Consider the following 72,089-nt stretch of genomic DNA (forward strand, 5'->3'; position numbering starts at 1 on the left):
AATAGCTGACGCATATGGAACACGTGTCATCATCTCTATCTCTTCTTCAGTTTTGGGACACATTGCTTTAGATAGAGTAACACCATGACACATTGGTAAGTATCCTCTCTTGGACTCTTCCATAGAGAATCGCTTAAGAATGGTATCGATATAAGTGGCTTGGGTGAGTCCCAGCATCCTCTTCGATCTATCTCTATAGATCTGTATTCCCAATACATAAGATGCTTCACCCATGTCCTTCATGGAGAATTTACTGGCCAACCATACTTTAGTTGATTGCAGTAATCCTACATCATTCCCAATGAGCAGGATATCATCAACATAAAGTATTAGGAATGTCACTGCACTCCCACTAGCTTTCTTGTACACACATGGTTCCTCGGGATTCTTAGCAAAACCAAACTCTTTGATAGTGCTATCAAATCTGAGGTTCCAACTCCTTGACGCCTGCTTGAGACCATAAATTGATCTTTGAAGTTTGCATACCTTATGTTCACTTCCTACTGATGTGTATCCCTCAGGTTGAGACATATAAATTTCTTCTTTGATGTCTCCATTGAGAAATGCAGTCTTTACATCCATTTGCCATATCTCATAGTCATACCATGCTGCTATGGCTAGTAGTATTCTAATGGACTTAAACATAGCAACTGGTGAAAAAGTTTCCTCATAGTCAACCCCTTGCCTTTGAGTATAACCTTTTGCAACCAGTCTTGCTTTGAAGGTCACTACCTTTCCATCCGCCCCAAGCTTTCTCTTGTAGATCCATTTGCATCCTATGGGAACAATTCCCTCAGGTGGATCCACTAATGTCCAGACTTGGTTTGAATACATAGAGTCCATTTCTGACTGCATGGCTTCAAGCCATTTGGTTGAATCAGTATCAGATATTGCTTCTTTGAAATTCATTGGATCACATCCAACACAAGGCTCATCATGGCCTTGTTCATGAAGAAGTGTATATCTGGCAGGTGGTCTAATAACCCTATCAGACCTTCTAGGAGCTTGTACTTCAACTACTGGTTCTAGGGGATTAGGTTCAACTTCTAAAGTTGAGGGAGTATCTTGAATTTCTTCAAGTTCTATCATCTTGCCTTTTCTATCTAATAGAAACTCCCTTTCCAAAAAGGTGGCATTTCTTGAAACAAACACTTTTGCTTCACTAGGATGATAGAAATAATATCCAACAGAATTCTTTGGATATCCTACAAAGTAGCACAAAGTGGATCTACTATCCAATTTGTCTCCCACTGTCTGCTTCACATACGCAGGACATCCCCATATTCTCAAGTAAGAATACTTGGGAGGTTTCCCCATCCATATCTCATATGGTGTTTTATCCACTGCTTTAGTATGGACATTATTCAACAACATTGCCGCAGTTTCAAGCGCAAAGCCCCAAAACGATGTAGGCAATTCAGTGAATCCCATCATAGATCGAACCATGTCCATCAAAGTTCGATTTCGACGTTCAGAAACACCATTCAATTGTGGTGTTGCTGGTGGAGTCCACTGTGAGAGAATCCCATTCTCTTTTAGATAACCCAAAAATTCAGCACTCAAGTATTCTCCACCTCGATCAGATCGAAGTGCTTTAATACTTCTTTGTAGCTGATTTTCTACTTCAGATCTGAATTCTTTGAACTTTTCAAATGCTTCAGATTTGTGTTTCATCAAATAAACGTACCCATACCTCGAATGGTCATCAGTAAAGGTAATGAAGTAGTAATGCCCAAATTTTGTGCTAACACTTAGCGGGCCACAAACGTCTGTGTGGATCAAATCCAGTAGACCATGTGCACGTTCCACGTTTCCACTGAATGGAGTTTTAGTCATTTTTCCTTTTAGACAGGACTCACAAGTTGGTAGAGAATTTATGTCTGACAGGTCAAACATGCCTTCTCCCACTAGCTTGTGCATCCTTCTTTGGGAAATATGACCTAGTCTAGCGTGCCATATTTGTGCGGGATTTGGATCTTCTATTTTTCTTTTGTTTGTTGTTGTTTTCGTACGCGCTTGGATATTGTTCAACGGAATATCTTTTAATTTTAAGTTATAGAGATCGTTTGTTAATTCTCCAGTTCCAATCAAACATTCATTCTTGTATAAATTGCAAACACCTTTAGCAAAAACACAAGAATAACCATCCCTATCAAGCATAGAAATAGAAATAATGTTTTTAACCAATTCAGGAACAAATAAAACATCTCTCAAAAACAACTTAAAATTATTGTCCAAAATTAAAGTAACGTCTCCAATGGCAGTGGCAGCAACTCTTGCTCCATTTCCCAGTCTTAGAAAGGTCTCACCATCTCTAAGCCTCTTGCTTCTTCCCATCACCTGCAAATCATTGCATAGATGAGAACCACATCCGGTATCCAATACCCAAGAAGAGGAATTAATAGAAACATTAACTTCAATATAAAACATACCATGGCCAGAACGCTTCTGGGCAAGATACTCCGCGCAATTACGCCTCCAATGTCCAGGCTTGTTGCAGTGGAAACAGATTTGTTCTGACTTGTCAGGCTTTGTAGGCCCCGGATTTGGTTTCTTGTATGGCTTCTTGTTGTGCTTGTTCTTCTTTGGAGGGGCAGAACGTTTCTTGCCTTTATTTGGGGCTCCCTTTTTCGTACTATACGAAGAACCCACCAGAAGAACAGGCTTTTCCTTTTTAATTGTGGCCTCATAATTAGTGAGCATATTGACCAACTCTTCAAGGGTGGCCTCAAGCTTATTCATATTAAAATTAACCACAAATCCATCGAACGAGGCAGGTAAAGACAGCAATAGAATATCAGTCGAGAGCTCACTAGGCATAACCAAGTCGAGTCCCACCAACTTCTCGATGAGCCCAATCATCCTAACACCATGCTCATGGACCGAAGCCCCCTCTCGCAAGCGTGTAGTCATGAGTTCTTTAACAGTAGCATGTCTCTCTGAACGAGTTTGTACAGCATACAATTCTTTCAGATGAAGGTGAATGTCAGCAGCATTCACCGCCTCCTCGAACCTCCTCTGAAGTTCATTCGACATAGAAGCCAACATGTAGCTCTTAGCTTGGAGATCATGATCCCAATGTTTCTCAAGCTTAGCTAATTCAGTCCTACTGATATCAGGAGCCGCCTCCTTAGGTGGCTTCTTATCAAGCACATACGCAATCCTTTCGGAGTTCAGAACAATCTTTAAGTTTCGAAACCAGTCATGATAGTTAGGGCCAGTCAATTTGTTTTGATCGAGAATGATTGAAAGCGGGTTACGAGTAGTCATCGTAAATATACTGAAAATGGAAAAACAGATAATGGTTACTGATAATTTTAAAATAATTCTAAGATATAAAATATGGATTTTTATTTTATAAATTTCCTCCCACTATTTTGACATTTCCACCACCCTCTGATGAAAAAGGGAAATCGTATTTCCTTAGTAGGCACGTAGAGTCCAATTAGCCAATTATAATCCCGAATAATATCAGCCAATTATAATTTCTAAAAGGTAGAATCCAATTGCATCCCCATGCAACCTCCGCGTGTTTTGCCTCACGTTTAATAAGGACCCAATAATATGACGCCGTTTATTTTCACGTGTCAAACCAACCCATCAATATTGAATTGTAGTAGACGGTCGCCATGAGTTCCCCCAATAATATGAGCCGAAGTCATGGGAGTTCCACTCAATTCACATCATATGTCCGGTGGAAGTCACAGCTTTCCGGCGTACAGGTCTCCCCAATAATATGAGCCAGACACTGTCCGCGGGTAGCGATCAACATGCAACCACGGTTGATGGAAGGCAAGGAAAAATTAAACTCTTTTAATTTTTACTTTTCCGGTTTGATATAAATCTTGAATCTTATTCAAAATGAGGGATTTTAATTTTAAAATTGTCTCATCATTTTAATTTAAAAATCGCGTGCCACGAGTTTGTATGTTTGCCGGATTCATGCAACTATATTATTTAATAATATACATACATGCATACTACTATATATCACATATATCATAATATGACATTCAACAATAAATAAGGATGATCGATCGCCAACACTATTAGATCCATGTGAGCCATACATGGATCCAGGTCCAAAACCTAGGTGAATGCAGGGATGCAAATGCAACTATTACAAAAGCTTCCAATATTTTACATGTCTTCATCTTGATCATCGGGCCCACCATCTTCCAGTCTTGATCTCCCACTATTTCTAATAATTACATTTGAATAGCCATGGCACATAAGGGATACATCTCATGGGGGTGGGAACGGGCCATAAACCAGGCCCACTTTAATAATATCAAATATTATAAAAATGAATAAAAACAGTAAAATATCCTAACATACACCTAACACATTGGTCAAGGCTCTCGATCATCCTTCATGCATTTAATATCAAATATTAACATCAATTTAATTAAACAATTTAATTAATTGATAAATCATATATCTAATAATTTATCACAAACCACCACAATTATTAAAGAATTTAATAAATTAAATAAACCCCTTTATTTAATTTCCAATTAAATCAATAATAATTGATTTCTTGTAAAAACTCATTTTTACCATAAATAATTAAAATCATATTCTAATTATTTATTTCATAAGAAAATTATTAATTTTCCAAAAATTAATTTTTAAAAAGAAAAATTGAACCAATTTTCAAAAAATATCAATTTTACCCAAAATTTTGAAAAATCAGAAAATCGCACCCTAGGCCCAAACAATTCAAGCCCATTATTCAACGCGCTTCCCGAGACACTCCCGGGCAGCCGCCCGCGCTGCCCGCCCGCTGCCCGAACGTTTCGGGCAGTGGCGGCAGCCCTTGTGCGCGCTGGGCGCACAGGTGCGCGCGGCGCCTGCGGACGTTCCGCACGCCGCGCTAGCGCGGCCGCCGAGCGCTGTGCGGACGTTCCGCACAGCGCGCTAGCGCGGCCGCCGAGCGCTGTGCGGACGCTCCGCACAGCGCGCGCCAGCGCGGCCGCCGAGCGCTGTGCGGACGCTCCGCACAGCGCGCGCGGCCGCTGCGCGCCCCCGTGCGCGGCCCTGCGCGCACGGGCTGCCCGGAACAGTTCCTGGCAGAAACGAATTTTTTTTTTTTTCGAAAATCTGGAAAAATAAATTTTCATGGTGCCATAATTTTCTAAAAAATTTTCTTGTGTGGTTAGAAATAAATTATTCAATATCAAAACCATACGATCTAGAAAAACCTTGGCTCTGATACCACTGTTGGATCTCGGTTTTCTACGTGCCCAAACGCAGCGGAAGTTTAAAATTTTTATTTTATTTTGAAAACAAAATAATTCTTTTGGACACTCGTATGGTTTTCAGGAATTAAACATGCATAGGATGTTTAAAGAATTATACCTTTGTGAATTAAATCACTGGACTCCAACTAATCCGGTATAAACGGATTAGCTCTTGTTGATTCCCTACGAACTTTCTTCGATGAAATCCTCCTATCAAGTCCACGACTGGATGGTATGTTCCTCTTCCAAATTGCACTAGAAAATTTGGAAGAGATTTTACGTTGGAGACTAAAACGAGAGGCGGCTCAACCTTGGAAAAAAAAAAAAAACCAAAGAGGCCAATTTTTTTTTCCTTTTGAAAGTGGGAGACGTAAATCATGTGGTGGGGTGGGCTAGGGTTTTGTAATCAACATGTATTATTTATAATTAAATAATAGCCTAATGACATAATTAACATTAATGGGCTTGATTTAATTAATTGGGCTAGTCCAACTAGTTTAATTAATTTAATCAAGGCCTATTAAAACTTTAATTATTTATTATGATGGACTTGTACTCTTACAAGCCCATTAAACATACCCACCTTATTTAATTTATTAATAAATAAACTCAACTTTTGAGCTTAATAAATTAAATACATTATAAATTCAACATTTGAATTTATTATTTAAATTATAAATTCAACTCATTGAATTTTTATCACTTCCAAAATTTAATATTTAATAAACCCAACATTTGAGTTTAATAAATCATATTCTCAAATTTTATAAATTCAACTACTTGAATTTATTCTCTCAAAATTTAATTATCATAAATTCAACTCCTTGAATTTACTATATAATATAAATTCAACTTCTTGAATTTATTCTCTCAACGGGAACAAACAATCCAGTACTTGTGTGACCCTCAATGGTTCAGGGATACAGCTAGCCGTGGGTTCACAACTCTTTGTGATTCAGGACATAATCCTTTATTCGGGCTTACCCTAGTTAGCCCCATTCTTTTCATCAACACCTTGATTAAGAATGTCAGAACTCATTTCTGATTGCACCCATCGGATCATGGTAAGAGCGTCTAGTAGCATCGCCCCATGATCCCCTAGGTATCACTGATAGTGCCTGCAAGAACCAGTCGATTATGATTAACGTACAGTACGGTCCCTTCATCTCATATATCCCGATCGAATCTGCAACCTTTGGTTCATCGAGGGTTGCATATTAATTCGATAACTATGTGATAACTATAACAGTGGCATCGCGTGTACTATTGGAGAACTCCTTCTTCAATGTACATCTCATACTCTGGCCAGAGATTCCATGCACTATTATTACATTAGATCACATAGGATATCCACACCTATAGGTGAGCGGTGAATCCCCGACTACAATGCACTGGCTCCTATATGTGTCGCAACTATACCCAACCTCGCCACCTGATGACTCTCCTGGAGTCGGTAAACGAGTCAAAGCACAGCCCTAGCATATAGAGCCTCAGTGTTGTCCCGGGTCGTAAGGACTAATGGTGTACAATCATAACCACGGACTTATCCTCTCGATGAATGATAACCACTTGGAAAGTCCGAGGGAGGGTTGTTCGGTATAATCATCATATGACTACCCATCTGCATGTTTGGACATCTCTATGCCCATACCAAGAAACTCAGTACACAACATCACAGATGCTAGTCTCGAGCTCAAGCGACCTTTATCCATGTTTTAGGCGGCTGAATCGACTAGGAACGAATTTAGATCATACAGTGTTTACAAATGAGTTTCAACATCGAATTACGATTCATTTGTATTAAAGTATAATCAAGGTCTTTATCTATGTTTGAAATCATGGGTATACAGATAAAGAAATAACAAACCATGAAATAATGAATTATATTAAAATAAAGATTGTTCTTTACAACTGAGTCAATAAAATCCCTAGTCAACAGTTGACTTGCAGGGCATCTACTCTAACAAGTACATCGGCAATGACTGACATCTCAGGTATGGCTTACCAAGCTTCAATTATTAATGGAAAAGTATGTTGGATACTTGACACCCGAGCCACAGATCACATGGTTCATTCGGCTGATTTGTTAACAACAAAGTCTTGTGTAACCAATCGATCCGTTCACCTAGCTAATGGAACCACTGCCACTGTCACACATATAGGCAGTGTCCATTTTCCCAATTTCACTTTACAAAATGTGTTGTGTGTCCCTTCCTTCAAGCTGAATTTGATTTCCATTAGCAAACTTGTGCATTGCCCCGAATATGTCGCCACGTTCACCGATACTGCTTGTATGCTACAGGACCAACGATCGGGGAAGATGATTGGGACGGGAACTGAGCTAGGAGGACTCTACTATCTTGATACTCCACAAGCAACCAAATGCAATGCAGTCACCGCAAGGATTTGTTCTCCAAAACTTTGACACCAACGTCTTGGACATCTATCAAATAAGGCATTGCATTTGCTTTCTCGTTCTGTCAGAGATATTAATTTTTGTGATATTTCTGATTGTTCAATATGCCCATTAGCGAAACAAATTCGCTCTCCATTTACATTAAGCTTTATTCAGACTAAAATACCCTTTGAACTGATTCACGTCGCAACTCCTATGCATAATCATTTATCCAAAAATGATGTAATCCCACGATTTTTAACCACTGAAGAGTCACCACTAGAGCATTTCACCAACAGAGAACCTTCTGATCCCAACATTGAATCTTCTTCCCCAATTGTTCCCTCACTTACAGATTCACCACCCACCAACCATCCTGATTCAACTATAGTTCCCGAAATGCCTTCATCACGACCCACAAGAACTACGACAACACCCAGCTATCTACGTGAGTATCATGTCGATATTCTTCTTCCCTCAAGGAACGCCCCAACATCAAACTCGGCATTGGCTGAATCTACAGGTACTACCTATCCTCTCTCTAATGTTCTTTCTTATGATCGACTATCCGCCAAACACCGTGCTTTCACAATTTCTCTTACGATTGGAAAAGAACCATCTTCCTTTGCACAAGCTGTTCGCGATCCTCGTTGGAACATGGCCATGCAAGAGGAACTTGACGCTCTCGAGGCCAACAACACCTGGTCAATGCAACCATTACCTCCCGGGAAGAAACTAGTAGGGTGCAAATGGGTATATAAGATTAAACTGCATGCTGATGGTACAGTCGAACGTTTTAAAGCTAGGTTGGTGGCCAAAAGATACAACCAAGTCGAAGGACTAGACTACCGAGAGACCTTTGCTCCTGTTGCAAAACTTGTGACAGTTCGTCTACTTCTTGCAATTGCTTCGAGTCAAAATTGGCATCTTCACCAACTCTACGTCAATAATGCATTATTGAATGGAGATCTTGATGAAGATGTCTACATGTCATTACCTCCTGGTTTCGGACGAAAGGGGGAGACAAGAGTCTGCAAACTCCACAAATCCTTGTATGGCCTCAAGCAAGCTTCACGTCAATTGTTTATTAAATTCTCTACTGCTCTCAAACAAGCCAACTTCAAGCAATCAAAGGCTAATTATTCCTTGTTCGTCCGATCCCAAGGTAATAAGTTCACGGTTCTCCTCATTTATGTAGATGATGTTGTCATTGCGGGGAATGACTTGCAAGATATTGAAGATACAAAATTATCCTTAAAAAATCAGTTCAAATTAAAGGATCTTGGACAATTGAAATACTTTCTTGGTATAGATGTTGCACGATCTAAGAAAGGCATCACTTTTTCACAAAAGAAATATGCACTTGAGATTCTTGAAGACGCTGGTTATCTTGGTGCAAAACCAGCCCCTTTTCCTATGGAACAAAACTTAACTCTAAGCAACTTTGAAGGTGAGTACACCAGTGACCCATCTTCGTACCGAAGACTCGTTGGACGCTTAATTTATTTGACAATCACACGACCTGATTTGACATATGCAGTGCATATTTTGAGTCAATTTATGGACAAACCACGGACACCACATTTGGAAGCAACTCATCGTGTCTTGCGATATTTGAAACAAACACCTGGACAAGGGATATTTTTCCCTGCTGAATCTACAATGCAACTGAATGCCTTTTGTGATGCTGACTGGGCAAGATGTCGTGATACTCGCAGGTCGGTTACTGGATATTGCATATTCCTTGGCAGCTCACTGGTTTCATGGAAAACCAAGAAACAAACAACCGTATCACGATCCAGTGCGGAAGCTGAATATCGATCTATGGCTACCACTTGTTGTGAATTGATCTTGTTGAGAACAATCCTAAATGATTTGGGAATCAAACATCTTCATCCTGTCAACCTGCATTGTGACAATCAGGCAGCACTACACATTGCTTCAAATCCGGTCTACCATGAACGAACAAAGCATATAGAAATCGATTGTCATCTTATAAGGGAAAAGGTTCAAGAAAGAATAATAAAGATGACTCATGTCTCCACGACAGAGCAACCAGCAGACATTTTTACAAAGCCTTTGAGCTATCCGCAATTCTCTGCTCTACTCAACAAGTTAGGAATTGTCAACATACATTCCAAACTTGAGGGGGAGTGTTAAGATTGGTTAAATCAATGATTGCACAAAATCTGGGAAATACACTAACTTACCTCCATTGGGCTTCTTCCATATAGAAATTAATATTGTATTAAGGTTTATATCCGTTAATTTAGGATCTAAATTAGAGGTTGTATTGTATATATATTTTCCAATGTAAACAGACAATAGAATAGAATTTTATTCCCGACATCTCATATATCCCGATCGAATCTGCAACCATTAGTTCATCGAGAGTTTCATATTAATTCGATAACTATGTTATAACTATAATAGTGGCATCGCGTGTACTATTGGAGAACTCTTTCTCTAACGTACATCTCATACTCTGGCCAGAGATTCCATGCACTATTATTACATCAGACCACATAGGATATCCACACACGTAGGTGAGCGGTGAATCCCCGACTACAATGCAATGGCTCCTATATGTGTCGCAACTATACCCAACCTCGCCACCTGATGACTCTCCTGGATCCGATAAACGAGTCAAAACACAGCCCTAGCATATAGAGCCTCAGTGTTGTCCCGGGTCGTAAGGACTAATGATGTACAATCATAACCACGGACTTATCCTCTCGATGAATGATAACCACTTGGAAAGTCCGAGGGATGGTTGTTCGGTATAATCATCATATGACTACCCATCTGCATGTTTAGACATCTCTATGCCCTTACAAAGAAACGCAGTACACAACATCACAGATGCTAGTCTCGAGCTCAAGCGACCTTTATCTCTGTTTTAGGCGGCTGAATCGACTAGGAACGAATTTAGAATATGCAGTGTTTACAAATGAGTTTCAACATCGAATTACGATTTATTTGCAATAAAGCATAATCAAGGACTTTATCTATGCTGCTTGCATGGGTATACAGATAAAGTATAACGAAACCATTAAAAGGTAAATTATATTAAAATAAAGATTGTTTATTACACTTGAGTCAATAAATTTCCCAGCCAACAGTTGGCTTACAGGGCATCTACTCTAACAATAACATGATCGATGTGTCAAAGAAGGGTTTAGACATGCCTTTGCATTTTTAAACGCTCGAACCGTCAAATATCGTCGCGGGGAAAGCGGTGGCGATCGGAGGGCGTTGTGCTGCGTTTTTTCTTGCCAGAAAGTGGCTAAACTAATCAAGTAATATTGTGGGAGTGATCGGTTGGAGGTTTTGATGGAAGAAGACCAAAACTTTTCCTCCTACCCTAAGGGAAATTCTCGGCCAACTATGGGTGTTTTGTGTGTGTGAGTGTGTGTTCTTGGTGTATAAGCTGTGGCCTAGAGTTGTATACCTTTTGAACAAGGTAGACTTAGGACTCTTTCTTATAGATTTATTAGGTGTTTTAGGTAGATTAAAAATCTAATCAAATATTTAAACATGCACTAAAAATCTCTCCCTTTAATTTAAAAAGATTAGGTGCCAAATTTACAAATTTTAAATCTCCAATTCAAAAGGTTAATATCTCCCATATTTATTTATTTATTTATTTATTATTTATTTTTTTGAAAATTGTTAAATAAAATACTCAAAATCTTAATCAAATTTAAATACTATTTAATTAAACTAATTATGACATAAAAATCATTATAAGATATTTTATCCCAAATTAAAGGATTAAATGCTTAATTTTCAAAATGCTTAATTTTCAAAATTAACATATATATTCTTTTATTAAGAGTCCTACAATTCACATTCTATCATTGATTAAATATTACTTAATTTAATTAATTAAGTCATAAAATAATTGTTAAAATATTTTATTTCGAGTGAACGTATTTTAATTTCTTAATTTTTTTGTTGGCTACCTAAAATGCTTAATATTTCCATTTTACTTGGTAAATTAAATTAGCCCTAAAAATACTAGAATTTATAAAACTATTTTCTTGATTTAAAATAAAAATGTAATTTAAATTCTTTAATATCTTAATGGTCTTCGATCTCCTTTCCCCGGTTCGACATCAAATGTTCGTCTAAAATCGAAGACTCGAGAAAACATTTTAAATTTACATAATAAGATAAATATTTATGAATTTAAAATAATTTAACACATAGCATGCATTACTTATATTATTAAATAAATATATTAATTCAATCATGCATGAGGTTTACGTATACTGGTTTTTGGACACTACAATTCCTTCCCCCTTGAATAAATTTCGTCCTCGAAATTAAGGCTTACCGAATAGTTCCGGGTAGCGACCCTCATGTCGGCTTCGGTCTCCCAAGTAGCTTCTTCGTCGGAATGATTCAGCCACTTGACTTGGACCAACTTGGTAACTTTGTTCCGTAGTCTTTTCTCTTGCTGGTCTAAAATCTGAATCGGCTTTTCTTCGTATGACAGGTTCGGTGATAGATGTAACGGTTCAAAGCTTAGTACATGTGAAGGATTTGCTATATACTTCCTTAGCATCGAAACGTGGAACACATTGTGTACACCTGCCAGATTTGGCGGCAGTGCTACTCGATAGGCTAGTGTTCCCACTTTCTCGAGAATCTCAAAGGAGCCAAGGTCTCATCAGAAATCCAAACAAGTATTGAGAAAGTACCACATCCTCGGAGAGATTGTGGAAAGAGAAGTGTCTATCGACTAAGTCGGCTCCGCAGATAATGTTGCTGATCCACTAGCTAAGCCTTTACCTGAACCATTATTCGAGATGCATCGCGAATCAATTGGTTTGAAGTATATGGGTAGTTGGCTCTAGTGCAAGTGGGAGATTGTTAGAGTAGGTGCACGTCGAGCCAAGTGTTGGCCGAGTGTTCACAATGAAACTCTATGTATAAGCAATCTTTATTTTAATAATATTTGAAATTATTGTTTTGGCACATCTTTATCTATATACCCATGCTAGTTGCATAGATAAAGCCCTTGAATATACAAATAGTAGAAAGAATATGAGATGCTCATATGATGAGTATCATGAAACTCATATTTGGAATACTGTATATTCTAAACGGTTCCTAGTCGATTCAGCCGCCGCTAAGAAGGATATAGGCCGCTCGAGCTTGAGACTAGTATCTGCGATGTGAGTACCATGTTTCATTGGTAGGGGACATTGTGATGTCCGAGCATGCAGATAGGTGCTCCTGGTAGAGTGCACTGAACAACCCTCCATTAAAGGACTTTCCAAGTGGTTCTCACTTATCGAGTGGAAAAGTCCTAGTTTATGGTTGTACACCATTAGTCCTTATGACCCGGGACAACATTGAGACTCTATGTGCTAGAATTACACTTTGACTTGTTTACCGACTCTCATGGGGTCATCAGGTGGCAAGGTTGGGTGTTCTGTCGAAACATATAGGAGTCGATGCATTGTAGTCGGGGATTCACCGCTTACCTACGGGTATGGATATCCTATGTGTTTTTCATGTATATGTAGTTTGAAATCTCTGATCAGAGTATGGTGGTAATTATGAAAGGGGTTTCATAGATTACACCATCGATGCAACTACGACATGACACATAGTATCGATTCATTGACAACTCTCGATAAACCAATGGTTGTCGAATCGGTCGGGATATATGAGTTGAAGGGACCGTACTGTACGCTAACCATAATTGAATGGTTCTTGCAGGCACTATCATTTGATACCTAGGGAATCATGTAAGCGATGCTGCTAGGCGTTTAACATGATTGGTTGGGTACTATCAGACTTGAGTTCTGACGTTCTTATTATCAAGGAGTTGATAAATAAGAATGGAGCAATTGGGGTATGCTCATATAAGGACATGTTTAGTCCGAATCACATGGAGATGTGAACCCACGGCTAGTTGTATCAATGAACCATTGAGGGCCACACAAGTACTAGCTTTCTAGATCCCGTTGAGAAGTAAAATAGTTCAATGTGTTGAACGGCTTATAAAGGAGTTTATAAGCGTAAGGAAAATTAGAAGTATGACTTCTATAAAGGAGAAAATAGTTCAATGTGTTGAACGGCTTATAAATGAGTTTATAGGCGTAAGGAAAAATAGAAGTATGACTTCTATGAGAGAAATGTAAATTTTAATTTATGGAAGTGTTCCTAAATTAAAAGTTGGCCAAGTGAATAATGTATTTGAAAATTGTGATTTTCATAAACATTATTATGGACTAAATTAAATTAATTCAAGTGTTGAATTAATTAAACACTAGTGGACCTAGTAGAGTCCAAATAATTAAATTAATTCAAGTGTTGGATTAATTAAATCATATTGAGTCTTGTAGAGCTCAATTAAAATAATTATTTAACTAGTGGGACTTGGGTAAATTCAAGTAATGTTTAATTAGTCTCAAATATGTTTGAGATAATTAAATTTAGTCCATGGTTTTTAATTTGATTAAAAACCATATAATATACATGCATGGGAGGTGAAAGGTTGGGAGACTACTTTTTGTGTTTTCAAGGCATGGCATGCAACTTTTGTTTTCAACTTTTTGCATGTCCAAGACAAGTCTCCCTTCCCCCCATTACACACACCTTGGCCGAAAATTACACACACTTCTCTCCAAGTTTTTCTCTCATTTTTCTTCTTCAAGTGTTGAGGAAGAAATATTCTTCTCATTGAAAAATCTTCTTGTTTTTCTAGTGCAAAACAAGAAGGGATTTACCTAGCAAGTGGTGGGCCTAATTTTTGAAGGAGGAGGAAGCTTGTAGATCTTCATCCACTCAAGAGCCAAGTTGTTTACAACTTGGTTGGTGCCATTCATCAACCTCAAGAGGTTGATAGGTATAATTTTTCTAAACACACTATGTATGACATTTTGTTGTTTTTGTATTTGCTACACCAAGATATGGAGGTGGCCGAAATTTTTACATAAAAATTTGATTTTTAAACTTCCGTTGCGCTTCCGGTCACCGTAACCGATCCCCTTTCAAGTGGTATCCGAGCTATGGTTACGATTTTGGTGTAGTAAATACATAATATTATGTTGAGGTTCATTTCTAACCGCATGAGATAAAATTTTGCATCGAATCAAGGCCGGTTTCGGGGGATTTTTTGGGCAGCAAGTTGCTGCCCATTTCGGGCAGCTCGGGCTGCCCGAAGGGCTGCCCATTTCGGGCAGCAAGGGCAGCCCGAGGGGCTGCCCGAACAGCCCCTATTTTTAATAAAAAAAAAATTTTTTTTTTGTTGCCGGAATCCGGCGACGGCGATGACGACTAGGGTTTTCAAAAGGTGTTTTGAAATATCAAAGTGTCATGGGCCTTGAGTTGTTGGGCCATTGGATGGCTAACACATTTGTGAAATTTTAAATGGGCCAAAATGTTTTTGGTGAAAAATGAATTTTTGGGCCCTTAAGTTTAAATTTACAAAAGTTGCAAATATTTTCTCATGAAATAAATAATTTAAGTTGGACTTTAATTATTTATAGTAAATGGTGATTTACAAGAAATTCGGTTATAAATAAATTAATTTGAAAGTAGACAAAGGTGTTTGTATACTTTGTTAATTTAGTTTATAATCGTGGCGGTTAGTGATTGGATCAAGATATATAATATTGGATCAATTAATTATTGTGATAATTAATTGATGGTGTATGATATGTGATATTATGCATGAAGGATGATCAAAAGCCCAAGCCCAATTTGCTAGGTGTATGCTAGGATATTTTGTGTTGAATGATTGTAATAATTATCAAATTTATAAAGTGGGCTTGGTTTATGGCCCGTTCCCACCCCATGAGATGTATCCCTATTTGCCATGGATATTTATTTGTAAATATTAGTATAGTGGATGATCAAGATTGGAAGATGGTGGCCATGATGATTATGAAGATCGAAGACATGTAAATATTGGAAGCTAATGTAATAGTTGCATTTGCATCCCGTGCATTTCCCTAGGATTGGACCTAGGCCCGTGTTTAGCTCACACGGGCCATTAGTGTTGGGGCGATTGATCATCCTTATTTTGTTTACTGTTTATAATATATGCATGATATGTTATAAATAATGAGTATGTGCGTTATTATTATGATAATAACAAAGTTGCATGAATCCGGCAAACATACGATCAAACATGGCGAGCTTTTAAATAAAATTAATGATGAGACCTTTCAAAATTAAAAACCCTCATTTTGAATAAGATTCAAAATTAATATCAAGCCCGAAAAGGGGAATTATAAATTTGTTTATAATTTCCATGTCTTCCATCGACAATGGGTGCATGATGAACGCTACCCGTGCTCGGGGCTCGGCTCATATTATTGGGGGGGCCTTGGGTGCCGGAAAGCTGTGACATCCATTGACATGGTGATGTGAACTACGTGGAACTCCCATGATTTCGGCTCATATTATTGAGGGAACTCATGGCGACCGTCCATTAAGGTTCAATATCGATGGGTTAGGCTTGACACGTGAAGATGAACGACGTCATATTATTGGGTCCTAATCAAACGTGAGACAAAAGTTTACGTAGAGGGTTGCATGGAGATGCAATTGGAAACTACCTTTTAGGAATTGTGATTGGCTGATATTATTCGGGATCATAATTCGCTAGTTGGACCTTACGTACCTACTGAGGAAAGGAGTTTCCCGTTTTCACTAGAGGGTAGTGAAAGATGTCAAAACAGTGGGAGCGAATATTTATAAAGTAAAAGTCCATACTTTATATCTTACTAAATATTTTGAAATAGTCATCAACATTTATCTGTTTTCACTTTTCAGTACAAATTGACAATGTCTTCGATTCGCAATCCGATATCTGCAATACTCGACAAACACATGTTAACCGGACCTAATTACCTCACTTGGCTAAGAAACCTAAAAATCGTCTTGAATTCGGAAAGGATAGCATATACACTTACTGAGTCGCCCCCTGTTGAGGCTCCGACTGACTGCACTCCTGAGGAATTGCAGACTTACAAGGAATGGTGTGACCATGACTTGAAAGCCAGGTGTTATATGCTGACTTCTATGAATGATGAGCTACAGAGGCGTTTTGAGGATGCAAAGAGTGCTGCTGACATTCATTTGCATCTCAAGGAGCTCTTTGGAGAGCAAACACGGCCTCTTCGGCATGCTACCGTCAAGGAGCTAATCACTTTACGCATGCGAGATGGGGCCTCGGTCCATGAGCATGGCCTAAAAGTGATTGGGCTCGTGGACAAGCTCGTTGGCATGGATTTGATGTTGCCTTTGGAGTTGACCACTGACGTGTTACTCTTGTCACTGCCTAGCTCGTTTGATCCTTTTGTGGTGAATTTCAATATGAACAAGATGGAGCCGACCCTTGAGGAGTTGGTGAACATGCTTGTGACCTTTGAGTCCACCATCAAGAATGAGAAGCTGGTTCTTTATGTGGGTTCTTCATCTGGTACGAAGATTGATCCACATGGGAAGGGAAAGAAGCGTTCTTTCCAACGTCCCAAGAAGAACGTGCCCTTGATGAGGCAATCTCCGAATCCCGTTGTGGCAGCCACACCAGTTAAGGCTGACAAGACTGCTGATGAATGTCATCACTGCAAGAAGCCTGGACATTGGAGGCGTAACTGCTGGGAATATCTTGCCCAGAAGGGTTCTGGAAATGGTATGTTCTTTATCGAAGTAAACATTTCAATTAACTCTACTTCTTGGGTATTAGATACCGGCTGTGGCTCACATCTCTGTAATGAGTTGCAGGTGATGGGAAGAAGTAGGAGGCTCAAGGAAGGTGAGACCTTCTTGAGAATGGGCAATGGAGCAAGAGTTGCTGCCAAGACCTTAAGAGATGTTTACTTATTGTTGAACAATGATTTTAAGTTATTTTTAAGAGATGTTTTGTTTGTACCTGATTTGGTAAGAAAACATTGTTTCCATTTCTATGTTGATAAAGATGGATATTCTTGTTTATTTGGCAAAGGTGTTTGCAATATTTACAAGAATGAATGTTTGATTGGTACTGGTGAACTTGAAGACGATCTCTATAACTTAAAATTGAAAGATATTCCACTAAATGTCCATTTAAAGGCAGACACCATATGAGATATGGATGAGTAAGTCTCCCAAATATTCTTGTCTTAGAATATGGGGGCCCTGCTTATGTGAAGCAGGTAGTGGGAGATAAAATTGGATTGTTGATCCATTTTATGTAACTTTGTGGGATATCCAAAGAATTAAGTTGGATATTGTTTCTATCATCCCCAAGAAACAAAGGTGTTTGTTTCTAAGAATGCAACCTTTTTGGAAAAGGAATTTCTATTGGATAGAAAAGGGGAGATGATAGAACTCGAAGAGGTTCGAGAGACACCCACAATTGTAGAACCCACACCCGAAGAGCCAAGAGAGGAGATACAAGCTCCTAGAAGATACGAGAGAGTCTCGAGACCACCTATGAGGTATGGTCTGCTTCTTGAAGAGGGCCATGATGAGCCTATTCATGGATGTGATCCAAGGACCTTCAAGGAAGCGTTATCTGATGCCGATTCATCCAAGTGGCTTGAAGCAATGGAATCTGAGATGAATTCCATGCATTCGAACCAAGTGTGGGATCTTATGGATCCACCTGAGGGAACGGTTCCCATAGGGACTTGGGGCGGATGGGAAGGTATTGACCTTCAAGGAGCGATTGGTGGCAAAAGGATATACTCAAAGACAAGGAGTTGACTTTGAGGAAACCTTTTCTCCAATTGCAATGTTCAAGTCTATAAGGATATTGCTAGCCATGGCTGCATGGTATGACCATGAGATATGGCAGATGGATGTCAAGACAGTCTTTCTTAATAGGGATTTTAAGAAAGTGATTTACATGTCTCAACCTGAAAGNCGTTTCAGAATAAGTACCCACTTCCTAGGATCGAGGACTTATTCGATCAATTGCAAGGAGCTTGTGTGTTTTCTAAGATAGATCTTCGCTCCGGATACCATCAGCTAAGGGAGAAAGACGCAGATGTGCACAAGACAGCCTTCAGAACTCGCTATGGGCATTACGAATTTCTAGTGATGCCGTTTGGATTGACAAATGCTCCAGCAATTTTCATGGATCTCATGAATCGCGTATTTCAGCCTTACTTGGATTAGTTTGTCATCGTCTTCATAGATGACATCCTCGTTTATTCGAAGAATCATGAGGAGCATGGCCAGCAGCTACGCACTGCATTGCAAGTACTGCAGAATCGTAAGTTGTTTGCAAAATTCAGCAAGTGTGAATTTTGGTTAGAGAAGGTGGCATTTTTGGGACATGTTATTTTTAGTAGTGGCATTGAAGTTGATTCGTCCAAGAGAAAAACAGTGAAAGATTGGGTTGAACCGAAGAACTCATCAGAGATCCACAGTTTCTTTGGCTTAGCGGGTTACTATAGAAAATTCATCCAGGGATTTTCTTCTATTGCAGTGACACTCACCGCATTGACGAAGAAGAATGCCAAGTTTGTATGGAGTGCTGACTGTCAGAAAAGCTTTGACACTTTGAAGCAAGCTCTTATAACAGCGCCAATTTTAGTCATGCCATTAGGGTAAGGCAACTTTGTGTTGTACACCGATGCTTCTAAACTTGGATTAGGCGCTGTACTGATGCAGCATGGCCGAGTCATCGCATATGCCTCCAGACAGTTGAAGGTGCACGAAAAGAACTATCCAACTCATGATCAGGAGTTAGCTGCCGTTGTTTTTGCCTTAAAGATATGGAGACACTACTTGTATGGTGAGAAGTGTCAGATATTTACTGATCACAAGAGTCTCAAATATTTTTTTACTCAGAAGGAATTGAACATGAGACAGAGACGATGGCTAGAGTTGGTGAAAAATTATGACTGCGACATTAGCTATCATCCGGGAAAAGCCAATGTAGTCGCTGATGCCTTGAGTAGGAAAGCAGGAGTTATAGCACCACTATCAGTTCAGAGACCTCTACAGCTAGAAATACAGAGATTTGATCTAGAGGTATATCCTAGGGGCAGGGCTCCGAGATTATCTACCTTGACAGTACAGTCTACTTTGATAGACTGTATTCGTAGTGGACAGTCATCTGATGAGCAATTACAGAAATGGCGATCGAGAGATGAGTCTAAGGGACGTAAGCTATATACAGTAAGCGATGGGATTGTGAGGTATCGAAGAAGGATTTGGGTACCTAGAGATGATTCGATTAGAGGAGACATATTGTCAGAATCACATTCAGCACCATATTCCTGAAAGGGGATCGGTTACGGTGACCGGAAGCGCAACGGAAGTTTAAAAATCAAATTTTTATGTAAAAATTCGGCCACCTCCATATCTTGGTGTAGCAAATACAAAACCACAAAATGTCATACATATTGTGTTAAGAAATGTACCTATCAATCACAAGGATTGATGTATGGCTCCAACTAAGGTGTAAACACCTTAGCTCTTCAAAGGATGACAAATCTACAAGCTTCCAACCTTCAAAATTAGGCCCACCACTTGCTAGGTAAATCCCTTCTTGTTTNCTCTGTATTTCTAGCTGTAGAGGTCTCTGAACTGATAGTGGTGCTATAACTCCTGCTTTCCTACTCAAGGCATCAGCGACTACATTGGCTTTTCCCGGATGATAGCTAATGTCGCAGTCATAATTTTTCACCAACTCTAGCCATCGTCTCTGTCTCATGTTCAATTCCTTCTGAGTAAAAAAATATTTGAGACTCTTGTGATCAGTAAATATCTGACACTTCTCACCATACAAGTAGTGTCTCCATATCTTTAAGGCAAAAACAACGGCAGCTAACTCCTGATCATGAGTTGGATAGTTCTTTTCGTGCACCTTCAACTGTCTGGAGGCATATGCGATGACTCGGCCATGCTGCATCAGTACAGCGCCTAATCCAAGTTTAGAAGCATCGGTGTACAACACAAAGTTGCCTTACCCTAATGGCATGACTAAAATTGGCGCTGTTATAAGAGCTTGCTTCAAAGTGTCAAAGCTTTTCTGACAGTCAGCACTCCATACAAACTTGGCATTCTTCTTCGTCAATGCGGTGAGTGTCACTGCAATAGAAGAAAATCCCTGGATGAATTTTCTATAGTAACCCGCTAAGCCAAAGAAACTGTGGATCTCTGATGAGTTCTTCGGTTCAACCCAATCTTTCACTGTTTTTCTCTTGGACGAATCAACTTCAATGCCACTACTAAAAATAACATGTCCCAAAAATGCCACCTTCTCTAACCAAAATTCACACTTGCTGAATTTTGCAAACAACTTACGATTCTGCAGTACTTGCAATGCAGTGCGTAGCTGCTGGCCATGCTCCTCATGATTCTTCGAATAAACGAGGATGTCATCTATGAAGACGATGACAAACTAATCCAAGTAAGGCTGAAATACGCGATTCATGAGATCCATGAAAATTGCTGGAGCATTTGTCAATCCAAACGGCATCACTAGAAATTCGTAATGCCCATAGCGAGTTCTGAAGGCTGTCTTGTGCACATCTGCGTCTTTCTCCCTTAGCTGATGGTATCCGGAGCGAAGATCTATCTTAGAAAACACACAAGCTCCTTGCAATTGATCGAATAAGTCCTCGATCCTAGGAAGTGGGTACTTATTCTGAAACGTCATGCCCTTTTTATTACTTTAAAAGTACTTGAAATTTTTTTTTTTGCCCTCTATGATTTTCGGCTTTTACAAAAATATTTTTCTCTTTACAATAAAACATCAACCAACTAGCATTTTTAGAAATCAATGAAATAGTCATAGAAATGAAATCGTCTACTGTTTTACCAACAGTAAAAAGCAAAAATTTGAAAAGAATAGCACATACTAAACCTCTCAAAAATCTCTCAAAACATAAATAAATAGTCTTAAAATCTTTAACATATTTCTTGAGTCAAAAGGCGTAAATGAGGAATAATAGAAGCGCTGGTCCTCGGGTTGTGTGCGCCATCAGTCCAGTCAAATCATTCGTCAAGACCTCCCTCAACCTCACCTGCATGCATCACACCTATTGAGTCTAAAGACTCAACACACCATAATCTTTATAACAAATAAAACATATAAAACCACATGCAACAGTGAAAAATACTTTTACATAAAATAACTTTTCATGACATGCATAAATAAATCTTACTCTTTTGTTCATGTTTTCCTTATCATGACATAAAAACATTTTAACATGATCATAAACATTTTTCTTTTCCCTTTTTTTCTTTTCCTTTTCCTTTTCTTTTGTTGAATTCAGATCGTTAATTGTGACTTTCCTAACATGACATGACATGATCGATGGATCCATCTATATAAAACCACAGTACTGAGCGGCGGGGGACACCAGCAACACTCTCACCGGTCAACTGGGCCCTGGCCTATCATGATTGAATAGAAATACGATCGTCGAGGTTCCTTCGGGGGCCTTTTCCCATAAATGGGTTCCCTTTGGGGCCTTTTTCCCTCACGATATTCCCATTCTTACCGTTACCACAAACCGTTACCACATATTCGTAATGATGAAAATACGATCGTCGGGCTCCCACTGGGACCATAACCCTCACGACATCTCCAAAATTATCGAATTAGTCACAATTACTTCACTTCCTTCAACATTTACATTCTCATCACTTTATAAAAATCATGCATAACATAACATTTTTGTTTTTGAAACCAAGCATGCAACATGTCTTTTAAATGTCTTCCTTAATTCATAAAACTCCCATGGACATTTAAAAATCATAATTAAATCATGAATATTTCATAAACATTTAAAAATAATCATAATATCACAAAAATATCATTTAGGGCACTGCCATGACCTTTACTAATTTTTAGGTGTAAAAAGACCGTTTTACCCCTAGACGTAAAATTTTACGTTTTTGAATTTTCCTTAATTTTGTTGACTCTAACATGTCCCAAATAATCATTTAAGCTTACATGAATTTTCCCATAATTTTATTTGGCTTAAATCGATGACTTTTAAATTAATCTTTAAATGTGACGTATTAATGCGTTTTAATCCCGAATTAACCCAAACCTTAATATAAAATTCCCAAATTAAAAACTTAGACTTATAATAATTATTTAAGCTTAAACCTAATTTTTCATAATTTTATAAATCTTAAAACTAGGCGTTTCAATTAACTCGTTAATTAACGTTTCGTGCGGCGATTAAATCCCGAATAAATCCAAAACTCGTTATTTTGATCCCAAATTTTAAACATAACATTTTTAGTATTTATTCTACCCTTCCAAGTCATGAGCCACCCCCGTGGACCCTTGGATCAATTTTTCCTTCTTAAATTTTCGTTTTTGACACACTAACGAACCCACCGAGCCATCTCCCAAATTACTCGAGCCACGCCCATGCCACCTTGAGCCAAAACCTAGCCAACCCATCTAGGGACCCTACTGACAAAGCCTAGCCCACAGAACATGACCCTAACCCACTCAAAAACTTGCTGGAAGTCGACCCATGTTTCTGCATGTGTGTGTGTGTAGTGTCCTTGAACAAAAGAAACTCCTATCTAGTCTAGGACTCCTCCCAACCCTTAACCACCGAACCCACCTAACCCTGACCATCCATGGACCATGCCCAGACCAAGCCTAGACCAGCCCAGCCGCTAGAACCCAAGCTGCGAACCACTGAACTCACGAAGCAACCTGCGTGTGCTTGCTTCTCCTCATGGTTCCAGCTTTTTCTTCGAGCCAGCAGCGGCCCAGCCGCTCCAGCCCCTTGCCCGACCCCTGCCCCTGACCCTTGGACCCTGATGGACCTACCCAGGTCGCCCTTAGCCCCGCTGCAGCCCCCCTCCCGAAACCCAGCAGAGCGCAGTGCATGGGGGAGAGTCCCACCTCACGTGGACTCTTCCCCAGCCGCCTCCCTCGACCCTAGCCGCCCTAGGACCCTAACTCACCTTTGAACCTGACCATGGCCAAGCCCCCAACCAGCCCTGGCTAGCCCCATAACCCCATGCATGGAAAACGAGCCACATGCATGAACAACACACTCTCGGCCCTTCAATATAGCATACGGTTCTATCATGCTTTCATGTGCAGCGTGTCGTGTGTTTTCTAGGACCCCTTAGGACGTGTAAATCATGCTTGATGATTACCTAAATCATGGCAGCCCCTCAACACATATTAAACATGTTTTTGGACCAACAATTCACAAGTTTACCACATATACATGCAATATTTCGAAAATATTCATAAAAACCCCATGCTTTTCATTCAAATATAATTTAAACAATAATACGATGTGATAGACGAGAAAAAGAGATGTATGTCATGCCTTTGCGTTTTAAACACACGAAAAACCGTTGACGTCGAAGAACGAGACGAGGAGACGATGGCTAGGAAGCTACCCTTGCAAAAAACCAAAACTTCTTCTTCAAAATAAGATGTGTGTGCTGCCGTGTGTATTGGGAGAGGTTTTTTTTTTTTTCAGAATATTGGGAGAGTGTGGCCGATTATTTTGATGCCAAAAATGTAGGGTTTTGTTTAATTTAACATTTAATACTAATTAATTAACAACAAGGCTTTTAGGCCTATCAAGCCTCTAAATTAAGCCCATTAGTTTAATTAGGATTTAAATATAATATCAACAAAGTTTTGGTAAAAATAAATTTGTGAATTTATTAGCCGGATTGCTAAAACGCTCGTATTTTTCTTGAAAAACCAACACCGATAAAATTTACTTCCCGGCGTATAAAATCACCTCAAAACCCCATATTTTCAAAAATACTATAAAGCAACACTCATATTTTAAATAATTAAAAAAAATTATTTAATAAAAACATTTTACGTTTTTCAGCCTTCGGTCCCCGTTCCTCGATCGTCACTTGAATAATCCTTAAAAATTACATTTTTATACATGATGATAATAAAATCATAATTAGCATATAAGCATGCATGACACATAATTAATTAAGCAATTAAAATAATTAATTACTCATTTTTCCTATTTCTAGATTCGCATGCAGTTGGATTACGTCGTCTTAATTTTGGACCTTACATATTCTTCACTGTAACTCTGTTCAGCTCCCGATAATCGATGCAAAGCCTCATGCTTCCATCCTTCTTCTTCACGAAGAGTACTGGTGCGCCCCAAGGTGAGCAACTAGGGCGTATGAATCCTTTATCCAATAGCTCTTGTATCTGCTGTTTGAGCTCCTTCATCTCTGCGGGCGCTAATCCATATGGTGCCTTGGAGATTGGCACATTACCTAGCATAAGTTCAATAGAAAACTCCACCTCGCGCTCAGGTGGGATACCCGCGATATCGTCAGGGAATACATCGGGAAAATCTCTGACAACTGAGACCTCTGCTACTGTCTGACTGGTAGCAGCAGAGGCTGAAATAATGCCCGCTAAGAATGCCTGGCACTCCTTAAGTATAAGCTTCCTTGCTTGAAGGCATGAAATCATCCGAGGCAAGTTGCTGCGTCCACTTGGCTCGAACACAAACTCCTCTTCACCTAATGGTCTGACCCTCACTGATTTTTGTTGGAAGTCGATTGTTACTCCATTCTTTGACAACCAATCCATTCCTAGAATGATGTCAAACTCGGGCATCGGCAAAACTATAAGGTCAGCCTAGACTGTGTGGCCTTGTAGCTCGAGACTCAAGTCTCTGACCACACCAGAAGTAGACAGTTTCTCTCCAGATGGAATGGTCACAGAATAACTCACGTCGAGCCTGGTGGGCTTGACGTCCAAAAATTTCACAAAGCCGTCTGATATAAAAGAATGAGTAGCCCCAGAATCTAATAGAGCATTTGTGGCTACTCCGGCTATATAGATCATCCCTGAGATAATTTTAGCATATACTCAACCCAACAATTTACAAAAAGGCTAACTTAATCTCATGCATAGGCTAAATCCACTATCCTAAAGTTCTCATGCAAATTTCGAAAATTAGCCTACTAGTATACCCAAAAATTCGAACCATGCAAAATAAATTCCAACAAATAATACGGTGCTAAATAAATTATATTACCTGTCAAGAGTGTAGTGTCTGGGTCTGCCTCCTCAGCATGCATCGCAAAGACTCGGCCCTGAGTCGGCTGCTTCCAATGTGGACAGTTCTTGAGTACGTGGTCAGTGGATCCACAATTGAAGCACTTGCCAGAACCCCATAAACATTCTCCTTCATGCTTGCGACTGCACTTTGGGCACACTGGATATTCAGTAAGTCTCTGAGCGGCCTTCTTCTATGGTTTCTGTACTTTTCCCTTGTTAGGCCCTTGAAACGGCTTCTTAGCTGGCTGCTGAACCTGTCGCTGAGGTGCCTGGAATGGCCTCTTGCCCTGCCTATAAGTCTCGATATCCTTCAAATCCTGTTCAGGCGCTAAAGCTCTTGTCACTGCAATGGCATAAGTAGAAGGACCAGCTACACGAACATCACGGCGCAAGATCGGCGGTAAACCATCCATGAAATGCCTCAGTTTCTCCCTTGCATTATTAGCTATCAGGGGCATGAAGTGACACCCCTGTTCGAATTTCCTCACGAACTCCGCCACACTGCGGTCTCCCTGTCTTAACGTCATAAACTCTCTAGTCAGTCGGGAGCGTACATCATCAGTGAAGTACTTGGAGTAGAAAACCTCCTTGAAGCCTTCCCAAGTCAGAGTCTACAGATTCACCGACACTGATGCTCCTTCCCACCATAACCGAGCGTCGTCTTTCAGCAAATAAGTGGCACACCTAACCCTATCAGCATCCTGCAACTCCATAAAGGTAAAGATCATCTCTATGGACCTAATCCATCCCTCTGCAACCATAGGATCCGTCGTACCCCCAAAGTCCTTGGGATCCATCTTACGGAATCGCTCATACACTGCCTCAGGCCTTGTCCTCCTATCCACCTCAGTATTGTTCCTCGAAAACTGTGCAAAGAACTGAGTCATACCCGCGAGCATCTGAGACTGAAGGTCTGGTGGTGGACGTGGGGGGGAATTTCTCTGCTCATCACGAGCCTCACGGCTCTCACGATCAACAACATGTCTAGGAGGCATACTGTACCACAATTTAACCCAACACGTAACCAACATGCATAACTGAATTACTCATATAACATGCTAAAGTGATTCCAAAACTTAAACATGCAGTTTAAAGGAACTTGTAGTTAATACTTAATGCATTTAAAATCATAAAAACTTACAGACTTGAGGCGTGACTTCATGAGCTTCTCGCAAACAGCAGTGGAAAAACCCTATATCAGGAAACCTTTCGCTCTGATACCAACTGTGACGAACCTTATCTTAAAATACTAATACTTTAACATTTGCGGAAAAATTTAAAATTTTTTTATTAAATGATTTATTAAAAGTATAGCTATTAAAATAACTTAACGGTCACCACTCATACTAAAATAAAATTAATATTAAAACTTCATCATTTAAAATAAATTACCAACATCCAATTAATCCTAAAATCCAAAAAATATACTAATTTAATTTAAAAATAGTCTAACTAAATTATAAATTTAATTTGCTTATTACCAATCCTACTAAATCAAAAGTCAGAGTAAATAATTTAAAAAATGTGCCTAATAATATAACTTAAACTAAAAGGTCCTCGGCTTTGCACTGCCACTGGCCCGAGCCTGCTCACTGGTCACCGCCTCCCGTCTCCTCAACTACATCATCTGCACCGATCAATTCTAGTTAGTCTAATGACTCAGCATGCATAAACCGTGAATAACGAATAATACGTAATAAAAATCCATGCAATTTAAACTTAGCTTGTACATAAAATATTATAGGCATAAATATGTATAACGCGACTTTATTGCATAAACAATTTCGTAAAAATCATAAAATCATATTTTCATAATTGTCATGCATAATCATAGACGTAAATAATTTTGCGTAGAGTTCTGTTCAATGCAAGTGGCCCATACACATAAATCGTTTGATCAAACTAAACCACAGTACTGGGCCGGCAGGGATCACCACAGCCTTTCGACTAGATGTCCACTCCCACATACATAAATCCCCGGTCATAATTTACCGGGTGGAGAGGTCTCCGGTCATACTTTACCGCTTTCCAATCCTGTAACATAATTTGGCCACAAGACAAATCGCATCGCTCAAAAATAATTATTTTGCACGTGATCCATATTTATGAACATTGTGGCCTTCGTTGGAACACCCTGGACTTGCTGCCGTAACCTTAAAATTTAAATCACTAAACTTAGCACAAAACCCAAACATACACATGCGACACCCGAATTAATTAAAATAGCCTACGACTTACCGAACGACTCGGGCCTCGAAACATACTTAGCCAACACCATAATCTACTATACAAAAGCCTAAAATATCCTTAAACAATGATCGAACCAACTTACAACAACCTATGATCCATAGAAAACAAAGCTGTCCCAAGGAAACGCGCTACGACCCATATGCGCTTCTAGCGACTTCACGCTTAAACCGACTCAAATCGAACCCGAACCAAGCCCTAGACTCGACCCTTAGACAAAACATAAGACCATGGTTTAGCCTCTTTTTACTCAGAACCAGCGCCTAAGCCCCAAAAATTCAGAAACGTGACAGCCCCTCATGTGAGGCCAATTTCTGTGCAGCTTTCGAGTTTCTGGTTCTAACGCTCTACCCGACCATCCAGCCCATGAACCACCACATCTAGGCTAACCCTAGGACCCTAAGACATGCCCCAAACCATAGCCGACAGCCCCTAACCAGCCCATGCACTGAACCGCACAAGCAAACCACCTACAGCCCCTTACATGCACCTGCGCAGCTGTAGAGTTTCTGTTTCCAGCGCTTTCCCTAGACAACCACACCCTAAACCACCCTAACTAGGATCATCCTAGGACCCTTAGGGACTGACTAGACCATAGCCAAGAGCCCAAACCCAACCCCTGACTACAACCATAAGGCCGAAGCCTACAGCCTTGTACGCATGCAACAACAAAAAAAAGAATCGCACAGGCCCTATTCAGTTCCAGTGGCTGTGCTGTCTCTCCAGGCCCTTTATAACCCTTACCAGATCACTTAACCATGTCTAAACACACTCCACATCATACCCATACAGCAGCAGCACGTCCAGAAGCCCAGCCGAAGCACACGCCACCAAGATTTGGAAGATTACGCGAGTTCCAAGCATAAATGTCCAAAATCTTTTTAAAACCTTTTTGATTCATATGCAGCCATATAAAATTGTTTCTCAGGCACTTTTATCATCAAATATCAATATATAACATGATTGATGTGTCAAAGAAGGGTTTAGACATGCCTTTGCGTTTTTAAACGCTCGAACCGTGAAATATCGTCGCGGGGAAAGCGGTGACGAACGGAGGGCGTTGTGCTGCGTTTTTTCTTGCCAGAAAGTGGCTAAACTAATCAAGTAATATTGTGGGAGTGATCGGTTGGAGGTTTTGATGGAAGAAGACCAAAACTTTTCCTCCTACCCTAAGGGAAATTCTCGGCCAACTATGGGTGTTTTGTGTGTGTGAGTGTGTTCTTGGTGTATAAGATGTGGCCTAGAGTTGTATACCTTTTGAACAAGGTAGACTTAGGACTCTTTCTTATAGATTTATTAGGTGTTTTAGGTAGATTAAAAATCTAATCAAATATTTAAACATGCACTAAAATCTCTCCCTTTAATTTAAAAAGATTAGGTGCCAAATTTACAAATTTTAAATCCCCAATTCAAAAGGTTAATATCTCCCATATTTATTTATTATTTATTTTTTTGAAAATTGTTAAATAAAATACTCAAAATCTTAATCCAATTTAAATACTATTTAATTAAACTAATTATGACATAAAAATCATTATAAGATATTTTATCCCAAATTAAAGGATTAAATGCTTAATTTTCAAAATGCTTAATTTTCAAAATTAACATATATATTCTTTTATTAAGAGTCCTACAATTCACATTCTATCATTGATTAAATATTACTTAATTTAATTAATTAATTCATAAAAAAATTGTTAAAATATTTTTTTTCGAGTGAACGTATTTTAATTTCTTAATTTTTTTTGCTACCTAAAATGCTTAATATTTCCATTTCACTTGGTAAATTAAATTAGCCCTAAAAATACTAGAATTTATAAAACTATTTTCTTGATTTAAAATAAAAATGTAATTTAAATTCTTTAATATCTTAATGGTCTCCGATCTCCTTCCCCCGGTTCGACATCAAATGTTCGTCTAAAGTCAAAGACTTTAGAAAACATTTTAACTTTACATAATAAGATAAATATGTATGAATTTAAAATAATTTAACACATAACATGCATTACTTAGATTATTAAATAAATAAATTAATTCAATCATGCATGAGGTTTACGTATACTTGTTTTTGGACACTACAGATCATTTGAAATATTCAGCTATGTGCTTACCAGCAATTGCTTATCAGCTGTACACGTCATCAGTTGGAGAAAAGGACGCCCAACCAACAACAGTACAAAGCAGACTGCAACTCATAGTGGAACGCCGCATTTCAGAGGTTACAATGTACGAATGTCATTGGAATTTTGACGTGGCAATCAACGGATATAATGATTCAAATTATATTTAATGTTATCATTGAAGAGAAGCTTATAAATAGATGAGAAGAACAACTGAGAAAAACTACCATACATCTAATCGATCTATCTATTCTCTCAAGCTTGCTGTTACCCTGCTGAATTTATCGCTCTTATTCAAGAATCAAAAAGCTCACACTTATCAGATATATTTGTAGCAATTTGAGGCTACCTTTCGAGCTTACAAGCACAAACTGTTTTTTAGATTAAATGATCTTTAACTAGATCAGTTATGCTAAGATCAGTCGAAGAATTGTGAGATAGTTTTATAAACTAAAAGTTTCAGTTTTGGCAATGTTAAGTCCAAACTGAAGTGGGTCTATACAAGTGTTGTATCGATCAAAGTCTTTTAGTGCATATCCTATTCTTGTGATAGAAGGGGTGACGTAGGAGCATTCAAAGTCTCCGAACATCCATAAATATTTGTGTGTTATTACTTCAGTTATTTATTCTATCTTTCAGTCAGTTTACTTCCGCAACTATTATCAGTTGAACTGATTGTCATTGACCGACGAGATTCCTAAGTTTCAGTTTGTCACAGAACTTACACTCCATTCGAAAAGATTGTAAAATCGTAAGTGTTAATTCAACCCCCCTCTAAACACATCCCAACCAATCAAGCGATTCTAACAAGTGGTATCAGAGCAGTTGAATCTTGTCTCAGAATAATATTATTAACAAAACTGATCAACATGTCTTCATTCAACAAAATACCGATGTTTTCCATAGAATACTTTGACGACTGAAAAATTAGAATGCAGGCTCATTTAGCTGCACAAGATGACGACATGTGGTATGTCATCACCGAAGGTCCCATGAAGATCCTAAAAGCAAATATAGCAGTTGCCATTACTGATGGGGCACCTCATCGCATAGAAAAGCCCAGAGAGGAACGGAGAACTGAGGATAAGAGGAAAGCCAACCTAGACAATGTGGCAAAGGATATCTTATACAAAACGCTGGATAAAGTCACTTTCAGCAAAATCAAAATGTGCAAAACTGCTAAAGAGATATGGGAAAAAATGATCCAGCTATGTGAAGGAAATGAGCAAACAAAAGAGAACAAGCTATCAGTTGCTGTACAGAAATTTGACAACATCAAGATGAAGGCTGGAGAATCCATGCATGAATATGATAAAAGGATCAGTGGAATTATTAATGAGCTGAATGCACTTGGAAAAGTGTACTCGAACAAAGAGGTGGCACTGAATGTGGTCAGAGGTCTTCCCAAGTAGTGGGATGTCAAGACCATGGCAATGAGAGAGTCAAAGGATCTTAACAAGATCGAACTTCATGACTTGTTTGCTGATCTAAAGGCTTACGAGTTTGAAATACAAACCAGAGAACGAGAACCTTAAACACCTACTGCCATAATTGCTTTAACTGCTGTCAGACTGGAACCAACTGGTTCAGTTGAAAAATCTGCTGATCAACTGAGCAATGATGCTATATCATTGTTTGTCAAGAAATTTGGAAGGTTTATGAGGAAGAATCATGGAAACTTCCAGAAGCAATATGTAATGACCCGAATTCTTATTTTGAATGAAGTATTAATTAAGAGATAATTAAAGAGTTGTTAATTAAGTATTATTAACGAATTGATAATTTGGGATGAATCTGTTGGATCCACCGAATTTTAAATGGATAACCCGATCTACTTCCGATTACGTTATCTCGAGAAATCCAACCAGACGAATAAAATTCTGACACGTGGCAGATAATATTGATTCGGATTTTCGAACTAGTCCGGATGCAGCTTATAAATGGAAGTTGATTCTTTTGTTTCCTACACCGCATCCTTCAGAGAGAGAGTTCTAGTCTTTTGCCTTAGGTTTTCTAGTCAGTTTTTAGGGTACTATGGTGTCGGGGAGTTTCGGAGCTAGTGTCGACTCGAAGGAGGGTCGGTGAACTGAGATCGAGACATCATCAGCGGGCTGACGACGGACGCATGTATAATCCTAAAGCCTTTAGGAAGAACTTTATAGCATGTTTGGTAATTCCGAATATGGTTTGATAGTGATTTCATATTGTTGGTATTGTCTAGGTTAAGAGCTTACTGTCAGATTGTTTTAGTGAGGTACGTGATGTACTGACTGAGATATCCAAGTGTAGTATACACACTTATATGCTGCATATTTATGTGTTGCATTATACATGTTTTACTGCTTTGGCATATTATGCATGACATATCATGTTGAGCCTGATATCTTTTGAGATATACCTCGTTTGTTGGCGCCGCTCAGCCCTATTCTGTATTGTGGACGATGGGGCATCGAGAGCTACAGTGTCCGACGGGACCCATGGGCTCTGATGACCTGGACATTGTAGGTCCACGTCTTGATGATGAGTGTGGGAGCCAAAACATGCCTAGGGCAGATAAGAGACTACACACTCAGGCGCCTCTAAACTGAGCATGAGATTCTTGACTTGATCCTTGATATCCGAGCATATTGCATTTCGCATGCATCATATCAGTTTGTATATTCGTAAATTATCGTATTGGGAGATTGTCGCTCAAGTCCTTGTTTTCATCTTGGGCACCCCATTCCACGGGGCAGGTCTTAGGTTGGATGGTTCGGACGACCAGGGCAGTGGCTAGAGCAGTTGGGTTTTCGGTGGTGATCCAGTGGAGGTTTTATGTGTGGTTTATCGTTTTCTCGTTCAGAATTATGTTTTCAATATGGTTGTATTAATGTTTAAGACTACTGTTTTTTGTTCTGTTTTCGTTTGGGTTGTAAGATGATTAAGTTATTTGGTTTTCGCTGTTTAATCGTTGTTATTAAGTTTTAATGTTGCATGCTTATTAGTCTGTATAGTGGTGGCTCGGGGTAAGGGCGCTACATTTGGTGGTATCAGAGCATGCATAGATTTTTGGGACATTAGTAATTCTGTTTTGAGGATTTAGAGGTTGATTTTGGTTTCCTTTCAGATGTCAGGAGACGGAAGCATTCACGGAAGTGTGGGACATGGTCGTTATGGCGACGATGAGGCTGTCCGAGAACATCATGGTAGAGATCGTGACGGCAGGCGTCACCGAGATCATGATGAAAGGAGACGTAGGAACCGTGTCAACATTATGGATTTCATGAAGATTGGACCTCCACCGTTGACCGGAGATGAGAATGCTGATGTTGCTTAAGCTTGGGTCGATATCATGGAGCAGTGTTTTCGAGTGCTACACTATGACGAGGACGAGAAGATGGAGGTAGCTGATTTCATGATCCAAGGAAAAGCTCGTAAAATGGTGGAAACCTGTTTTTGCCATTCTAGTTCAGCAGCATGGGCGGATTCGTTTGGAACATTTTCGTCAGGCCTTCATCAATCATCACTTTCCGCCAGCTCTTCGTCAGGCGAAGGAGATGGAACTGTTGACCATTAAGCAAGGAGATTCGAGCATTGAGGAGTACCAAAAGCATTTTACGGATCTATTGCCGTACGCTCCTCACATCAGTGAGAATTCTGCAGCAAAATATTCTCATTTTTTGAATGGTTTGAACCAGGAGATTTTTGATCGGGTTTCAGTCTGTGACGATCCTTCTTTGTACGAAAGATTAGTGAATCTTTGTCTTCAACCAGAATCAGTATTGCTAGGAGGAAGGCTATGCAAGCTAGCAAAAGTTCTAGTTCGTTGGGACCGAGGAGTCAGTCTTTCAAGAAGTCTGCATCTTCTTCTTCTTCCGGTTCTGGAGGGGGGTACAACTTTGGTAGGAAAAAGCTGCAATGTGGCCACTGCGGAGGAAATCACCAGACGGAAAATTGTCGAAAAGTAACAGGTGCTTGTTTCAACTGTGGTGGTTTTGGTCACATGAAGAGGGATTCCCCTAATTTGAAGAATCAGAGTATAGGCGGAGGTTTTATGGAAGGGTCTTACAGTGGAAAACAGTCTGAGGCCACTGTTCAACAGAAAGGTTTTCCTGCTCAAGGTTCTCGTCGTGGTGGAATATCACAAGGATCTCAGCAACGTCCACGAGTTCAAGGGCAAGTGTTTGCCCTAAACCAAGAACAAGCTGAGGAGCAAAACGAGAGAGTCATTGCAGGTAATTTTATCATATCTGGTATTCCTGCATATGTATTAATTGACACTGGGGCATCGCATTCACTCATAGCATCAATGTTTGTTAAGAAGCATAAACTACCCTACGTGTCATTTGATGTTTTGATGTCGGTGTCTACACCGATGGGACAAGAGGTTTTAGCTAAGCGACTTGTAGTAAACTGTTTGTCAGAGTTTGAGGGAAAATACTTGTCTTCCAATTTGATGATATTGGCTATGGAAGATTTCGATTGTATGATGGTAATCGACCTATTGACTAAGTATAGAGCGACGGTAGATTGTTATCAACGTCTCGTTCAGTTTCGTCCAGAAGGAGACGAGAATTGGTTTTTCTTCGGTGAGGGAGCTCAACCTCCAATGCCAGTAGTGTCTGCTGTAAAGGCACAACGGCTTTAGCGAAAAGAGGAGAAGGATACCTCATTTATGCTGTTGATGTATCGAAGGATGTGATCGACGTGAAGAACATTCCAGTTGTCGATGAATTTCCTGATGTTTTCCCCGATGAGATTCCTGGATTTCCTCCGGAGAGGGAAGTGGAAGCGGAGATAGAGTTGGTACCAGGAACCGCACCTATCTCCAGAGCACCTTATAGATTGGCACCAACGGAGATGAGAAAGTTGAAGCAACAGTTACAAGATCTACTTGACAAGGGGTACATTAGACCTAGTGTGTCTCCTTGGGGAGCACCAGTATTGTTCGTTAAAAAAGAGGATGAGTCTATGCGGCTTTGCATAGATTATCGACAGTTGAACCGAGTAACAGTGAAAAATAAATATCTGTTACCACGGATTGATGACTTGTTTGATCAACTGCAAGGAACTTCAATGTACTCGAAGATCGATTTACGGTCTGGGTATCATCAACTTCGAGTTCATCAACGTGATATCCCCAAGACTGCATTTCGAACAAGGTATGGGCATTACGAGTTCCTAGTGATGCCGTTTGGTTTGACGAATGCTCCTGCAGTATTTATGGATTTGATGAACCGAGTATTCAAGGAGTATCTTGACAAGTTTGTCATTGTCTTTATTGATGACATACTGGTATACTGTTGTAGTCTTGAAGAGCATGCACAACATTTAAGGATTGTGTTGCTAACCTTAAGGTATCACCAAATGTATGCTAAGTTGAACAAGTGTGAGTTTTGGCTCGACAGAGTTGTCTTCTTAGGACATGTTATATCCAAAGATGGGATATCAATGGATCCTAGCAAGATCGAAGCAGTATTGAGTTGGGCACGGCCGGAATCAGCTCAAGAGATAAGAAGTTTTCTAGGTTTGGCAGGATATTACCGAAGATTTATCTCAGGATTTTCTCAGATTGCCAAACCGTTGACACAGCTGACGTGTAAGATTGTGAAAATAGTTTCAATGAATTGCGTCAACATTTGACAACTGCACCATTTTGGCTCTGCCATCTGGATCAGGAGGGTACATTGTGTACACTGATGCATCACTTCAATGACTTGGGTGTGTTTTAACTCAGAATGGTCATGTGATTGCATATGCATCCGGACAGTTGAAGAAGCATGAAGAGAATTATCCAGTTAATGATCTGGAATTAGCAGCGATTGTGTTTGCTTTGCAGATCTGGCGACATTATCTCTACGGAGGGAGATTTGAGATTTTTACATATCACACGAGTTTGAAGTATATCTTCACTCAAGCAGAGTTGAATATGCGCCAAAGAAGATGGATGGATTTGTTAAAGGATTATGATTGCGAAATCAAGTATCATCCAGGATCAGCGAATCTTACAGTTGATGCTCTTAGTAGCAAGGTGAGATTATCTGACTTCAGACAAGTTTCATATGAAGTGTAATCCAAGATTGTTGTTCTCTGGGATTTCACTTCCGTCATAAGAAAGGAATGGAACACATTCGAGTAACTAGCATTTTATCTGAACCGAAGTAGTATGCCAAAATCAGAGAAGCTCAGTTTTCTGACCAGAAAGTGAAAAAGTTAGCAAGGTTAGCTAACGAAGACAACACATCTGGCTTTACGTTCCAAACAGATGGAACCTTGTGTCTGTCGGGAAGAATCGTAGTTCCAGAAGATTCTGAATTAAGAGACGAGATTTTATCTCAAGCCCATAGGAGTAAGTTGAGTATCCACCCTGGAAGCATGAAAATGTATAAGGATTTGAAGACCAGGTTTTGGTGGAAAGGTATGAAGAAAAGTGTTTACCAGTTTGTAGCCAAGTGTTTGGTTTGTCAGCAAGTGAAAGTTGAGCATCGACGACCAGGAGGATTACTTCAGAATCTTCCTATTCCTGAGTGGAAGTGGGAGTATGTGACGATGGATTTTGTCACCCACTTGCCGTTGTCTTCTAAGAATTGTGATGCAATTTGGGTTATTGTGGACCGACTGACTAAGTCAGCACATTTCATTCCGTATAGTCAAGAATATAGTTTCGATCGTATGGCAAGACTATACATCCAAGATATTCTTAAATATCATGGTGTGCCAACAAGTATAGTCAGTGACCGAGATCCACGTTTTACCTCAAGGTTCTGGGGAAGTTTTCAAAAAGCATTGGGAACGACATTGATCCCGAGTACTGCCTATCATCCAGAGACCGATGGTCAGTCTGAGAGGACTATTCAGGCACTTGAGGACATGTTGCGTGCTTGTGCTTTGGATTTTGGACCAGCATGTGGAGTTTGCATATAAAAATAGCTACCACAGCAGCATTGGTATGGCTCCATTCGAAGCATTATATGGTAGACGTTGTCGTACTTCATTGTTTTGGGACGAAGTAGGAGAATGACAAGTGCAAGGACCTGAATTAGTGCAACAAGCGATTGACGTAGTGGAATTGATTAAGAAGAGAATTAAAGCTGCACAAGATCGTCAATCGAGTTACGCGAATACCAAGCGTAAACCTCTACAGTTTCAATCAGGGGAAAAAGTTTTCCTTAAAGTTTCACCGTTTCGCAGGGTGATGAGATTTGGACACAAGGGAAAATTAGCCCCAAGATTCATCGGACCTTTTGAGATCTTGGAATGTGTTGGAAATTTGGCATATCGATTGGCTTTGCCGTCGTATCTGTCCAGCGTTCATAATTTCTTTCATGTATCTTTGCTACGACGGTATGTAGCAGATGAATCGCACGTTCTTGGTCCGACAGATGTTCAACTTGAAGAAGACTTGACTTATGTCGAGCAGCCACTTTTAATCCTGGGTAGGAAAGAGAAAAAGCTCAGAAACAAGACCATTCCACTTGTTCTAGTGTAATGGCAACGCCGAGCTACTGCAGAGGCGACTTGGGAGTTAGAGAGTCGTATGCGCTCAGAGTATCCGCATTTGTTTTGAGTTGTACCTTTGTAATCATGAGTTGTATTTTATTCAGTTGTTTTGTACTTCAGTTTTGATTTTTGAGGACGAAATCTTTTTAAGGAGGGGAGGATGTAATGACCCGAATTCTTATTTTGAATGAAGTATTAATTAAGAGATAATTAAAGAGTTGTTAATTAAGTATTATTAACGAATTGATAATTTGGGATTAATCTGTTGGATCCACCGAATTTTAAAAGGATAACCCGATCTACTTACGATTACGTTATCTCGAGAAATCCAACCAGACGAATGAGATTCTGACACGTGGCAGATAAGATTGATTCGGATTTTCAAACTAGTCCGGATGCAGCCTATAAATGGAAGTTGATTCTTTTGTTTCCTGCACCGTATCTTTTAGAGAGAGAGAGTTCTAGTCTTTTACCTTATGTTTTCTAGTCAGTTTTTAGGGTACTTTGGTGTCGGAAAGTTTCGGAGCTAGTGTAGACTCGAAGAGGGGTCGGTGAACTGAGATCGAGACATCATCAGCGGGCTGACGACGGACGCAGGTATAATCCTAAAGCCTTTAGGAAGAACTTTATAGCATGTTTGGTAATTCAGAATCTGATTTGATAGTTATTTCATATTGTTGGTATTGTCTAGGTTAAGAGCTTTCTGTCAGATTGTTTTAGTGAGGTACGTGATGTACTGACTGAGATATCCAAGCGTATTATACATACTTATATGCTGCATATTTATGTGTTGCATTATACATGTTTTACTGCTTTGGCATATTATGCATGACATATCATGTTGAGCCTGATATCTTTTGAGATATACCTCGTTTGTTGGGGCCGCTCAGCCCTATTCTGTATTGTGGACGATGGGGCATCGAGAGCTACAGTGTCCGACGGGACCCGCGGGCTCTGATGACCTGGACATTGTAGGTCCACGTCTTNAGATTGTCGCTCACGTCTTTGTTTTCATCTTGGGCACCCCATTCCAAGGGACAGGTCTTAGGTTGGACGGTTCGGACGACCAGGGCAGTGGCTAGAGCAGTTGGGTTTTCGGCGGTGATCCAGTGGAGGTTTTATGTGTGGTTTATCGTTTTCTCTTTCAGAATTATGTTTTCGATATGGTTGTATTTATGTTTAAGACTGCTGTTGTTTGTTCTGTTTTCGTTTGGGTTGTAAGATGATTAAGTTATTTGGTTTCCGCTGTTTAATTGTTGTTATTAAGTTTTAATGTTGCATGCTTATTAGTCTGTTTTGTAGTGGCTCGGGTAAGGGCGCTACACAATATCAGAAGAATCAGTCTAAAGAAGAATCGTATGCCTGCTACAATTGTGGCAAATCTAGTCATTTCATAGTAGACTGTCCTAAGCCAAAGAAGAACAGTCGATGATCAACTGAGAAAGAAAAGAAGCCCTATGAGCACAGAAGAAGGACCAAGGATGACAAGAAATCATTCCAAAAGAAACATGAAGTGCTTTTGGCTGAAGAGAGCAAATCTAAGTGGGCAGAAACTGACAGTGACGAGTCAGAACCTGAAAGCCCAATCAGTTCAAGTGAAGATGAGGAGGAAGTCAAGTGTTTAATAGCTGATGACATGGTAAATGAGTATCACAAACTTGCTCGATCATTTCAGAAGGTTAGAACTGAGCAAACTAATCCTAGTGAAAACAAAACAGAAACTGATAAGTCAGTTGAAGTGTTGAGTCTAAAAAAGAAGATTGCATAGCAAAAAGCTGAAATGATTGAAAATAAAGCCTTGATATGTAAGTTAAAAACTGAAATTTCAAAACATACTGAACTGATTCAAGCTTGGAACAAGTCTTCAGTTGCACTGACTGAAATGCAGAATTATCAAAAATCTGTTGCTGATAAAACTCGTTTGGGTTTTAACAATCGTAATGAAAATTCTGCAAGTGATACACAGCCAAATTTGAATGAAAACAAAGGAAACTACATTACCTTTGCAAAATCAACTACGATATGAATTCCCAGAACCTAGTAAACCAGCTGTTCAATTGACTGAAAGTAAGAACAAAGGCAAACGGTATGGAATTAGATATAACTCTGAGAGTTCAAATGATGAAAGAAACTGGTCACCTAAACGATTAAGTCGCAAAAATCAGTACTCAAGGAATGACTATTACAAATACTACAACTGTAAGCCAGTTCAGAAACGATATCAAAAGAATAGTCAGTTGAAGAAGGATACAAATCATATTGTTTCATCCTCACACCACACACACATTGCCAATAATTCGAGAAAGACCATTTGGAACACAGCAACTGGAAATTCAGTTAGACTGGTCCAAGTCTGGGTTCCTAAAGGACTAATCTGTTTAGGACCCAAATGAATATGGGTTCCAAAATTATATACTATGTGTGATTGCAGGTAACAGGATTAAACAAAGAATCAACTTGGTATCTAGACAGTGGCTGTTCGCGGCATATTACAGGAAATGAAAATTTGCTATCTCAACTGATCAAATATACTGAACCAAACATCAGTTTTTGAGACAACTCCAAAGGTAAAGCTGTGGGTAAGGGTAAGCTTATCCATGGTAACTTTACAATTATAGATGTTTTGCTAGTTGAAAATTTGAATTTTAACTTGATAAGCATCAGTCAGTTATGCGACAATAATTTCTCAGTTCAGTTTGACAGACACATGTGTTCGGGTAGAGACTCAACTGATGAGGTCATCCTAACTGGAAATCGTATTGGAAACACTTTCAAAGTCAATTGGACTGAACAACCTTATGCACCAGTTTGTTTCATTGCTTCCAAATCTTCAAAAAACTGGGTATTGCATAAGAGGTTGAACTACTTAAACTATAAATCTATTGCATATCTGAGTAACCATGATCTTGTAACTGGTTTGCCCAAATTAGATTTTTCAAAAGAAAAAGTTTGTTCAGCATGTCAGTTTGGTAAAAAAGAAAGATCTTTATTCAAAAACAAAGGTTGTAAATCTTCTTCCCGATAGTTAGAAATGTTACATATGGATCTTTTTGGTCCAATATTGGTAATGAGTTTAGGGGGAATGAAATACACCTTAGTGGTAGTGGATGATTTTTCAAGATTTACTTGGCTAATTTTTCTAAAATCCAAAGACCAAACTGTTGCACAACTGATTAAGCTCTTCAAAAGACTTTAAATGAAAAATCAGTTGGTATTGATCGAATAAAGTATGAGAGAGGGACTGAATTCATCAATCAAAATCTTTCAACTTTTTTAGAAAATACTGGAATCAAGCATGAGCTCTTAGCAGCTAGAACACCTCAGCAAAATGGTGTAGCTGAGAGAAGAAATCGAACCCTTAAAGAAGATGCTAGAACAATGCTTGCTGATTCTGGTATTTCTCAAAGGTTTTTGGCTGAAGCAGTAAACTTTGCATGTTACACTCCGAACAGATCGATGATTAATAAAAATCATGTGAAAATGCCATATGAGATCTGGCATGGAAGAAAGAGTGAGGTTTTTTATTTCAAATATTTGGCTGCAGATGTTTTATTCTTGATAATGGCAAAAATCATTTAAAAGCCTTGATGCTAAATCTGCAGAGGGAATATTTCTTGGATATTCTTCATTTAGCAAAGCATGTAGAGTCTTTAATAAAAGCTCTTTAAATGTTGAAGAATCCATTCATGTTGTTTCTGATAAAACTGTGCTAACTAATAAGCCAACTGATCCAGTTGAGCTAGTTGATTGATTTACAGAGATCAGTTTTGAGGATGTTAATGAAGAAGAAAATCACATAAAAAGGAATATCTTTCAAACACCTGAACCAGAAATACTAGATCAATCAGTTGAACAGGAACCTGCTCCTGATAATCAGTTGGTGGAGCAAACAAATAATATTCAGTTACCAACTGATACAGCTCCAACTGAAACTGAAAACATTCAGTTGTCAGTCGAAACACTTGCTGATATAGAAGCAGAAAATACTGAACTCAGATGGAAGAAATCACATCCTCCAGAATTGGTGATAGGTAATCCATCTGACCCGGTAAGAACAAGAAATCAAATGTTTAATTTTTCCATTCATTCTGCTTTTGTCTCACAACTGGAACCAAAGAAAACTGACGAAGCTCTTGTCGATCCTAACTGGATAAATGCAATGCAAGAGGAGCTAAATCAGTTTATCCATAACAATGCTTGGAACTTAATTCAAAGACCAGTTTGTAAAACAATTATAGATACAAAATGGTTTTCAGAAATAAACTGAACGAAGATGGTTCAGTTGCACGCAACAAAGCAAGACTTGTAGCACAAGGAGATAGGCAGGAAGAAGGAATTGACTATGATGAAATGTATGCACAGGTTGCAAGACTGGAAGCAAGCAGAATGTTCCTTGCCTATGCTTCATTCAAGAACTTTAAAGTTTACCAAATGGATGTGAATAGTGCATTTCCGAATGGTCAGTTGCAGGAAGAAGTTTATGTTGAACAACTACCAGGTTTTATCAATCACTCTTTTCCCGATCATGTCTATCATTTGAACAAAGCTTTATATGGTCTTAAACAAGCTCCAAGAGCTTTGTATGAGACACTTTCAAAATTCTTAACTGATCATGATTTTACTGTTGGAACGGTTGACAAGACCTTGTTCAAATTTTCTAAGGATGATCACATTTTACTTGTGCAAATATAGGTTGATATTATATTTGGGTCAACTAACCCCAAATTATGTGAGAAATTTGCCAAGTTAATGCAGGACAAATTTGAGATGAGTATGATGGGTGAACTGACATTCTTTCTCGGACTTCATGTGAAGCAACTGGAGACTGGTATTTTTATCAGTCAAACCAAATACACGAAAGAATTTCTTAAGAAATTTGACATGGAAACATGTTCACCTGCCAGCACTCCCATTAGTTCATCAGTCAAACTGGACAATGATCAAGGGGGAATATCAGTTGAGACGACAATCTACAGAGGTTTAATAGGTTCATTATTGTACCTAACCGCTAGTCATCCTGATATTGTATTTGTTGTTTGCATGTGTGCTAGATTTCAAGCAAATCCTAAGCAATCGCATTTTTCAGTTGCCAAAAGTATTTTAAAATATCTAAAAGGCACTCAAAATGTGGGATTATGGTACGTTAAAGACTCTTCTTTCAATTTAGTTGGATATTCAGATGCAGATTATGCAGGATGTAAGCTAGATCGTAAAAGTACTAGTGGATCTTTTCAGTTTCTAGGAGACAGACTGATCTCATGGTTCAGCAAGAAGCAAACATCCGTAGCCAATTCCACAACTGATGCATAATACCTTGCTGCTGGAAGCTGCTGTGCCTAACTGCTCTGGATTCAGCAACAACTGAAAGACTATGGAGTTGATGCTAAAGAATCTCCCATATTTTGTGATAATACAAGCACGATTGCAATAACTTACAATCTAGTTCTTCACTCAAGGACCAATCACATGGATGTCAGACATCACTTCATCAGAGATCATGCTTTGAAGAAAGCTATCAGACTGGAATATGTGTCAACTGAACAACAAGCTGCTGACATCTTCACCAAACCATTACCAGAGGCTAAGTTTTCTCATTTCGCAATATAATTGGTTTAATTGATTTATCTTAATTTTATCAGTTTATTGCTGATATATCAGTTGTTATTCACTTTTAACAGTTAGTCATTTATATACTATTAATCGTTCAGTTAATGAATTGTCTGACAACTGATATCAGTTATGTTATTGTTGCACCAGTTGATATTCATTTTTAACCTTTCGTCTTTTATCTGTTAGTACTCATTCAGTTAAATGAACTATTTGTCAACTGATTTAAGTTTTATTGCAGAAAAGTAAAAAGACAACAATAAATCGAAACTTCAGTCAATTTGAAAAAAATTGGAACCAAACTACACGATTATTTCCCTTTCTACGGCATCTTGCCAGAGGGTTAACCAATTATTCAAATCTTGACAGTACAATCTCCTATAAGATTCTGAAGAAGAGATCTTCTCAAACGTGTTCCACTCCTTCCACAACATAATGTGCATCAGAACTTGATTAGTAACTAGCTGTGAGACATGGGTGACATCAAATTGCCGGAAATACTTCCTAGCAATAGTTCTTTGTCTGACTTTAGGGACTTCTCCATGAAGCCTTATACTCTGAAGATCATGCACCTTCATCCAAGAAGGCATGACACCTAAGCAGACTTTTTCTTGGATGCTTTCTTTCAAAATCTCTATTTGACGAAGTGTTTATGAAGAAACCGGGAAGTTGGAACTGCTTTCACTAGACATGCTATTATCGGAAGAATAGAAGAGGACGAAGAGACTCAAGTCAACTAAAAGCTTTTAACTAAGCATGTGCGGTAGTGACACATGATAGAAAATCTTGGCATCCACGTTTAATAAGCTTCCTCGCACATAGACAAGAGATAATGTGCGGCATTTGCTTGTTTCTCGCCGCCTCAAAGAGAAATGATTTACCACTAGGCGGTCGAATAAACACTGATCGGTGAAGAAAATCAATCGAAGTTCCATTTGCTGATAACCAATCCATCCCAAATATAATATCAAATTCAGGCATGGGAAGCACAATAAGATCTGCCCGAACCACATCTTTGAATAAACGAAGCTCCAGATTCTTGACAATTTTGGACGTGAGCATTTGATCGCCGGAAGGAATAGAAACTTTGAAACCCAAACCAATATCTTGAGGAGTAATATTCAGTCTTTTGATGAAGGTTTCAGATATGAATGAATGTGTAGCTCCTGAATCTAGCAGAGCATAGGTAGCTATCCCTTGAATGATAATCCTCCCTACGGCGAAAATGTCTTTAAAATCTTTTCGTGTTAAAGCTTAAGGAATTTCTACCTTTAATTTCCCAAAATTATGTGAAGATTGCGCGTTGAACTCAAGCATTTCTTGAAAAATTGCATTTTAGTCCTTCAATTTTTAATTTTTTTTCTCAAACTTTGCTTTTTTGTCCCCATATTTTTGAATATTTCCAATTTGATCCTTATATTTTTTTGAAATTTACGTTTTAGTCCCTTCAAATTTCGAAAATTATATCTTTGACCCGTAAGAATTCGGAAATTTCACTTAGGTCCCAAAACTTTCGGTTAAATACATTATGGCCCTTACATTGTCGAAAATTTGCACTTAGACCCCTCAATAAATTTCGAAACCCTTACTAACCATTAATTATGATTTTTCCTTATTTTTTGGCCCTAAAACTTTTTATTTGGAATTAATTCATCCTTTACACAAATAAGGCACAAATTTCCATATTAATTTCTAGGGTTTCTCAAATCATAGCTTAAATCCAACTAAGGTGGAACATGCAGCCAAATTACCACTATGTTTAACTTGATCCCAATTCAATTCAACTAACCAATTTAACACCTCATGTAATAAGAGCAATATAAAAATGTTAAATGACTAGGTTACCCGTGATAAGAGTAGTATCTGCCTCCTCCTCAGCTTCTTCAGCATTTATAACATAAGCTCGTCCCACAGTAGGTGCTTTCCTCTTTGGGAAATCAACAGCCTTGTGCCCATTCTCCTTGCAGTAGAAACACTTGAATGTCCCCCATTCACATTTGCAAAGATGTAAACGGTTGCACTCCTTGCATGGTTGCCTCTCAGCAGGCTTTGGTGCTCTAGGATTTTGTGGCCTTTGCTGTGTTTGCTTCTTGCCTTGACCCTAGGGCTTTTGAGGCCCTTGAGGTCTAGGAGGACCCGTATATGGTTTTTTGTTTGGCTGATTGTTATTATGGTGTTGTTGCCTCTTGCGCTACATTTCAAACTCTATGTCCCTCAAAGATTGCTCGGACTGGAATGCACAAGTAGTAGCAGTAGCGTAATCCAAAGGATGCATCATCATAACATTATTTCGTAAGGTTGGTCATAGACCATCCATGAAGTGTCTAAGATTTTCTCCAGGATCTCTTGAAATAAGGGGTACAAAGTGAAAATCCCTATCAAATTTCTTCACAAACTCAGCAACAGTCAAGTCTCCCTGACGGAGGCTCATAAACTCCCTCTTCAGTCGCCCTCTAACATCAGCAGTAAAATATTTATCATAGAATATCTCCTTGAAACGAGCCCAAGTAATAGTAGCAAGATTAACACCATGCTCGGCTCCTTCCCACCATAAAGAAGCATCATCCCTAAACAGGTAAGTGGCACACCTCACACGGTCAGCATCTTGAAAGGGGATCGGTTACGGTGACCGGAAGCGCAACGGAAGTTTAAAAATCAAATTTTTATGTAAAAATTTCGGCCACCTCCATATCTTGGTGTAGCAAATACAAAAACAACAAAATGTCATACATAGTGTGTTTAGAAAAATTATACCTATCAACCTCTTGAGGTTGATGAATGGCACCAACCAAGTTGTAAACAACTTGGCTCTTGAATGGATGAAGATCTACAAGCTTCCTCCTCCTTCAAAAATTAGGCCCACCACTTGCTAGGTAAATCCCTTCTTGTTTTGCACTAGAAAAACAAGAAGATTTTTCAATGAGAAGAATATTTCTTCCTCAACACTTGAAGAAGAAAAATGAGAGAAAAACTTGGAGAGAAGTGTGTGTAATTTTCGGCCAAGGTGTGTCTAATGGGGGGAAGGGAGACTTGTCTTGGACATGCAAAAAGTTGAAAGCAAAAGTTGCATGCCATGCCTTGAAAACACAAAAAGTAGTCTCCCAACCTTTCACCTCCCATGCATGTATATTATATGGTTTTTAATCAAATTAAAAACCATGGACTAAATTTAATTATCTCAAACATATTTGAGACTAATTAAACATTACTTGAATTTACCCAAGTCCCACTAGTTAAATAATTATTTTAATTGAGCTCTACAAGACTCAATATGATTTAATTAATCCAACACTTGAATTAATTTAATTATTTGGACTCTACTAGGTCCACTAGTGTTTAATTAATTCAACACTTGAATTAATTTAATTTAGTCCATAATAATGTTTATGAAAATCACAATTTTCAAATACATTATTCACTTGGCCAAATTTTAATTTAGGAACACTTCCATAAATTAAAATTTACATTTCTCTCATAGAAGTCATACTTCTATTTTTCCTTACGCCTATAAACTCATTTATAAGCCGTTCAACACATTGAACTATTTTCTCCTTTATAGAAGTCATACTTCTAATTTTCCTTACGCTTATAAACTCCTTTATAAGCCGTTCAACACATTGAACTATTTTACTTCTCAACGGGATCTAGAAAGCTAGTACTTGTGTGGCCCTCAATGGTTCATTGATACAACTAGCCGTGGGTTCACATCTCCATGTGATTCGGACTAAACATGTCCTTATATGAGCTTACCCCAATTGCTCCATTCTTATTTATCAACTCCTTGATAATAAGAACGTCAGAACTCGAGTCTGATAGTACCCAACCAATCATGTTAAACGCCTAGCAGCATCGCTTACATGATTCCCTAGGTATCAAATGATAGTGCCTGCAAGAACCATTCAATTATGGTTAGCGTACAGTACGGTCCCTTCAACTCATATATCTCGACCGATTCGACAACCATTGGTATATCGAGAGTTGTCAATGAATCGATACTATGTGTCATGTCGTAGTTGCATCGATGGTGTAATCTATGAAACCCCTTTCATAATTACCATCATAATCTGATCAGAGATTTTAAAATACATATACATGAAAAACACATAGGATATCCATACCCGTAGGTAAGCGGTGAATCCCCGACTACAATGCATCGACTCCTATATGTTTCGACAGAACACCCAACCTTGCCACCTGATGACCCCATGAGAGTCGGTAAACAAGTCAAAGTGTAATTCTAGCACATAGAGTCTCAATGTTGTCCCGGGTCATAAGGACTAATGGTGTACAACCATAAACTAGGACTTTTCCACTCGATAAGTGAGAACCACTTGGAAAGTCCTTTAATGGAGGGTTGTTCAGTGCACTCTACCAGGAGCACCTATCTGCATGCTCGGACATCACAATGTCCCCTACCAATGAAACATGGTACTCACATCGCAGATACTAGTCTCAAGCTCGAGCGGCCTATATCCTTCTTAGCGGCGGCTGAATCGACTAGGAACCGTTTAGAATATACAGTATTCCAAATATGAGTTTCATGATACTCATCATATGAGCATCTCATATTCTTTCTACTATTTGTATATTCAAGGGCTTTATCTATGCAACTAGCATGGGTATATAGATAAAGATGTGCCAAAACAATAATTTCAAATATTATTAAAATAAAGATTGCTTATACATAGAGTTTCATTGTGAACACTCGGCCAACACTTGGCTCGACGTGCACCTACTCTAACAATCTCCCACTTGCACTAGAGCCAACTACCCATATACTTCAAACCAATTGATTCGCGATGCATCTCGAATAATGGTTCAGGTAAAGGCTTAGCTAGTGGATCAGCAACATTATCTGCGGAGCCGACTTAGTCGATAGACACTTCTCTTTCCACAATCTCTCCGAGGATGTGGTACTTTCTCAATACTTGTTTGGATTTCTGATGAGACCTTGGCTCCTTTGCCTGAGCTATGGCTCCCGTGTTTCACAAAACACCGGGATAGGAGCAACTCCATTAGGAATGACGTCCAACGCTTGGACGAAATTCCTTATCCAAACAGCCTCCTTTGCTGCATCCGATGCAGCAATGTATTCGGCCTCAGTGGTGGAATCCGCAGTACTGTCTCGCTTGGAACTCTTCCAAGAGACAGCAGCACCAATGAGCATGAATACGAACCTAGAGGTTGACTTTGAGTCATCGATATCGCTTTGGAAGCTAGAGTCGGTATAGCCTTCCAATTTCAGTTCTCCACCCCATAGACCAATAACAACTTACTGGTCCTTCTCAATTACTTGAGGATGTCTTTCACAGTTTTCAAGTGTGGAAGACCAGGGTTCGATTGATATCTATACACTACACTTAGTGCTAAAACCACGTCAGGACGTGTAGATATCATCCCATACATGATGCTACCAATCGCAGATGCATAAGGAATGCTCGTCATCGCCGCTATCTCTGCATCAGTCTTGGGAGACATAGACATGGATAGGGACACGCCATGACACATTGGTAGATGTCCTCTCTAGGACTCATCCATCGAGAACCGCTTCACGATGGTATCATGTATGTGGACTGGGTGAGACCAAGCAATCTTCTTGAACTATCTCTATAGATCTGTATTCCCAATACAAAAGATGCTTCACCCAAGTCCTGCATCGAGAACTTACTCGCTAACCATATCTTAGTTGATTGCAACATTCCTACATCATTCCCAATGAGTAGAATGTCATCAACATAAAGCACAAGGAATGTCACCACACTCCCACTGACCTTCTTATACACACAGGGTTCCTCAGGATTCTTAGTAAAACCAAACTCTTTGATTGTATTATCGAATATGAGGTTCCAACTCCTAGATGCCTGCTTTAGACCATAAATAGATCTCTGAAGTTTGCATACCATATGCTCACTTCCGATAGATGTAAACCTTTCAGGTTGAGACATGTAAATCACTTTCTTAAAATCCCTATTAAGAAAGACTGTCTTGACATCCATCTGCCATATCTCATGGTCATACCATGCAGCCATGGCTAGCAATATCCTTATAGACTTGAACATTGCAATTGGAGAAAAGGTTTCCTCAAAGTCAACTCCTTGTCTTTGAGTATATCCTTTTGCCACCAATCGCTCCTTGAAGGTCAATACCTTCCCATCCGCCCCAAGTCCCTATGGGAACCGTTCCCTCAGGTGGATCCATAAGATCCCACACTTGGTTCGAATGCATGGAATTCATCTCAGATTCCATTGCTTCAAGCCACTTGGATGAATCGGCATCAGATAACGCTTCCTTGAAGGTCCTTGGATCACATCCATGAATAGGCTCATCATGGCCCTCTTCAAGAAGCAGACCATACCTCATAGGTGGTCTCGAGACTCTCTCGTATCTTCTAGGAGCTTGTATCTCCTCTCTTGGCTCTTCGGGTGTGGGTTCTACAATTGTGGGTGTCTCTCGAACCTCTTCGAGTTCTATCATCTCCCCTTTTCTATCCAATAGAAATTCCTTTTCCAAAAAGGTTGCATTCTTAGAAACAAACACCTTTGTTTCTTGGGGATGATAGAAACAATATCCAACTTAATTCCTTGGATATCCCACAAAGTTACATAAAATGGATCAACAATCCAATTTTATCTCCCACTACCTGCTTCACATAAGCAGGGCCCCCATATTCTAAGACAAGAATATTTGGGAGACTTACTCATCCATATCTCATATGGTGTCTGCCTTTAAATGGACATTTAGTGGAATATCTTTCAATTTTAAGTTATAGAGATCGTCTTCAAGTTCACCAGTACCAATCAAACATTCATTCTTGTAAATATTGCAAACACCTTTGCCAAATAAACAAGAATATCCATCTTTATCAACATAGAAATGGAAACAATGTTTTCTTACCAAATCAGGTACAAACAAAACATCTCTTAAAAATAACTTAAAATCATTGTTCAACAATAAGTAAACATCTCTTAAGGTCTTGGCAGCAACTCTTGCTCCATTGCCCATTCTCAAGAAGGTCTCACCTTCCTTGAGCCTCCTACTTCTTCCCATCACCTGCAACTCATTACAGAGATGTGAGCCACAGCCGGTATCTAATACCCAAGAAGTAGAGTTAATTGAAATGTTTACTTCGATAAAGAACATACCATTTCCAGAACCCTTCTGGGCAAGATATTCCCAGCAGTTACGCCTCCAATGTCCAGGCTTCTTGCAGTGATGACATTCATCAGCAGTCTTGTCAGCCTTAACTGGTGTGGCTGCCACAACGGGATTCGGAGATTGCCTCATCAAGGGCACGTTCTTCTTGGGACGTTGGAAAGAACGCTTCTTTCCCTTCCCATGTGGATCAATCTTCGTACCAGATGAAGAACCCACATAAAGAACCAGCTTCTCATTCTTGATGGTGGACTCAAAGGTCACAAGCATGTTCACCAACTCCTCAAGGGTCGGCTCCATCTTGTTCATATTGAAATTCACCACAAAAGGATCAAACGAGCTAGGCAGTGACAAGAGTAACACGTCAGTGGTCAACTCCAAAGGCAACATCAAATCCATGCCAACGAGCTTGTCCACGAGCCCAATCACTTTTAGGCCATGCTCATGGACCGAGGCCCCATCTCGCATGCGTAAAGTGATTAGCTCCTTGACGGTAGCATGCCGAAGAGGCCGTGTTTGCTCTCCAAAGAGCTCCTTGAGATGCAAATGAATGTCAGCAGCACTCTTTGCATCCTCAAAACGCCTCTGTAGCTCATCATTCATAGAAGTCAGCATATAACACCTGGCTTTCAAGTCATGGTCACACCATTCCTTGTAAGTCTGCAATTCCTCAGGAGTGCAGTCAGTCGGAGCCTCAACAGGGGGCGACTCAGTAAGTGTATATGCTATCCTTTCCGAATTCAAGACGATTTTTAGGTTTCTTAGCCAAGTGAGGTAATTAGGTCCGGTTAACATGTGTTTGTCGAGTATTGCAGATATCGGATTGCGAATCGAAGACATTGTCAATTTGTACTGAAAAGTGAAAACAGATAAATGTTGATGACTATTTCAAAATATTTAGTAAGATATAAAGTATGGACTTTTACTTTATAAATATTCGCTCCCACTGTTTTGACATCTTTCACTACCCTCTAGTGAAAACGGGAAACTCCTTTCCTCAGTAGGTACGTAAGGTCCAACTAGCGAATTATGATCCCGAATAATATCAGCCAATCACAATTCCTAAAAGGTAGTTTCCAATTGCATCTCCATGCAACCCTCTACGTAAACTTTTGTCTCACGTTTGATTAGGACCCAATAATATGACGTCGTTCATCTTCACGTGTCAAGCCTAACCCATCGATATTGAACCTTAATGGACGGTCGCCATGAGTTCCCTCAATAATATGAGCCGAAATCATGGGAGTTCCACGTAGTTCACATCACCATGTCAATGGATGTCACAGCTTTCCGGCACCCAAGGCCCCCCCAATAATATGAGCCGAGCCCCGAGCACGGGTAGCGTTCATCATGCACCCATTGTCGATGGAAGACATGGAAATTATAAACAAATTTATAATTCCCCTTTTCGGGCTTGATATTAATTTTGAATCTTATTCAAAATGAGGGTTTTTAATTTTGAAAGGTCTCATCATTAATTTTATTTAAAAGCTCGCCATGTTTGATCGTATGTTTGCCGGATTCATGCAACTTTGTTATTATCATAATAATAACGCACATACTCATTATTTATAACATATCATGCATATATTATAAACAGTAAACAAAACAAGGATGATCAATCGCCCCAAAACTAATGGCCCGTGTGAGCTAAACACGGGCCTAGGTCCAATCCTAGGGAAATGCACGGGATGCAAATGCAACTATTACATTAGCTTCCAATATTTACATGTCTTCGATCTTCATAATCATCATGGCCACCATCTTCCAATCTTGATCATCCACTATACTAATATTTACAAATAAATATCCATGGCAAATAGGGATACATCTCATGGGGTGGGAACGGGCCATAAACCAAGCCCACTTTATAAATTTGATAATTATTACAATCATTCAACACAAAATATCCTAGCATACACCTAGCAAATTGGGCTTGGGCTTTTGATCATCCTTCATGCATAATATCACATATCATACACCATCAATTAATTATCACAATAATTAATTGATCCAATATTATATATCTTGATCCAATCACTAACCGCCACGATTATAAACTAAATTAACAAAGTATACAAACACCTTTGTCTACTTTCAAATTAATTTATTTATAACCGAATTTCTTGTAAATCACCATTTACTATAAATAATTAAAGTCCAACTTAAATTATTTATTTCATGAGAAAATATTTGCAACTTTTGTAAATTTAAACTTAAGGGCCCAAAAATTCATTTTTCACCAAAAACATTTCGGCCCATTTAAAATTTCACAAATGTGTTAGCCATCCAATGGCCCAACAACTCAAGGCCCATGACACTTTGATACTTCAAAACACCTTTTGAAAACCCTAGTCGTCATCACCGTCGCCGGAGCTCCGTCGCCGGATTCGGGCAACAAAAAAAATTTTTTTTTTTATTATATATAGGGGCTGTTCGGGCAGCCCCTCGGGCTGCCCTTGCTGCCCGAAATGGGCAGCCCCTCGGGCAGCCCGAGCTGCCCGAAATGGGCAGCAACTTGCTGCCCAAAAATCCCCCGAAACCGGCCTTGATTCGATGCAAAATTTTATCTCATGCGGTTAGAAATGAACCTCAACATAATATTATGTATTTACTACACCAAAATCGTAACCATAGCTCGGATACCACTTGAAAGGGGATCGGTTACGGTGACCGGAAGCGCAACGGAAGTTTAAAAATCAAATTTTTATGTAAAAATTTCGGCCACCTCCATATCTTGGTGTAGCAAATACAAAAACAACAAAATGTCATACATAGTGTGTTTAGAAAAATTATACCTATCAACCTCTTGAGGTTGATGAATGGCACCAACCAAGTTGTAAACAACTTGGCTCTTGAGTGGATGAAGATCTACAAGCTTCCTCCTCCTTCAAAAATTAGGCCCACCACTTGCTAGGTAAATCCCTTCTTGTTTTGCACTAGAAAAACAAGAAGATTTTTCAATGAGAAGAATATTTCTTCCTCAACACTTGAAGAAGAAAAATGAGAGAAAAACTTGGAGAGAAGTGTGTGTAATTTTCGGCCAAGGTGTGTGTAATGGGGGGAAGGGAGACTTGTCTTGGACATGCAAAAAGTTGAAAGCAAAAGTTGCATGCCATGCCTTGAAAACACAAAAAGTAGTCTCCCAACCTTTCACCTCCCATGCATGTATATTATATGGTTTTTAATCAAATTAAAAACCATGGACTAAATTTAATTATCTCAAACATATTTGAGACTAATTAAACATTACTTGAATTTACCCAAGTCCCACTAGTTAAATAATTATTTAAATTGAGCTCTACAAGACTCAATATGATTTAATTAATTCAACACTTGAATTAATTTAATTATTTGGACTCTACTAGGTCCACTAGTGTTTAATTAATTCAACACTTGAATTAATTTAATTTAGTCCATAATAATGTTTATGAAAATCACAATTTTCAAATACATTATTCACTTGGCCAAATTTTAATTTAGGAACACTTCCATAAATTAAAATTTACATTTCTCTCATAGAAGTCATACTTCTATTTTTCCTTACGCCTATAAACTCATTTATAAGCCGTTCAACACATTGAACTATTTTCTCCTTTATAGAAGTCATACTTCTAATTTTCCTTACGCTTATAAACTCCTTTATAAGCCGTTCAACACATTGAACTATTTTACTTCTCAACGGGATCTAGAAAGCTAGTACTTGTGTGGCCCTCAATGGTTCATTGATACAACTAGCCGTGGGTTCACATCTCCATGTGATTCGGACTAAACATGTCCTTATATGAGCATACCCCAATTGCTCCATTCTTATTTATCAACTCCTTGATAATAAGAACGTCAGAACTCAAGTCTGATAGTACCCAACCAATCATGTTAAACGCCTAGCAGCATCGCTTACATGATTCCCTAGGTATCAAATGATAGTGCCTGCAAGAACCATTCAATTATGGTTAGCGTACAGTACGGTCCCTTCAACTCATATATCCCGACCGATTCGACAACCATTGGTTTATCGAGAGTTGTCAATGAATCGATACTATGTGTCATGTCGTAGTTGCATCGATGGTGTAATCTATGAAACCCCTTTCATAATTACCACCATACTCTGATCAGAGATTTCAAACTACATATACATGAAAAACACATAGGATATCCATACCCGTAGGTAAGCGGTGAATCCCCGACTACAATGCATCGACTCCTATATGTTTCGACAGAACACCCAACCTTGCCACCTGATGACCCCTTGAGAGTCGGTAAACAAGTCAAAGTGTAATTCTAGCACATAGAGTCTCAATGTTGTCCCGGGTCATAAGGACTAATGGTGTACAACCATAAACTAGGACTTTTCCACTCGATAAGTGAGAACCACTTGGAAAATCCTTTATGGAGGGTTGTTCAGTGCACTCTACAAGGAGCACCTATCTGCATGCTCGGACATCACAATGTCCCCTACCAATGAAACATGGTACTCACATCGCAGATACTAGTCTCGAACTCGAGCGGCCTATATCCTTCTTAGCGGCGGCTAAATCGACTAGGAACTGTTTAGAATATACAGTATTCCAAATATGAGTTTCATGATACTCATCACATGAGCATCTCATATTCTTTCTACTATTTGTATATTCAAGGACTTTATCTATGCAACTAGCATGGGTATACATATAAAGAAGTGCCAAAACAATAATTTCAAATATTATTAAAATAAAGACTGTTTATACATAGAGTTTCATTGTGAACACTCGGCCAACACTTGGCTCGACGTGCACCTACTCTAACACATCTCCCATATTCAGATAACGAAAGTGTACCTCGAGTGAACGAATCCAACTCTCAGCAGCAAAGGGATCGGTAGTGCCAGAAAATTCCTTCGGCCCTAGCTTCCGGAACTGATCATATATGTCATGTTGTGGCCTAGGTGCCTACTGTAACTGCTGCTGTAACTGTTGCTCAAAGAAACGAGTCATCCTCTCTAACGCACGAGTAGCAGCATCCCCTGGAGGAGGTGGTGGTGGTGCATTCCCTTGATGGTTCACACTGTTCTCGGCTTGATTCTCATTAACAGGGGCACGTCTAGGAGGCATTTTATCTGAACGTTTTCCAATTTCTAACGTAACCAACATGCATTTTAAATCTAAGTTTTCTAATCATGTAAATTATCCTTACTCATTTAGCAATTTAAGCATTCAAAGCATATATACTCAAAAAGCTAGTAAACATATAACGTAAACATATTATTCATGTCATCATGTAGGTAACATCATACTGAATTTTATAAAGCATGTAAAGTTTACAAATTGAGGCTTGACGACTGATCTTTCCGGCGCTGATGGTCGCACAACCATTTACAAGACCTTTGCTCTGATACCAAGTGAAACGTCTGCTATTCTTATTGCTTTAGAAGTAATAGGAAAAAAAATTTAACTTACCATGAAAACGGCCGAAACCTTAACAATACATAAAAATATTTTTATAAAATATTTTGCATCATTTAAAATAAACCAACCAACTAGTATTTGAAAATTAAAGGAAATATCTCAAAACATAAAATCATCAAACGTTTGCCAAACCTAAAATGCAATAAATTTGAAAAGTATCACCCTCTCAAAAACAACTTATAAGCATAAATAAATAGTCTTAAAAATCTTTAACGTGAATCATAAACGTAAATCATAAGTGCGGAAAAGTAGAAGCGCTGGTCCTCGGGTTATGTGCACCTTCAGTCAAGTCAGGTCAACCATCAAGACCTCCATCAAACTCAACTGCATCCATCACACCTAGTAAGTATAAAGACTCAACACACCATAATCCTTACAACAAATATTACGTATAAAATCACAAACAACAGTGAAAATACTTTTACGTAAAAATAACATTTTCATGACATGCATAACATAAACCTCAACCTTTTTCCTTTACTTCATTCATAACATGTATCCTTTTATCGTTATCATAACCATTTTTCTTTTTTATTGAATTCAGATCGTTAATTGTGACTTTCCTCGTCCTCAAAATTCGATGGATCCATCTACATGTAACCACAGTACTGGGCGGCGGAGACATCAACGACACTTTCTTGTCAACTGAGCTTTGTCCTATCCTCATCGAATGGAAATACGATCGTCGGGCTCCCTCTGGGGCCTTCTCCCATAAATGGGCTCTCTCTGGAGCCTTTTCCCTTATATTTCTTATTCTCATATCCTCAGCAGTCACAATTACTTCACTTCATTCAACGTTTTACATTTTCATCACTTTATAAAAATCATGTATTTAATATTCTTTTTCCTTTTAAAAACAAGCATGCAGCATATCCTTTTTAACTTTATCGTTTTGTCATAAATTCCATAAATGAATCATAAAATTCCATAAACCTTTAACATAAATATTTTAACATATCAAAAAACTTAAACATTCAAACTAATCATAATAGCACATAAAACAGCATTCCGAGCACTGCCATGACGTTTACTAATTTTCGGGTGTAAAATTACCGTTTTACCCCTATACGTAAAATTTCACGATTCTGACTTTTTCATAATTTATTTGACTCTAACATGACCCACATAATTATTTAAGCATGAATTAATTTTCCCATAATTTTATTTAGCTTAAATAATAGACTTTTTAATTTATCTTTAATTATTCGCTTTTAATGCGTTTTAATCCTGAATAATTTCAAACTTAAATATAAAATTCCTAAATTCAAAACTTAGCCTTTTGATAATTCTTTGACCCTCGTGAACCATGACTCGACCCCCGTGAGCCATGTTTCTATTATTTTTCTCAAAGAAAACCCTATGTTTTTAACTAAACAAGTATGTCTATCGAACTGAACTGAGAAATTGTTGTCGCATAACTGACTGATGCTAATCAAGTTATACTTCAAATTCTCAACTAATAACACATCTTGGATAATAAAGTTACCATGGATAAACTTACCCTTACCCACAGTTTTACCTTTAGAGTTATCTCCAAAACTGATGCTTGGACCATTATATTTGATCAGTTGGGATAGACGTTTTGCATCCCCTATCATATGTCGTGAAAATCTACTATCCAGATACCTGATTGTTCATGAGTACCTTTCACCTGCAATCACACACAGTACACAATTTTGGTACCCACATCTATTTGGGTCCTAAACTGATTAGTCCTTTAGGAACCCAGACTTGGATCGGTCTCACAGACTTTCAAGTCGCTGTGTTCCAAATGGTTTTACCTTTCTTGTGTGTGCTACGTGTGTAGTGTGGAGATGAGACAATATGAGGTTTAGCCTTTTTCAACTGGTTGTTCAGCCGATATCTCTTCTGAAGGATCGAGTGTGCTAGTGCCTTCCAAGGCATTTCAAACACTATATTCTCCAATGAACTGCAATTGCTCGTGTTCTAAGAATATTAACACCGATGAATTAAATTGAGTTTGGTTTAAAACCAAGAGGAAGAAACTCGAAGTAATCCTTTGTGAAGAAGAATGTTATTAGAAAATATTTTAACTTATGTAAAATGAATAACTGAGAAAGACTAGATTAGTTTTTGCATTCTTCAGTTCAGTTATGGTGACAACTGAACTGACGAATACTCTAACTGATCAAAACAATTTGAAAACAGCAGTTAATCAGTTAAATACACAAGATATGTTTATGGATGTTCGGAGACTTCAACTGCTCCTACGTCACCCCTTCTACCACCACGGGTAGGATCCACTAGAAGACTTTGTTTTATAGAACACTTTGTACAAACTGTAAGGTCCAAAATTAAGACGACGTAATCCAACTGCATGCAAATCTAGGAAATATGGGAAAATGGCTAATTAATTGATTTTAATTGCTTAATTGATCATGTGACATACATGACTACATGTTAAATAGGATTTTATTATCATTATGCATAAAACTGTATTTTTAAGGATTAATCAAGTTGGGATCGAGGAACGGAGACCGATGGCTGAAAAACGTAAAATGTTTTTATTAAATAATTAATTTAATTATTTAAAATATGAGTGATGCTTTTTCATATTTTTGAAAATAAGGAGTTTTGAGGTGATTTTATACTCCGGGAGGAAAATTTTATCGGTATCGGTTTTTCAAACAAAAATGCGAACTTAATGGCAACCCGGCTAATAAATTCACAAACTATCCTAAACAAAATAATTTTTATTATTTAACTAAAGATTATTGGGCCTAATTGAGGGCTTAATAGGCCTAAGCCCAATTAGTAGAATAATTTACTTTAAAAGATGATTAAAACCCCTTTTCCCCACTCACATAACACACGGCCACACACTTTCAAACAAGATCAAACTCTCCCCATCACATTAACACACACACCACACGAAGGAGTTAAGAGAAAATTCGAAAGCTTCAAGGGTTGTCAAGCCTAGGTCCTCCGCGCCATCGTTCTTCGTCGTCAACGTATATTCGTGCGTTTAAAACGCAAAGGCACGCGATACGTCTCATTTTCTCGTCTATCACATCGTATTATCATTTTTAATTACGTGTGTATGAAAAGCATGGTGTTCTTATTATTATTTTCGGATTTGTGCATATACATGAGATAAACTAATGGTTATATGTTCCAATTCATGTCCTATACATGTAAGAGGCTGCCATGATGTTAGGTATGGATCAAGTAAATCTTTTGCATGTTTTAGAGACTTACACACATGCCTTAAACACTACAAAGCCAAAGGAAGCAAGCAACAGCGCAGGAAACGTCTTTTAGTGCTGTCTTGCATTTGGGGTGATAGGATTTGTGCATATACATGAGATAAACTAATGGTTATATGTTCCAATTCATGTCCTATACATGTAAGAGGCTGCCATGATGTTAGGTATGGATCAAGTAAATCTTTTGCATGTTTTAGAGACTTACACACATGCCTTAAACACTACAAAGCCAAAGGAAGCAAGCAACAGCGCAGGAAACGTCTTTTAGTGCTGTCTTGCATTTATCTTTTAGTGCTGTCTTGGCTTGGGCCAGGGCTCAGCCCGTGTCGGTCATGGGTTAGGGGGAGAGTCCTAGCAAGGCTAGTACTCGAGATAAGGGCTGGGGAAGGAGTCCTATCCACGCTAGGACTCCCACCCGAGAAGTGCATGCTGCGCAGTTTTAGTGCAGCAGCACGCAGGGAGCCAGGGTCTGGTTTAGGGGGCTCGGGATGGGCTAGGTCAAGGGTTAAGGGTCCTAGGTGGGTGCACGGCATGCTGGTTCATGGGTTGGGTCGAAGGCTAGAGTCCTAGGCTCAAAAACTTGGATTCCTTATGCACTAGGAGTCTCGGCCAGCTTGTGTGCAGGTTGGGGTGATACGGTTTTCAGCTTAGGGTCAAGTCCTAGGGGTTAGCACGAGTCCAGGAGGTTCCTAAGGGGGCTGGGAAGGGGTTGGCTCTTGATGGCTAGACGAAAATCCAACATGGCTCGTTGGTGACTCAACGTAGGTCTAGGGTTTGGTTCTTGGTTAAATTAATCGAAACACGGCTCACGGGGGTCGAGTCGTGGTTCACGAGGGCTAAAATAATATAAAAAGACTAAGTTTTGAATTTAGGAATTTTATATTAAAGTTTGGGATTTTTCGGGATTAAAATACCGTCAAAACGATTAAATAAAGATAAATTAAAAAGCCTAGTTTTTAAGCTAAATAAAATAATGAGAATTTTAATTTAGTCTTAAATATTTATTTGGGACATGTTAGAGTCAATGAAATCAAGAAAAAGTCAAAAACGTAAAATGTCACGTCTAGGGGTAAAACGGTCAGTTTACACTAAGAAATTAGCAAACGTCATGGCAGTACTCTGAAAGATGTTTTGTATGCTATTATGATTATTTCAAATTTTAATGAATTATTAGATAAATTATGATATTTAAATGTCCATGGATTTTTATGATTTACGGTTGACATTTAAAAGACGTGTTGCATGCTTGGTTTCAAAAACAAAAATTATATGTTATGCGTGATTTTTATAAAGTGATGAAAATGTAAAACGTTGAAGGAAGTGAAGTAATTGTGACTATTATGATGTTATGTTGGTGATATCGTGAGGGTTATGGTCCCAGTGGGAGCCCGACGATCGTATTTCCAGTGACACCATCGAGGATATGAGGATAAGAATGGGGATATCGAGAGAGAAAAGGACCCAGAGGAAGCCCATTTATTGGAAAAGGCCCCAGAGCGAGCCCGACGATCGTATTTCCATTCGACGAGGATAGGTCAGGGCTCTGGTGAGAGTGTCGTTGATGTCCCCCGCCGTCCAGTACTGTGGTTACATGTAGATGGATCCATCGACTTTTTGAGGATTGAGGAAAGTCATAATTAACGATCTGAATTCAACAAATGAAAAAGCAAATGTTATGATCATGATAAAAGGTTTTATGTTATGTTTTGAGGAAAAGAAAAAGATTGAGGTTCATGTTATGCATGTCATGAAAATGTTATTTTTGCGGAAAAGTATTTTCACTGTTGCATGTGGTTTTATATTTATTATTTGATATCAAGATGATGGTGTGTTGAGTCTTTAGACTCACTAGATGTGATGGATATAGGTAATGATGATGTTAATATTACGGGAGGCCTTGATGGTTGATTTTGCTGGACTGTCGGTGCACACAACCCGAGGACAAGCGCTTCTACTTTTTTTCCGCATTTATGAGTTATGATTCATGATTCACGTTAAAAATATTAAGACTATTTATTTATGTTAAACTGAACTCCTAGCTACGACTGAAGGCAGCACCTTCCAGCCAATACTTCTTTAACGTTTATGTGTCAAAGACTACATACACAAGTTTAACATCTTTGTGCAAGACGGTATTTGGGTGGTTGAGAGTGTTTGTGTGTGTGAGAACTAAACAGGGATGTTCTCACACACTGAAGAATATATGCTTCTATACTAAGCTGATAACACGTGAAGTGTCTCTCTGAGCTAATTGCTTCTGAAAGCTGATTTACAATAAGCGTGCCCTTTCTTTCCTCTCTTATTTTTTGTTTGAGTAGTGTTCTTCTATATATGTTGTTATTGTTGTGACTATGATTGTTGCACTCCCAATAGCAGGTTGTCCACAAGTAGTATAATTCGGTGAGTCCGATATCGTATCCACAGGGAAGCTACGGTAATTACAAGTCCACTACAATGTCTTTTTGTTTTTGTTTTTGTTTTTCTTTTAATTTTTTGAATATTTGATTGGTAATTTTTAATTGTTCAAATTTTAATTTAAGTAGTTGAGATTAGAGGATCCACTTTTGATATTTTAATAAAGTTAACATTAAAGAACATTATTGAAATCCACTTAATAAAATGGTTCCAATATATTAAATAATCATATTTATATTATGTTATATACTATTTTCTTATAATTATAAAATATATATCAAAACTTATAAATGTTGTCAAGTATTTATTGTGCTATATAAATTTGTAAACACTAAATCAAGGTTCCCACTTTAAATGGTTGGTAAAACAAAACTAACATTTAAATGGTACCAAGAAATTAATAATATGATATATTGATATATAATAAATTTAGAAATCCACTTTAAATAGTTGGTAAAACCATACAAACATTTACATGATACCAAGAATTTAGTGTAACATATAGTAACAATAAATCAAAACTCCCACTTATAAGTAGGGTATAAAAATGCTTAAAGAAATAAATATAACATAAACAATAAATAATGATTAAATAATATAAAACATAGATTATTACCTTTTAATAACCTTATTATCATACCAAGAGCTTCACCTTTTCATCTCAACCTTGGGAAGTTAGCTACTCATTATTCAAAGTATAAAACTTTGAATATGAAATTAACATGCTAATTATTTTTAAATGATGAAATAAAGGAAAAATAAAGAGAGAAATATTATGAACTCAAAGATTTGTTCATAGAATGAGGGATATCTCAATTCATTACAATGCACCCCTATTTATAGCCAAATTTGGGGAGACAACCACTAATAAAATATTATTTTTTACACAAAATTCTTCATTGGTGTTCCAAGAAATTATATTTTAATTCACATCACTTTTGAAAATCTTCCCATCCAATTTTGCTTCTCCGCATAAAATAAAACATGTGGATAATTGAGTTGTTTGAATTGTGGTATTTTATTTCAACCATTTGACCAAGTAGTTTGAGAGATATGGTCAAAATATTAGAGCATGGTAAAACTGCCACTCCTTTGGTAACTTTGTTTGTTGTTTAATTTGATCCCAATTGTGAGAAGATTTTTATCTCATGCTTGTCACCAATATTGTAGATATTATCATAAACTTTCTACAGGTCCAAGAATCATCTTAATCCCATTTGCAACGCCAAGTTTATTCTTGTTTTATCGAACCTGTAAAAATAATAAAACTTATAATTACACAACAACTTAATTTTTATACAATTTATTATAAAACATATAATATTTAAACATTTAATAAAACAAAAACTATAAATTTATATTATAAAACATTTAATTAATGTACAATTTTTATATTTATTAGACCCCCCAACCAGCTTATTGCTAGTCCCTAGTAATTTAAGCGTTAATAGCAATACAAAACATATTGATTAATGTAAATACAAATGTAATCTAAATTATCCTAGTGTTTAAATTAAATTTGAATACTGTCAAAGTTATATCAAGATCATCATAATTATAATTTATGAAATAATCTGAGCTGACCAATTCAAAGCTTATTTTCAGGTAGTTAAATGTACATGTCCTTCAGAAATTCCTAGTAAGAGTCTCAACTCCATATCCTCACGGGTTAATAAATTTTTCTATTTATGGGAACGACTTCTCTCATGGAGTTGGAATACAGATAAATACTCAGGAAAATGGTTTACAGAATACAGACAGACAAACGAGCCAAACTAATCAGAAGATAGGAAACTCATTGATTCAAAAACTAGTTGTTCTTATTATATATATTTTCCTGATCTTTTTTTTATGACATCATGGAATCAGACTAAGTTTATGCTTCTTGACCACATATTTATTTAATTTGTACAATAAATTTCTCTCTTTCTTTTTTTTTTCTTTTATGAGAGATAAATGGGTCGTAGCATATAACTTAAAAATTACATAGATCTTCAACCTCTTTTTTTTTGTTTTTTTTTCTCTTTTTATTTATCAGGAAATTTCAAATTTTTTTTCAAAATAAGAACTCAAGATCTGAACAATAGATAGCCTCTCTCATGATCAATAAAGGCTCGAAAGCTGTTTTCTCAGTCCTCTCCACTCACTCACAAAATATGTGTGAGTTTAAAATTTTAGGCACTCTTATAAAGTATATCTTGGGCCATATACTTTAATACCTGATTTTATCACAATGGTTAATCACTTAAAAAAATTTCATAAATCATATTTTTATATTGATCAGAATATTAAAATTGACATTTTTTCAAATAAAAATTTAAACATCCTTAAATAGATTAATACATGTTCTAATTTAAACCTTTCAAACATGTAATGTATGATATTTTTGTAAAAATTACTAAGATACAAACAATAAACATGGTTTTATTTTAAAATAATATATTTTTTTAAATATATATATATTTTTTATTTTTTAAATTTTTTTTTATAAGTTTGTTCTCCCCCCAAACAGAATATGACATTGTCCCTAATGCCAAAATAACTATTAATAAAGAGTACATAATGAAGGAGATATCACCTTGAATTTTATTGAAGATAAAAAACTGAAACAACAATCCACAACTTTCGAATCAATGATCCAACTTTCTTTTCTTACTGCTTGATTGCGACCAATTGATCTTTGCTATCATCGGATCAGGTTTATGAACAAAAACTTCCAAATCATCAATTAATTGGTCGGCAGTCGAAGAAGAGATGAGCATCCTTCGTGAATTTTCTGAAATGAAATTCTGTTCCACAGCTTTATCAAAAAATGTCAACAAACTGTCATAATAATTATTGATATTCAACAAAGCCCACATGTTTATTATGGTTATTAAGTTGTGCCCAAGAAACAGTGTGAAAAATTTCTTCTAATGTACCAAAACCATCTGTTAATGCGATAAAAGCATCATAATTTTCAATCATTTTGATGATTCTTTCATACATTGAAGAAACTTTTAATTCTTCCCCAATCGTAACACCTGTAATATTTCTTTCAGCTAAAGCTGTAGGAATAATAACCAAAACCTGACTACCTCCAAGATGTGCAGATGTTGAAACAGATCTCATTAACCCAATATTACCTCCCCCATATACCAAGTGAATTTTTCTCTCAGCCAATATCTTTCTAAGATTATTTGCTGCTTCTACAAACCCTTCATTTTTTCCAGACTCGACCAACAAAATACACAAATATTTTTCATTGTTTGTGCAGAGGATCCAGCCATGTTTTTACTTTCTTTTTGGTCTGCGAAAAAAGAGAGAAAGATGAGAGATTTTATATGTTATCATGACAAAACTATGGGTCACAGTTGTAAACAGAATAAACAGTAAAAAAAATAATAACACACATGCATATAAACAGTAGTGTGATTGTGGCTCACAATTTTCCTCTGGTTTTACGTCCAGAAACGGCTTCAACGCCTTCTATGATTCGAGGATATGCTTCCCATCCAATTTTCTAATAAATTGGCAAACAGGGTCTTTTTTAGTCAAATTCCCAAGACTATTAAAATGACGCTCGTCTTGGAATTGTTTCCATAAACAGAGAAGTTCAATATGCACGTGTCCACTACAATGCATCTCAAGAGTCAATAAGATGTTATCTAAAGACTCCTTACTCAGCACATTCTTAATGAAACCAATTTTATTTTCTCTGTTATTGGAAACATATCCCAAAGATCTGCAGTGTTTGTCACAAGTCCATCTTGCACATTTATGACAACCCCCTAAACTTTGGCCCTTCGTTTTTTCGCATAAGTACTTTTTCCTAATCCAGGCATATACCGAATGAGTAATGACTGTTGAACTTCTCCTTCTAATCGGACCTTAGCTTTTATTACAAGACGAATATCTTCTGGAATTCCTTTTCGCATTAACAATCTCAATCTTTCACATCTACCTACATAAATTTTTCTTTGAACATTTTCAGAAACAGAGGGAAAATATTTACATATTTTTGAGAGAATTTCATCCATTTTGAAAAGAAAAGAAATGATTTTTTTTGTATCAGCAATTGTGGGAAACTGATTAAACTGACTATGAGAGCCACGGAGTACCGTTATCCGCCATTTAACTGGGAAAATAAAAAGATTAAGGAAACCTAAAATAAAAACAAACAAAATTAATTGCAATGCAAAAAATCAAGGATCGGAAAGAGAAATAAACTCTTCTGTAAAAATTTCATTTTCTAAAAATGGTTTAAGCCTTTTTCCATTTACTTTAAAAACATCACCATTTTTAGGATTTTCAATGTCCACAGCTCCATAAGGATACACATGTTTTACAACATATGGACTTGTCCATCTTGATCGTAATTTTCTTGGGAATATGTGAAGTCGCGAATTATAAAGCAAAACTTTTTTGCAAATCTCAAAAGATTTTCTAAGAATTGTTTTATCATGAAATGATTTGATTTTTGCTTTATAAATCCTTGAATTCTCATACGCGTCATTTCTGAGTTCATCAAGTTCATTAAGTTGCAATTTGCGCAATTTGTTGACATCATCCATGCTTGAATTAAAAGTTTTGATCGCCCATAAGCTTTATGTTCCAATTCCACAGGCAAATGACAATATTTTCCGTAAACCAACCTATAGGGAGACATATTCAATGATGTTTTAAAAGCTGTTCGATATGCCCAAAGTGCATCATTAAGTCGCATAAACCAATCTTTTCTATTTGGGTTAACAATTTTTTCCAAAATTTGCTTTATCTCCCTATTAGCTAATTCAACTTGTCCATTTGTTTGGGGATGATAAAGAGTAGTTACTTTGTGAGTAATACCATATTTTTTCATCAACGAAGCAAATGATTTATTAACAAAGTGAGTTCCCCCATCACTTATCATGGCTCGAGGAATTCCAAATTTACTAAAAATATTTTCTTTTAAAAATTTGATGATGATTTTATGATCATTTGTTCGACATGGAATTGCCTCTATCCATTTGGAAACATAATCAACTGCAACTAAAATATACAAGTATCCAAACGAAGATGGAAAAGGTCCCATAAAATCAATTCCCCAACAGTCAAATATTTCGATTTCAATGATAGAATTCAAAGCCATCATATTTCTTTTTGAAATCGCACCCAATTTTTGACAATTTTCACAAATCTTGCACATTTCGTGGGTATCTTTAAACAAAGTGGGCCAATAAAATCCACACTGCAGGATTTTTGCAGCCGTTTTCTTTGAAGAAAAATGTCATCTGCATGCTTCTGCATGGCAAAATTTAATGCCACTACTTACCTCATTGTCGGGTATGCAACAAAAATTTGATCCGGACAATACTTGAACAGATACAGATCATCCCAATAAAAGTTTTTTACCTCATTCAAAAATTTTCTTTTATTTTGAGAACTCCATTGTGGTGGCATTTTTCCTGTCACAAGAAAATTTACTATGTTAGCAAACGAAGGTGTATTTGTAACTAAAAATAGATGTTCATCAGGAAAATTATCGTTAATTGGTTTCATTTCATAAGATGATCCTGTTACTAGTCTCGATAAATGATCGGCTACAACATTCTCGGTTCTTTTTTTTTTATCTTTGATCATAATGTCAAATTCTTGGAGCAACAAGTAAACACAATAGTCGTTGATTGAATCAAATAAGAACGAAATTTATCTAATGCAAATATTAAAGCAAGTAGTTCTTTTTCAGTTGTGGAATAATTCATTTGAGCATTGTTTAAAGTTCTACTTGCATAATATATCACATAAGGCTTACCGTTTCTTCTTTGATCCAATACTGCACCGACTTCATAATCACTCTCATCGCACATGATTTCAAATGGTAAAGACCAATCAGGAGGTTGCATGATAGGAGCTGATGTTAAATGTCGAATGATTTTATCAAAAGCATTTTGGCATTCTTGAGTCCACTCAAATACAGTGTCTTTTGTTAAAAGGTTACAAATGAGTTTAGAGATTAAACTAAAGTCCTTTATAAACCTCCTATAAAATCCAGCATGTCCCAAAAATTAACGAATTTCTTTAATGGTTTTTGGAGGGGTTAAATTGGCAATGACATCAACTTTTGCTTTATCAACTTCAATTCCATGAGATGACACAATATGTCCCAAAACAATCCCAGAATTAATCATGTAATGACATTTTTCCCAATTTAAAATAAGACCTTTTTCCTCACATCTTTTTAAAACTTTTTCTAAATTTTCAAGACAATTATCAAATGTACTCCCAAAAATAGTTAAATCATCCATGAAAATCTCCAAACAATTCTCAACCATGTCGCTAAAAATGCTTAGCATACATCTTTGAAATGTTGCTGTGGCATTGCATAAACCAAATGGCATCTTTCTGAATGCAAATGTTCCAAAAGGACATGTGAATGTAGTTTTTTTTATCTTCAAGTGAAATGGGAATTTGATAATAACCTGAATATCCATCAAGAAAACAGTAGTAGGGATGACCTGCCACTCTTTCTAAAATTTGATCCAAAAATGGTAATGGAAAATGATCTTTTCTAGTGGCATCATTTAATTTTCTGTAATCAATACACATACGCCAACTAGATGGGACTCGACTTGTTAACAATTCACATTTTTCATTTTTTATCACTGTGATGCCAGATTTTTTTGGAACTACTTGTGTTGGACTTGCCCACTTACTATCAAAAATAAGATAGATAACTCCAACATCAAGTAGTTTGAGAACTTCAGTTTTCACAACATCTTTCATGTGTGGATTTAATCTTCTTTGTGGTTGTTGAGATGTTTTACCATTTTATTCTAAATGAATTTTGTGAGTGCAAATTAGTGGATTAATGCCCTTGAGATCTTTTAATGTCCAACCAATTGCGGTTTTATGTGTTTTAAGCATATCAACTAATTTACCTTCTTGATCACTTGCTAGTTTGGAAGAAACTACCACCGGATATGTTTCATCTTCTCCAAGAAATGCATAGCTTCAATTCTTCTGGCAAAGGTTTTAACTCCAATATGGGTGGTTCATCTTTGTTCTCATATTTTGCCTCAAATTTTTTCTTTGATCCTTGTAACGAGTGATACCTGATAAAATCATCAAGATCAATTTTAATATTTTCTTTAACAGTTTCAATTGAACAAATATCTAATTGATCACGAGTACTCCCTTCTTGAATGTTTTCTTCCACAAGAGTTTCAATAAGATTTTCATCTTCACTTTCATCTCCTTTGTCATGTGGTTGAATACAAAAAATAAAAACATTAAGCTCCAAGGTCATGTTACCAAATGACAACTTCATTATTCCATTCCTGCAATTTATAAGAGCATTAAAAGTTGCTAAAAATGGACGACCCAAAATTACAGGAATTGCATTACAAGCTTCGATAGGTTGTGTATCTAAAACTATGAAATCGACAGGATATACAAAGTTATCAATTTGGACCAACACGTCTTCTACCATACCTCTTGGCACTTTAACAGATCTATCGGCAAGTAAAAGTGTTACCGAAGTAGGTGTTAACTCACCTAGATTGAGTTCTCTATAAACTGAATATGGAAGTAAATTCACACTAGCTCCAAGATCAAGCAAGGCTTTTTTAATCTTTCGTTCTCCAATAATAAATGAAATAGTAGGACAACCAGGGTCTTTGTATTTCAAATTATTATTATTTTGAATAATTGCACTTACTTGTTCGGCTAAAAATGCTTTCTTTTTCACATTCAATTTTCTTTTCACGGTGCACAAGTCTTTCAAAAATTTGGCAAATGATGGTACCGGCTTTATTGCATCTAATAAAGGAATATTAAGTTTTACTTGTTTAAAAATATCATATATATCAGAATTCAAATTTGATTTTTTTGTATTTTTCAATGCATGAGGGAATGGTGGTGGCACTATCTGTTGATCCTCTTCTTCGCAAGTTATGGGTTCCACTTCCTTACCCTTTGGAGTTGATTTATCATCATTTTCACAAGGTTCAAGAATGGATTTTTCCACTACCTTACCACTGCGAAGGGTAATAACAGATTTTACCTGATCCATCGGTTGAGTTCCAGAACTTACGGTTTGTGAATGATGATCCTTGGGATTAGGCTGTGGTTGTGAAGGAAAGTTACCTTTTTCATGAACATTAAGTGCAGATGCAAATTTGGCAAGAGTATCTTTCAAATCTGTCATGGTTTGAGCAGTTTGAGTATTGATAGACTCTTGCTTTGCAATGAAAGAATTCAATATATCTTCCAAGTTCCTTTTAGGTGGAGGAACATAAGGTGCATAATTTTGAAATTTTTGTTGATTTTGGAAATGTGGTTGTGAAAATTGTGCAGCATTATCATTCCTCCAACTAAAATTTGGATGATTTCGCCAACCTGGATTGTAATTTTGAGAAAATGGTTCAAAATTTGGCCTTTTGAAATTGTTCAAAACATTGGCTTGTTCATGGAGACATTCTTTAAAAGAGGACAAAGTGGGACAATCTTTTGTAGAATGATCACTTGTATCACAGATGTGACACGCAATTTCTTGAACAGATTTTAATTGACCATTCTTTTTCAATTCAAGTGCTTCAACTTTTCTTGCCAAAGAGGTAAATCTAGCTTGCAGATCATGTTCATCTTTGAGGGTATACATACCTCCACCAGATGCGGGAGATTGAATCTTATTTGTTGGTTCGATTGTACCTATAGTGTCCCAATTTTGAGCATTTTCAGCTAATGATTCGAGATACTCAATTGCCTCGTTTGGATCTTTATCTTCAAATGTTCCATTACACTTAAATTCAACCATTTGCCTATCTTTAGGTGTTAAGCCTTCATAAAATTGAGAAACAACTCTCGAAATTTCAAAACCATGATGTGGACAAAGATTAAGCAATTCTTTATATCTATCCCAACACTGATAAAAAGTTTCTCCTTGTTTTTGAGTGAAATTGATGATTTGCCTTTTGAAAGAATTTGTTCTATGAGATGGAAAAAACTTTTTCAAGAATTGTTGTTGCAATTCATCCCAAGTTCGAATGGATCCCGATCTAAGATTTTGTATCCAAGTTTTAGCTTTATATTTTAAAGAAAAAGAAAAAAGCTTAAGTCGAATGGTGTTCATGCTACAATTTAGATCATTATATGTGTTGCACACTTCTTCAAATTCTCGTAAATGCATGTATTGATTTTCAGAATCTAAGCCATGAAAGTTGGGTAAAAATTAGATAATACCAGGCTTAAAATTGAAATGAGATGCATCAGGGGGAAAAACTAGACATGAATGTGCACTAGTACGTGTAGGATTCATGTGATCTCTAAGTGTTCTTCGCCTATCATGATCATGTTGAGATTGAAGTTCATATTCATTTTCCTGGATGAGTTCTTCCGCCATGTTTTGTAAAAATAAAGGGTTATTTTGAATGAGTCGACCAATAAGTGTACGTGACCAAATAATGCTCATGCAAATGCAAAAGAAAAAGAAGAAAATCACACAAAAACAATAAAAAAAAATTCAAAGAAAGTAAATTAAATAGACTTGAAATTAAATTATACTTCCCCGGTAACGGCGCCAAAAACTTGTTGTGACTTTGATTGTTGCACTCCCAATAGCAGGTTGTCCGCAAGTAGTATAATTCGGTGAGTCCGATATCGTATCCACATGGAAGCTACGGTAATTACAAGTCCACTACAATGTCTTTTTGTTTTTGTTTTTCTTTTAATTGTTTGAATCTTTAATTGGTAATTTTTAATTGTTCAAATTTTAATTTAAGTAGTTGAAATTAGAAAATCCACTATTGATATTTTAATAAAGCTAACATTAATGAACATTATTGAAATCCACTTCATAAAATGGTTCCAATATATTAAATAATCATATTTATATTATGTTATATACTATTTTCTTATAAGTATAAAATATATATCAAAACTTGTCAAATATTTATTGTGCTATATATATTTGTAAACACTAAATCAAGGTTCCAACTTTAAATGGTTGGTAAAAGCAAACTAACATTTAAATGGTACCAAGAAATTAATAATATGATATATTGATATATAATAAATCAAGGCATCCACTTTAAATGGTTGGTAATGAAAGGGGATCGATTAAGGTGTTCAAATGCGCAACGGAAGTTCAAAATATTTTATTTTCAACAAGAAAATCGAACACCTCTACTAAGATGTGTATCAAATACAAAAACACAATATATGACATTCATAGTGTGTTTAAAGAAATATACCTATCAATCTCTTGAGATTGATGTTTGGCACCAACTAAGTTGTAAACAACTTAACTCTTGAAGGTAGACAATCTACAAGCTTCCTTCTTTCTTTCAAAATTAAGCCCACCACCAACTAGCTAGAACCCTTCTTATTTTGCACTAGAAAAATAAGAAGATTTTTCAAGGAGAAGAATGTTGTTTCCTCAACAATTGAAGAACAAAAAGGAGAGAAAAATGAAGAGAGAAAATGTCTTCAAATTTCGGCCATAATGTGTAGTAGGAGAGAAGGAGAAAACATTTTTCTTGGTTGGACAAAAAGTTAGACTAGGCATGTGCATGCCATGCCTTGGATATTGAAAAAATTGTCTCCCAACCCTTCACCTCCCATGCATGCATTCTATTTGGGTTTGTAACAATTACAAAGCCCATGGACTTTTATTTAAATATCTCAAACACATTTGAGACCATTTAAACTTTACTTGATTTAACTCAAGCCCACTAGTTGAATAATAATTTACAATTGGGTTCTACAAGGCCCAATGTTATTTACTTAA

At 37.7% G+C, this 72,089-nt stretch overlaps 3 protein-coding genes and 1 long non-coding RNA gene across 5 annotated transcripts in view; 3 read left to right on the top strand and 1 right to left on the bottom strand.

The window, feature by feature from the left end:
• The window catches only part of LOC140983858 (uncharacterized), an 11,500-nt gene extending 3,832 nt beyond the window's left edge, over positions 1 to 7,668 (top strand). Inside the window, exon 2 of the mRNA XM_073451016.1 lies at positions 7,465 to 7,668. Within this exon, the coding sequence (XP_073307117.1) occupies positions 7,465 to 7,668 (204 nt within the window). The remainder of the gene's footprint in view (positions 1 to 7,464) is intronic.
• A 12,898-nt stretch (positions 7,669 to 20,566) lies between these two features.
• Positions 20,567 to 25,671, bottom strand: LOC140983859 (uncharacterized). The gene is made up of 4 exons (XM_073451017.1): positions 25,629 to 25,671; positions 25,273 to 25,437; positions 24,728 to 25,179; positions 20,567 to 20,710 (listed from the first exon to the last, which is right to left on the bottom strand). The coding sequence occupies exons 1-4, from the start codon at positions 25,669 to 25,671 to the stop codon at positions 20,567 to 20,569; spliced, it is 804 nt and encodes a 267-aa protein (XP_073307118.1).
• Positions 25,672 to 32,093: 6,422 nt separating this feature from the next.
• Positions 32,094 to 32,927, top strand: LOC140985220 (uncharacterized). The gene is made up of 3 exons (XR_012176730.1): positions 32,094 to 32,145; positions 32,240 to 32,272; positions 32,754 to 32,927. It is a non-coding gene; the product is annotated as an uncharacterized lncRNA (long non-coding RNA).
• An 864-nt stretch (positions 32,928 to 33,791) lies between these two features.
• On the top strand, positions 33,792 to 38,821 carry LOC140985219 (uncharacterized). 2 transcript variants are annotated; one of them, XR_012176729.1, is made up of 3 exons: positions 37,131 to 38,094; positions 38,189 to 38,221; positions 38,539 to 38,657. XR_012176729.1 is itself a non-coding variant. In XM_073453001.1 (2 exons), the coding sequence occupies exons 1-2, from the start codon at positions 33,797 to 33,799 to the stop codon at positions 38,577 to 38,579; spliced, it is 477 nt and encodes a 158-aa protein (XP_073309102.1). In that variant the 5' UTR covers positions 33,792 to 33,796; the 3' UTR covers positions 38,580 to 38,821. The 2 variants fall into 2 exon arrangements, 1 of the variants encoding a protein (XP_073309102.1); XM_073453001.1 differs by lacking the exons at positions 37,131 to 38,094; positions 38,189 to 38,221 and adding an exon at positions 33,792 to 34,232 and having other exon boundaries at positions 38,539 to 38,821.
• Positions 38,822 to 72,089: the final 33,268 nt, after the last annotated feature.

The sequence above is a fragment of the Primulina huaijiensis genome, chromosome 9 (assembly GCF_012295235.1).
Source record: "Primulina huaijiensis isolate GDHJ02 chromosome 9, ASM1229523v2, whole genome shotgun sequence".
NCBI classification, from domain to species: Eukaryota; Viridiplantae; Streptophyta; class Magnoliopsida; order Lamiales; family Gesneriaceae; genus Primulina; species Primulina huaijiensis.

Bases quoted from the DNA above. Each gene is read 5' to 3' on its own strand.
- LOC140983859 (XM_073451017.1), bottom strand. From the start codon at position 25,671: ATGCATGCTGAGGAGGCAGACCCAGACACTACACTCTTGACAG. The intron at 25,438-25,628 runs GTAATATAATTT...AAATTATCTCAG, and splicing joins AGACACTACACTCTTGACAG to GGATGATCTATATAGCCGGA. The intron at 20,711-24,727 runs GTACTCTTCGTG...AAATTCATCCAG, and splicing joins GCTCACCTTGGGGCGCACCA to GGATTTTCTTCTATTGCAGT.
- LOC140985219 (XM_073453001.1), top strand. From the start codon at position 33,797: ATGCAAGCTAGCAAAAGTTCTAGTTCGTTGGGACCGAGGAGTCAGTCT. The intron at 34,233-38,538 runs GTAATTTTATCA...TCCAAGGGACAG, and splicing joins AAACGAGAGAGTCATTGCAG to GTCTTAGGTTGGACGGTTCG.